This window comes from Patella vulgata, chromosome 3 (assembly GCF_932274485.2).
Source record: "Patella vulgata chromosome 3, xgPatVulg1.2, whole genome shotgun sequence".
Lineage (NCBI taxonomy): Eukaryota > Metazoa > Mollusca > Gastropoda > Patellidae > Patella > Patella vulgata.
The window spans coordinates 11217207-11289295 of NC_065881.2; the positions used below are offsets into that span (position 1 = coordinate 11217207).

Here is a 72089-nt window from a genome sequence, read left to right on the forward strand (position 1 = left end):
AGTATGGACTACCTGACTGCTAAGAACATGTCTGGGATGAAATTGGACGCCGTCTGTATTGGAGACCACAGATGCACACCATTGCTGCTTTAGAAGCTGCTCTTGTCCAATCTTGAATGGAACAATTTGCCCCAGGCCTTCTTTCAAACATTGGTTAATTCCATGCGACGTCGCTTCACAGCGTGCGTAAGAGCCCGTGGAGGACACACACGCTACTGACATCTGTGTCATACTTTTGGTTTTGACCCCTCTGACTTTGTACCCTTGATTACAGATTAAACATCCATAAGTGTACAAATGTGTTGTTATTGATGTGTTCCCATTTAAATATTGTTCACAATAAGAAGCAAAATAAGATATGTTTACAGGATCATTTTGTTATACGAAAAACTAAGTGATGCGTTTTCCATGGCGCTCATTATATGTAATTGATCGTTTTCTACCCGTGATATCAACACCCTCCACCCCACCCCCAGTTCTGCAAGTTATTCATTTGGACCCAAAAGTTGATTTTTTGTGACAGTCCCTAAAAGCATAGATAGAAATTATAATAATAATACACTACTTAATAATAAACTGAAACAAAATAAAAAAAAAGATTTACGAAAAAATCCCATTTCCTCAAACTAGCAATATATATCGGAATGAACAAGTATCTATCCTATACCATTACACATATTTACCAATCCACAAATTTATTTACTTTTAAATAAAGAAATGTTTTTTTTTTCTTTTTAAATAAAAAAGATATGTATTTTAATCCCAAACTCAATTTCAATCAGTGATCAAAAAGCATGTTATAAGTTTTACAATTTATTATAGTTTTCATTAATGGCTTGTGTTGTCATGACAACTTACCTGTACCTGACCACGCTGTAACCATGGTAAACAATCAAATATTAGAAGAAATAAAATAAAAGTAGTTTCCCAGACATGATTCCAATTTATCAATTAAAGGGTTTTTGTTACAAACAATTAAAATATTAATCACATGACTCTAATATATATATATATATATATATATATATATAGAGAGAGAAATGGGGTTTAACTTCCACTCGACACAATTCATAGGGGATTTTTTAGCAGTGTGAGGAAACTGTAGTACCAAGGAGAAAACCCAGATGACCAGTTAAAGCAGATGACCCTACTCCTTGTCACGCACAAGCTTAGGTTTGAAAGATATGGTTCAATTCTATTTAATTAATTCGCTTGTACATATACGTAGGGGTCTTTAGCAGTGGGAGGATAAATATCAACAAATGGGTGGTTTTCGATGTCTGTACCACATTAATGGAATTGCAATCGACTTGCCCAGACTTGAGCACCGTCACAGTTCTACAAGTCAAAAAAACAGATGGGTGTGTTCCATGTCTGTCCAAAACATACAAAACCAAGGACATGAGCTCTGTCACGAAAACAGATGGGTGGTGTTTGATTTCTATCCAGACCATACTACATTAAAGGAATTTTGATCGAGTTGCGTGCCCAAACTTTGGATGTAATGTGAACAGATTTGTGATGTAATCAAGTGTTTTAGCTGTAGCGATTGGTCGAGTTAGCAGAACATTCAGTTACCACATGTTGAACTCGATCGACACATTTTTAGGGATTCAGACACTTTAATTCTAGAACGTTCACTCAAGTATCCCCTTGCACTTATAACTTAAACTTAATTAAGCCATGCTAAAAGCTTGCACATTGAATAACATGCACATCTAAACAATAATGTTTCCAATAATTACAGTTTATATATAACACAACACAGTTCTATGGATAACAATCACTATATTATATACACACGTCGTGTGTATATAATATAGTGATTGTTATCCATAGAACTGTGTTGTGTTATATTATGTTCAATCGCTAAATGCCATTCAAAGATTATACATTTTATATAATTTACACTGACAGATATATACACATGCATAATCTATCTGATTAAAATACACATCTATATTCCGTTTCGTTTTTTTTTATACTTTCGATGGTCTACCCTACTGGTCATACGAGGGTCTTTTGACCCTATGACGTCAGGCATTTGATTAACTAATCAGCGTTGATGTTTCCAGAGGGTTATCCACAGTTCCGTGCATCTCACGCCAAAAACGGATCATAACAGACTGTTTCATTGGCTAATCCTTCACATCAACCAGAACGCGGGTTATATAAAAACTCTTCCAGATCTTAGTGTAGTAAAGACGGGCACATGTCACAGACAATGTCAAACACAATTTCAGGTTACATTTGCCTTTTTTCAATTTTTTATCAGTCCAGTACAAAGTAAAGTTCAAAATATCAGAGATTAGTTAAAAAAGTGCCTAACATTTTATCAGGAACAACTAAAACCATTATTTCCGTCTGGATATAAAAGACCGATAATGTAATTTAATTATCAAATATATTTAAGATATGTAAGGATTGCATTACTTTTCAGTAAATCAAAGAAAAAAGGGTTAAAATTTAAATGTGATAGATAAATCTGCTAGATCTATTGGTGAGATGATGCAGAAGAAAAAATTTTGTGCATGTGGTAATTTCATATAGTTTTTAAAATAAGTACATGTATAAGAAAATAGAGAGTTCTACAGTACCTTTTTGTCGTGGGTTCCATCGAAATCATATTCACCGTTCTCCATAGCATTAGCTAGTTTATTCATTGTTCCAGCTACTTTACCAAATGAGAGCCTATTGGTTGAAAGTAAAAATGTACACAAAGATGGAATTAAAGAAGCATAATTCAGATCTTTCATTTGGCCTCAAATGTTATATAAATTATTAAAGATACAAATGAAATGATATGAAATTAAATGGGGTTTAACGTCCTACTGTTCTGCTGCTAACCTGGGCTAATGAAGGCGGGCATACGCCATACAGTGTGCTATGAGGGAAATTTTGCCTGGACAGCGGCACTACGGCCTACTCTTATATCAAATTCCAACTGCCAAGGGATCTTTTACATGCACGCCAATGTGTACACGGGTACTCGGTTTTTCATCCCATCCGAACGACTAGACAGCTTTCCTTGTCAGCCCCTCCGTCCTGCATCACTGACAAGGGGGAACCACGCCGGAAAATCTGGATGAACTTTCTCGGCCAATGCAGGGATCGAACACCCGACCTCCAGGCTAGCGAGCTAGCGTCTTACCCACTTAGCCACGTGATCCCCTATTAAAGATACATTATGTAAGATTTAGATAAAGAGCTGGCCGTTCTTGTCATTTAAAAATAGATAATGCAAAATAAATATATTGAAAATAATGCATGCTGCATCATAAAGATATGTCATTGAGTCAGCTGGTGTGGTTTCGATCCCCTGGTTGTATGTGACAAGGAGTAGGGTAGCCTGTCCAACCTCGTGGGTTTTCACCGGGTCCTCCGGTTTCCTTCCACTGAAAAGATCCCTACACACGTGAATTATTGAAATAAAATTGTACCATATGTTAGTCCCAAATGACCTAGTTTGTGTCAAGTGGACATTAAACTCTGTCTCTCTGTCTCTCTGTCTCATTATCAGGACTGCAGAGAAAATTTTTATGTGCTGGAGCAAGTCAAACCTTGCACTCCTCCTTCCAGAGTAGGGCACGAGGGATCCGATCGGGGGCTTTGCCGACATAAAACAAATTAAATATTTATAGGGTCCCTGGGGTTCATGAGCCATGGAGCGATGTACCGGCTGCCCCCCACCCTCTCCTTGGCCCTGCCTTTAATTTTATTACCTTAAGCAATCATAAGGACCACTGTCGTCCTTACTATAAACCTTATCCACGGCTTCATATGCTAGTTCTTCCATTTTCTTAGGCATTAAACCTTCTGCATCTACAACACAAAAGCCATTTATACAATTAATTCACATACGCTACAAACAAAATATCTAATACAGAAACAAGAAACTAATCAATTGTGCCAGGAAACAAAAATGTGACAGTGGAAAATCTCATAAATACTAATTAAAATAAAATCAAGTTTTGTGCTTAGAAAATAGAACTGAAAACTAAAATCATAAAGAGCTTTAATAAAAGACTTTAACTAAAAATAAACTAAAAACAGAATTTGCATGAAATAAATAATATCCAGGTGTTTTTCAGGTAATTGTTTAGAAATGAAGTCAAAATAAAATATAATAATGACCCCCAAAGTGTGAATTTTCATTAATGTAAAATGTTAGTGTTTTAGTAAACAAGCGGTTGCCATGCAAGATACGCCCACATTTTGCAAGAGATGGACAGAGAACAAGCTCAAAAAAAGAAGTGATTTTTTCGTACAATCAAGGGCCATAATTCAGGAAGTTATGATCCAATATGTGCGAATATCGAAAGGAACCAAGATCTTTGGGTTATAAATATGTATTTCAAGTTTCATCAAAATCGGATCAAAATTGTGACCTTTATAGGGTCCACAACCTTGATATACCATATTTTTACGCTATCTGAGAACGAACGGCGGCCATTTTGTCTGTCAATTTTGGGCCAATTTTCACGAAATTCGAACTTCGTCGTCCTTAGGGTGTAACAGTGACATAATAATACGTTTTTTTAAATTTGATAAAAATTATGACCTATATAGGGTGCACAAGCTAAAAACGCGATTTTTCGTACAATCAGGGACCATAATTCAGGAAGTTAAGGTCCGATATGCGCGAATATCAAAAAGAACCGAGATCTTTGGGTTATAAAATTACATTTCAAGTTTCAAGGATAAAAATTGTGACCTCTATAGGGTCCACAACCTTGATATACCATATTTTTAGGCTATTTGAGAACGAACGGCGGGCATTTTGTCTGTCAATTTTGGGATGATTTTCATGAAATTTGACCTCAGCTGTTTTTAGGGTGTAACGGTGATATAATAATACGTTTTTTAAAATCGGTTAAAAATTATGACCTCTATAGGGTCCACAATCTAAAAACGCGATTTTTCGTACAATCATGGGCCATAATTCAGGAAGTTAGGGTACGATATGCGCGAATACCGAAAGGAACCGAGATCTTTGGGTTATAAACTTACATTTCAAGTTTCATCAAAATCAGACAAAAATTGTGACCTCTATAGGGTCCACAACCTTCATATACCATATTCTTACGCTATTTGAGAACGAACGGCAGCCATTTTGTCTGTCAATTTTGGGCCGATTTTCACAAAATTCGAACTCAGTCGACCGTAGGGTGTAACGGTGATATAATAATACGTTTTTTTTATATCGGATAAAAATTATGACCTCTATAGGGTCCACAAGCTAAAAACGCGATTTTTCGTACAATCAGGGGCCATAATTCAGGAAGTTACGGTACGATATGCGCGAATATCGAAATGAACCGAGATCTTTGGGTTATAAACTTACATTTCAAGTTTAAAAAAAATCGGATAAAAATTGTGACCTCTATAGGGTCCACAACCTTGATATACCATATTTTTACGCTATTTGAGAACGAACAGCGGCCATTTTGTCTGTCAATTTTGGGCCGATTTTCACTAAATTCGAACTCAGTCGTCCTTAGGGTGTAACGGTGATATAATAATACGTTTTTTAAATCGGATAAAAATTATGACTTCTATAGGGTCCACAAGCTAAAAACGCGATTTTTCGTACAAACAGGGGCCATAATTCAGGAAGTTACAGTCCGATATGCGCGAATATCGAAAGGAACTGAGATCTTTGGGTTATAAACTTACATTTCAAGTTTCAACAAAATCGGATAAAACTTGTGACCTCTATAGGGTCCACAAGCTAAAAACGTGATTTTTTGTACAAACAGGGGCCATAATCCATGAAGTTTCGATCTGATACATGCCAATATCAAAATTGTGGACGGACGTCCGGACGAACAGGGGCGACGACAATATACGTCCACAAGAAAATGTGGGCGTATAAAAATAATTTTGTTTCTAAATTATACCATATCTATATAGGAGAAACTAATTACGCCATTATCATGGCAAATTAACATGCAATCAGTTGTAATCAGATTAATCTCTAATAGGAATATCAGGAATATAAAAATGGTTCAATTCCATTCAGTATTTACAAAGATATGTTGAAATGAAATTTCATAGATCTATGCTGCTCGCTATGTAATGTATTAGGTCAGCCGCCATTTTGTTTTGGTTAAACAGAATTGATAGGTCTATTTTAAATATGATTGAATCCAAGACAGGAGGTTATATCTAGCATTGGTATTTTGTATCTATCAGAGTTCAGGAGCTTTGCTCTTGAATTACAAATATTTCGGGCATTTCAAATATATTTAATTCGGACCATAAATATATTTTTTTATTACAGTTACAGCCTACACCAAATCATGTTAAGTTTATACTTGAAGATTATAGAACCAATATCAATACAGTAAGACCATCCATACATATACCAACAAAATTATTATCAATTAAAGATGCCTTCCCACGACGTACAAACTATGTGATTTGATGATATACTGTATAATATGACTCATAAAAACATATTCAAACTAATTTATCTATTAAAATTTTGCTTTAAATCCCTCTCAAAACATTTTAATCTCAAGAAAACTCTCCCAGGATGTAAAAGATCAGTCGTAGCAATTGTGTAGATTGTATCAAAACATATCCGAACGTATTTGCACGTAGCATTACATTTTTGCCCTGTGGGCACCCTATGGGTGTTTTTCAGGGAATCCATTATGTTTCTAGCAATATTCAGTGTCTTTACTCTCCATATAAACCGAAAAGGCCATACCGGTACTTTTATAGGAAATAACTACCCGATAAATACATTTGTGGGAATGCATCTTTAATATGAAATGTTAACAACAGGCTTTTTATTGTGGGAATGCACTTTAATATGAAATGTTAACAACAGGCTTTTTATTAATTAATTGCGAGGTCGTATATGCATATTATGTTTATTTTTTGGTGGTTTTGCTAAAACAGATACCTTTCTTCAATCTAACTTCCTCTGTAATTAGGATAATTTAAAAATAATAAAAAAAATTGTTAATTTGTTATTTATAAGTATTAAAGATCCTGAGCGTGATTTAAGCGATATAGTAAACTTCCTTGCAAACTGTAATATTGTAAAAGTTGAATCTCTAATAGGAATAGCATTCCAATAATGGTTCAATTCCGTTCAGAATTTACATAGGATGAATTGAAATTTCCATCGATTTATGCTGCTCCCTACATGTATGTAACAAGGTGGCTGCCATGGCCATCTTTATTTACAGTCAACCAAATTGAAGAGTCTGTTTTTAATCCAATAAAATCCAAGACATTTTGATTTTTTTTTTTTCATGGTTTAATTGCTCCTAGAAGTTTGTATTTATATGCAATGTTTCTACTATATATTTAAACATACAGTATGCAAGAGGCTAAATCTGCCTATTGCAGGGTCAGTTTTTAGGCCTGAAATGTTATCTAAATCATTAGACATTAATTAACTTATCCAGACCATAATCAACTCTCGATGCCATGAAAATAATTAAACGTAAAAATGGTTAATCGAGACTTTGTTTTAATCATACCGACTTTAGTAATGATGATCGAGGCTAGCCTAAAATTCAAAAGCTAACATCTCGGTTCAGAGTGGAGAAAATTTGACTGAAATATTTTCAGCATAATCTATTTATGTTATCTATTTTTTAACTAGTATAACAGTCAACTCTTTAACACAAGGTACAATTTTAGAGATACACAATTACTGAGTTTAATACTAAGCGACGTTTTTACGAGGATACTCTCGTCTTTATCAAGCAAATGATACAGGTATTTGAATAGTAGGCAAATATATACAGAATATGCATCAAAGAAGATGCCAACTCTTTATCTAATCTCCCATAATGCCCCTTTAAATCAATAAATATATTCAAGATTCGTTTGTATTTATATACAATGTTTCTACTATCTATTCCAATCAATAAATGTATTCAAGATTAGTTTTTATCTAAGCATGCTTCTATAAATTTCATACCAGTCATTCTCATTTATTCTAGTTGAAAACTGACATACACACATTTAAAAAAAAAAAAAAAAATGGTTTATAAAATGCACAAGATTAAAAATCCATAACAAATATAACTGTTAAATATCATTCCATAGAGAAAAAAAAAGAATCTTTTTAAATTTCTTAATTATAATTTATTCAGATGGTCAACTTTTGAACTTGTTAATTCTATTTTCCAACATTTTATTTATTCTTATTGTTAATTTCTTGTGTTTTCAGAAATTGTATTCGGATTATCTCCCTTATAATTAGTTAAAATTTTTAAAAAATTTTTGGGCTGTTCTAACTGATGCTGTCTACTGACTGAATATATTGCCATCAAGAAACGAGATTCTAGAGATGACCACCATTAAGTCTGGTTTTATTGTGAGTTTTTGTTTTTCATGTTGAGTGAAGCCTGGTGAATGAGGCCCCTAGATCCATTTATTACTTAAACTGGCATTATGCAACAGCTAAATCTGCCTATTGCAGGTCTTTCTTTGGACCTTAAATGTTATATATATTATTAATTAGACATTTATTAACATGACAAGACCAAAATCAACTCTCGATGTCATTAAATGCCTCCGATTTTAAGTAGATCAGAACGGTTCGGCCTTTCGAGTCTTAGTCTGGCTTTTCCATTTTTAAATTGAATCATTAAATGGCCGAACCATTCTAATTTGAATGAAATTTTCAATATATTCAGCTCTTTATCTAAATCTTACATAAATGGCCCTTTAGTTTGCTAATAAACTAATTAACACTGAGTGACACATCTAGTCAAAACTACAACCATGACATATTTCTTTTTCCTAGAACGCCCTAGACAAACTCAAATCAGCCTGGGTCTTATGTACGCATTCGCTTAATCCACCGAAAAATATGTTATCTATAATTATTTTAAATATGTACAGAAGAAATAACAAAAGAAATATATTGATTATAATTGAGAAAGTTTGTATATTGCTTATAAATGAGAGTTTGCATATTGATAATAAAATGAGAATTCGTATATTGATAATAAATGAGAATTCGTATATTGATAATAAAATGAGAGAGTTTGCATATTGCTAAGAAATAGAGAGTTTGCATATTTGATAATGAATGTCACCAGGCAGGACATGCCTACATTTAGCAGCTGAAAGATAAAGATGCTTTCATTTCTTGAACTAACTGGCTCTTTATCAAAATATGAGAAATAGATTTGATAAATTTAATTCATTTTTTTCCAATATTTGTTTGATCATAGAGAGCAAGAAACATCCACTCGACAAAAATTTGGTCATTTCTGGACTAACATATATGGTGCAATTTTATTTCAATAAAGAAAGGGCCTTTAGTAGTGGAAGGAAACCAGAGTAACCATGAGGTATAGGCGATCCTACTCCTTGTCACGTACAAACTGGGAAGTGAAACTACGCCACTTGATTCAATGACAGAGAGAGAGAGAAATGGGCTTTAACATCCACTTGATCCAAACTAAGTCATTTTGGGACTAACATATGGTTTAATTTTATTTTAAAAATTAGCTTGCGCGTAGCATTCTTTAGCAGTGGGAGGAAACCAGAGGACCCGGAGAAAACCCATGAGGTTGGACAAGTGATCCTACTCCTTGTAATGTACAATCAGGGAATCGAAACCAGTCGACTCAATGACAGACCATGAGACAACACGAACATGCTAACTATTCGGCCATCCAACCCCCCCCCCCCCCCGACTCAATGACAGACCTAACTATCTAAAATGCATGAATTAAACCATTCAACCCCCGCCCTCCCCCAACTGGGAAAGCATTGCTTCGTTATTTTGCGATATATCATTCTTGTTTCTAATTTAAATATAGAACCAGTTTATACAAGAAAACTAAACAATTGTACGTGTACATCTAAATATATACAGTACAGCAAAAAGATTGACTATGTTTATATAACAGTTAAAACTAAGATTTTAATTTTAGAACAGAGAAATAAAAAATATGGCAAGCTAAGAAATGTAATAATATATAAAATAACAATGATATGATAATAACAATTCTCTTGTAGTAATAATTTTACCCTTGTACGAATCCAGATCTTGTCCACCTGTTGGGAATAACATCAATACGATATGATGATGGATCAAAAATAGAAAAGTGCAAACAAAAAAAATAAAAAAAAATTCTGTATCTAGCTACTAGTCTTGCAAGCTAATACCTGAAATTTTCTTTGAGAGAGAGAGAGAAATAGGGTTTAACGTCCACTCGACACAAACTAGGTCATGGTTTAATTTTATTTCAATAATTCGCTTGCGCGTAGGGGTCTTTAGCAGTGGGAGGAAACCGGAGTAGCCGGAGAAAATCCATGAGGTTGGACAGGCAACCCTACTTTGTGCCACGTACAACAGGGGATTCGAAACCACGCCAGTTGACTCAATGACAGGCCGTATGATACAGCACGCACATGCTAACCATTCAGCCATCCAACCCCCCGAAATTTTCTTTGAAATGAAATGGGCTTTAACGTCCTACTTTTCAGCAACGGCCTTATTTCAAATTCCCATTGTCAAAGGTTCTTGTAGTGCACGTCAACGTGTAAACGGGAACTTGTTTTTTTTGTCCCATCTGAAGGGCTAGACACTGCTCCTTGTCAGGTCATCCATCTTCAACCACTGACAAATTCCCATCATCAGGGTTTTTTGTACATGCACGCCAACGTGTAAATGGGAGCTTGGGGTTTTTTTTGTCCCTTCTGAAGGACTAGACACTGCTCCTTTTCAGGCCCTCTATCCTGAACCACTGACAAGGGCAAACCACGCCCGAATATCACAAGCAACTTTTTCGGATGAGAACTTTAGTTGTGTCGAACTCAATTTATCGTTTCATTTGAGTGATTCAGACAGAAATATACTAGTTTTATGTAGCGTAAATTGCACAATTTTGGCCACTTTTAGAAATTGATATTTGAAGTAAGTTCAACTTTTATCAGATCCCACTTCTGGCTGAGTGGGGCACCTGACCATATAATATAGTGAGAGAAAAAAGTGGGTTTAACATCCACTTGACCCAAACTAGGTCATTTCGGGACTAACATATGGTTCAATTTTATTTCAATAATTCGCTTGTGCGTAGGGATCTTCGGCAGTGGGAGGAAATTGGAGGAACAAGAGAAACCTCACGAGGTTGGACAGAGAGTTTAATGTCCTCTTGACACAAATTAGGTCATTTTGGGACTAACATATGGTTCAATTTGATTTCAATAGTTTGCTTGCTCGTAGGGGTCTTTAGCAGTGAGAGGAAACTTGAGAACCCGAAGAAAACCATGAGGTTGGACAGTCGACTCTACTCCTTGTCACGTACAACCATGCCACTTGACTCAATGACAGACCTTTTGATTTCACGCACATCAAAGAACAAGAACAACAACATGAGTAGCGGCACAGTTCCTACGACAGGATTATGGACCAGGAACCAGGTATGACATAATCACAGCCGTGTCAATCATACAACAACATGACTAGCGGCACAAATCCTACGACAGGATTATGGACCAGGAACCAAGTATGACATCATCGCAGCCACATCATACAACAACATGATTAGTGACACAGTTCCTACGACAGGATAATGGACCAGGAACCAAGTTATGACATCAACGCAGCCGTGTCAATCATACAACAACATGAGAGGCGGGACACAGTTCCTGGTCTAAATATATTGTGTTAATTCCAAACATTAAATAAGCTTAAAGCTAGAGTTAAAAGCTTCACAAGAAGAAACCTATATCACTACACACATAAAGCTGTATGTCTGATCTAATAAGACATGGAATAAAAGGAAGCGAAATTGAAAGTAGTCATTTACACTAAAACTTGGGTATCATGTAGTTGTGTTGTTTTAGCAGGTGTTTCTGTATTTAATGTTTAGTTTCGAACCAATTTTGCCAAATTGTTAAAGTTCATTGAAAATCATCAAAAACTAATGAGTTCCTAAATTATGCGAAAATAAGAAGCCAATAGTTTTTGATGACTTTCGACGAATTTTAACAATTTTACAACGATGGTTTGAAAGTGAACATTAAATACAGAGAGAGAAATGGGTTTAACGTCCACTCGACACAAACTAGGTCATTTTGGAACTAACATATGGTTTAATTTTATTTCAATAATTCGCTTGCGCGTAGGCGTCTTTAGCAGTGGGAGGAAACCGAAGGACCCGGAGAAAACCCACAAGCCTACCCCTTGTCACGTACAACCGAGGATTCGAAACCACGCCAGTTGATTCAATGACAGGCCTTATGATACAGCGCGCACGTGCTAACCATTCGGTCATCCAATCCCCCTTTAAATACAGAAACTCCTGCTAAAACAACATAACTACACGATACCTGAGTTGTAGTGTTATCTATTTACTATTTCAGTAATAAAGCTAAACTGAAAGTAGCCATTTAAATATAGCTGGGACAAAAATATGCTTGAAGTTAAACGATCATAAATTCAAGAAATGTATATTTAATTTTTAGAGATATTTTGAAAATAAATTTATGTATGTAGGCCTATCAATGATAAAAATAAAATTTAATCGTACAAGAATCAGCCAATGCGGATAAATATTTCATATAATTCAATCAATATTTTCTATATAAACAATATTTGATTTCATTTAAAATTGGATTGAGGGACAGGCTAGACCTGATGACCCCTGACCCCACTCCCCAATGAAATCAATTGTTGATATCAAAAATCTTTTAATTGAAAGGGAAACTTGGTGAAACATTGTACAATAAGCTTACATATATTAAGTGGATATTAAATAATACTATAGAAGAAGTTACCTGTCATGATAGAAGCTTGTTGCATGGCACCAACAGCAACATATTGTAGTGTTTTACTTATATTAGTTATCTGTTGACTAGCATCAGTAATTAGATCATGTATCTATTAAAAATCAAATACATATTGGTATATTAATTTTAATCTGTTTTCAAAAGGGGTGAAGGTGAAGGGGTGAGACTAACAGAAAGAAAGACAAATGGGGTTTAACGTCCCCCCCGACACTCGACAGGCAACCCTACTCCTTGTCAAGTACAACAGGGAATTAAAACCACGCCAGTTGACAGACCTTATGATACAAAGCGCACACCCTAACCATTATGCAATCCAACCCCCAAACTAACAGAAAAAAATTTTCTTTAAATTTTAAAGCTACTGAATTGAAAATGGTTCAAGTAGTTAAGAAAATCATTGTAGAAATGTAGTTCCGAATAAAATATAGTAATTCTTTTCCAGATAATTGTGTTTAAAATAGCTAAGTCTCTAACTCAATATCATCTAAAGTCTTCAACATTAAAACATGAACTATTAGTCAATTTAAATCAACATTGATGTTGTGATCTTATCGGGAACAGATGGGTTTCTGATATCCAGTATTTAAGACAAAATAAACATTTTACCATTGGTACAGGAATCGTGTACCATAATGAGTTTCGGTGCCATTTGTAGCAAGGGACTCGAAGGATGAGGCTAGACATACAAGTCATGTCAAATGGTGACAATATATTCTTATCTGGAGAGCATGCGCAATAAATTCAATTGAGACTTCTGGAATATATCGCAGAACATAACTGATTTAAAATTAGAGTAAAAACGGAAACGATTGAATGTAAATCAGTTTATATACATTCATATTACATTATTATATGCGTTGCGACCCATTTGTGTCAATTTCTATGTGCCAAATATTAGCGATTTAGCTCCTTTAATCTAATTGTTTTTTTTTAAAATTAACAATATACAAATACCTCCTTATTAAAGCGTAGAGGAGTAGTATTTGATGATCCTTCTTGTGGCAGGCGACGTTTTATCTGAAATGATATGAAACAATTAGGGGATGCTTGACTGTCAGTCAGGAACATTCAGAATTGAAAGAATTGCAATCGAGCGACACAGAGCACAGAATTCAGTCTTGTCAAAGTTCTATCAGTCCTGTCACAGTTCTATCAGTCCTGTCAAAGTTCTATCAGTCCTGTCAAAGTTCTATCAGTCCTGTCACAGTTCTATCAGTCCTGTCAAAGTTCTATCAGTCCTGTCAAAGTTCTATCAGTCCTGTCAAAGTTCTATCAGTCTCATCAACTGAAGTAGTGTGTGTAAAATAGTGATGTAATTAACATTTTAACCCAGGTATCATTTAATCTTGTGTATTTAGCACTAATTTCTTTCACATTCATTTAATATCAAATCTTTGTTTAAAAATATGTAAACTTCATTTAAAATCACCAAAAATCATCTAATTTATACTTGTGTCCAGTTTAAAACTGACTGATTAATTTTGATAGCAAGTGTCCAATTTACAAGTGTTTAATTTCCTAATAGTTTATATAACATTTCAGGCCTAAAGAAAGACCTACAATAGGCAGATTTACCTCTTGCATAATGCATGTAGACTATAGCAATTTATTCATTTTCTAGCAGATATAAATAGCTTTTTTTAATAGACTATAAACATTTATTGACTTTGTAGCACACATTAGATATATTTAAAGTTTATTTAATAATAACTTTTAATTACCCTTCTAGCACACATCTAATTAACCTTCTAGCACACACGTGACATAAAAAAGGTTTATTTAATAATAACTTTTAAACTTTTAATTACCCTTCTAATGCACATGTGACATAAATTTATTTACCCTTTTAGCACTCAATGTAATATAAAAAAAGTTTATTTAATGATAATTTTTAATTACCTTTCTAGCACACATCTTGGTATCATTATTACAGGTCTCTAGATCTCTCAGTAGTATACTAAACTCACTATTCTCTTGACCAGGCTGTAAATCAAGGACAATAACTATACAAGTAATTATCAGAAATTGTTTAAATACAATTCTTCTTTCAGTTGGTTCAAATAATGCATGTCTATTTAAAGCAGAATGGACAATATATATGAAGTAAACATTGGCCATAGGCCTTTTTATCGACCCCTGATTAGACAAAGTGATTTGCATTCAATCAAATTCAATCAAACTCAAATGGATAAACTTAATCAGTGAATTAATTGACACCCATTTCCGAAGCGATTACCCCAATTTGCCAAATCACCTCAAGGTGCGATTTGTCGATTTTATCAGGTGTCCAGCCACAAGAATTGTTTAAAGCTAATCGGCGCATTCAACAAACTCACCAAAGGGCTTTGAAATTGACTACACTGTCACATGACAGAGAGAGGGGGTTTAAAGTCCACTCGACACAAACTAAGTCATTTCGGGACTAACATATGGTTTAATTTTATTTCAATAATTCGCTGGCACGTAGGGGTCTTTAGCAGTAGGAGGAAACCGGACGACCCGGAGAAAACCCACGAGGATGGACAGGCGACCCTACTCCTTGTCATGTACGGACAAAATAGACAAATAATATTCCTTAATCAATATTTGATAACCCCAGCCCGTCCCCCCTTCGGACGGCCCTGAAATATATAATGTCTATAGTTTTACCTACCATGATAAGTATTTTAAGTCTAGCTATATCTGTATATAAACAGTTTGAAGCACTCAATGTTAATCGTACATTATCAGCCAGTAAAGATGTACAATCTATTTTCTCATTACTCAAATGTACACTGTACAGTTGCTGAAAAAAATATTATTATAACTCATGTGAACAATCAACAAATAACAATTCATGTAAAACAAAGTTTCAGAAATATAATCTATAAAATATATTCAACACAAACCATAACAAAACATGTATGAGCCTACTATGGACAGACGACCCTACTCCTTGTACAAGCGGGGAATCGAAACCACGGCACTTGACTCAATGACAGATGCTTTGGGGACCATTTCCCGTAACAAAAATAAGAAAACATTTGTATTGAAATTTTATGTTTTATCCCTGTTGTCATTTAAGCATAGAATATACAGGGTGTAAATCTTTAGGAAATGAAATGAAATGAAATGGGGGTTTAACTTCCTACTGTTCCGCTCTGACTGGGCTAATGAAGATGGGAATAAGCCGACAAGTACAGATCCAACACAGAACCTTTAATATATTTCAAGCCTAATTCTTACTGAGCAGGGATGGCGGTGCTTCCAAGGAAAGTGTATCTGGTTGTTCAGATTTAACCATGTGCCCATTGGTGGGCATGTAAACAGATCCTTGACATTAGAAATTCGACGAGAGAGAGAGAGAAATGGGGTTTAACGTCCACCCGACACAAACCAGGTCATTTTGGGACTAACATATGGTTCAATTTTATTTCAATACTCTGCTTATGCGTAGGGGTCTTTAGCAGTGGGAGGAAATCGGAGGACCCTGAGAAAATCCGCGGGGTTGGACGGGCGGTCCTACTTCTCGCCACGTACAAGCAAGGAATCGAAACCACCCCACTTGACTCAATGACAGACCTTGTGATCTAACGCGTGCGTTCAACCACTAGATCACCCAATCCCCAAAATTCAACGAAGACAAGGTGGAAATGTTAACAGGCAAAATACACAGTAGTGTGCACTAAAAAGAACCCTAGTCAGAATACGAAGAACAGTATGTGGAAACTTGATGCAAACATTCGTTATAACTTACCGAGAAAAATCCAATTGATTTCTCCAATAAATCCAGCGACACTGTTTCATCCAATTGATCCTTTCTCAACATGTCAATAAAATAATCAACAGATTTCTCATGAGCTGACATCTCTGGTAATAATGTTCCTACCTTCGTAAATAATTCTACACTACAGTTATTCAAAGCACTGAAATAATCAAATAAAGATTGTTAACTATAATATACAGATTACTTATTATAGAACAAAGATTACTAATTATCAAATAATGATTACTAATTAATTATTGTATTAATGAAGATTACTAATTAATTATTGTATCAATAAAGATTACAAATAAATCGTCCAATAGAGATTGCAAATTATTTATCAGATAAAGACTACTAATTAATTAATTGTATAAATAAAGATTACTAATTAATTATCATATAAATAAAGATTACTAATTATCTTATAAAGATGGCTAATTATCAAATAACGATTACTAATTAATTATCAGATAAATAAAGATTACTAATTAATTATCATGTAAATAAAGATTACCAATTAATTATCAAATAAAGATTACCAATCCATTATCATAAAATTACCAATTAATTATCGTATAAAGATTACTAATTAATTATCGAATAAAGACTACTAATTATCGAATAAAGACTACTAATTTTCATATAAAGATTACTAATTATCAAATAAAGATGAATAAAATTAACAATTTTTTATTAATCTCTTTTTAATCTAGTTGAATCGAAATCAAGATATTATCTACGATGTTAAGTAATCAATTTGAATACACTTAGATGTGGAAAATTTGATAACCCAAACAGATCTTAATACTTAAAATCTCCATATTTAGGATGCAATACGCATAAATATTGTTATATAACAATAAAAATATTACCTCTCATACTGTTTCATGATAGCCTGTAAGGTATCCAACAATAATACTAAACGATTAGCAAAACTAATCTGTTCAGCTTTCTGACTCTTTAATACATCAGCTCTCTCTATAGTTTTCTCGGCTAGCTCAAACTTTAAAAAAAAAAAAAGAAAATTGAAATGCCATCAGTAGTTGGAAACTTGTACCTTTTATTTAATCGTCAGAATAAAGCAAAAATGTTCAAAGTTACTTTTGAAAATAAATATTTTTTATAATTTTGTGTTACTTGTGCTTGTTGTCTATGTTATATCTATTTTGTAAAGTACCACAGAGTAGTCAAACTGACTGAATGCTCAGTGCTCTAGGAAATGATAGATACAATTAACTTTTCGAACTGATTATATTTTTAGCCTGTGACTGTCTGTGAGAAACTTTATAGGAAGACATCCTAACTCATTTAGATGATCAAAGAGAATGGAATTAAGACTAGATTCTCGGAAATTCTGGTGATGCAGTGCCTTACACACTGAGCCACGGCAGCTCCCCAAATATTTATTGAGCCTACCTTAACTTTAACTTGTGATGAGAGTAATTCTGATTTATTGATTATTCTTGGTACCATCATCAATACACTGACAGCATCATGATCTCCTGGACAATATAAACAATATAATAATATATACACTGACAGCATCATGATCTCTTAGACAATATAAACAATAATAAATACAACGATAACAATTACAGCTGGTATTGGATACATGTACATTGTAATAAATAGTCAGGTACAATTTCAAAAGTGTCTGATATTTCTGTCAGGTGTAATAAAAGTTAGAGATTTCCAGCCCTGTATGTTGTATTGGATACAATTTTTTATGGTATTGAGGTAAATATCAAATTCCAAGTATAGTACTTCTTAAACAAGTGTTTGTCGTGTTGAGCAATATTAATATTACTATTCAAAAATTTTATTTTATAGTTTAGTATTGTTTTTATTTTAAATTATATTGGGGGGAGGTACCCTGATCTTTTCAGTGGGTATTAGGTCTGGTTGTATAATCTTTAATGAAGGGGGAAAGCCTGTGTTATATTTTTACAAAAATTCTGTTATGATACTCTACACCTTGGCTATACTTCGAGAGTGAATGTGAACAAATGAACCCCTCTACAACTCTGGAATCTTGTACTATACATTTATTAAGTCTACACTTGAACAACGTGGATAGGAAACAAAAGCTAAGGGTGAGAAAATTCTTACCTCCCCTGTTTAAGAAAGTATCAGGCATAAATGATAACAACATCTGTACGTGAGCATTAGCTTGTTGAACTTCTAATTTACGTAATTCCATATCAATAGTCTGAAATATAACATTACATATCAATAGTCTAATTTACGTAATTCCATATTAATAGTCTAAAATATAACATCCCATAGCAACAGTCTGAAAAATAACATTCCATGGCAATAGTCTGAAAAATGACATTTCATATCAATAATCTGAAATATAACATTCCATTTCAATAGTCTGAAATATAACATTCCATATCAATAGTCTGAAAATCCATTTCTTTAAAAAAAAGGGTAAAGGGATACCGATACTCTTTAAACATACAGGTAGGCCTACTAATACTTTCTAACCAAACAGGTACTGATACTCTTTAAACACACAGCTATTATATATTGATACACTCTAACCAAAGAGGTACCGATACTCTCTAAACAAGAGGTACTGATACTCTCTGAACAAAGAGGTAAGCTTACCGATACTCTCTAACCAAAGAGGTAAGCCAACCGATACTCTCTAATCAAACAGGTACTGATAGTCTCTAACCAAAGAGGTACAGATACCAAAGAAGTACCGGTACCGATACTCCATAACTCTAAAACAAATAACACCTATTATTTACTAAATTTCTAGATAGATAAGGCCATATAAAAAAAATGAATATCAATTAAAGTGATAAAATTATGATAAAATCATCCATACCTTAGCATAAGCCTTTGTTTCTGCGAACCTGGCCTTGAAATCAAACTCGATGGTAGGAGTCTCGACTGATTTCTGTTCTGATTCTTGTTGTTTACTTCGTAACTCTTTATTTGTATCCTAAAATACAGGTAAACCATTCTAAGTTAGCAATAGTTTTCAATAGAGTTAAATGAAATGGAATGAAATAGGGTTTAACGTCCTACTGTTCGGCTCTGACTGTAAAATACAGGTAAACTGTTCTAACTTAGCAATAGCTTTCAATACAGTTAAATGAAATGGAATGAAAAAGGGTTCTGCTACGACAGTAAAATACAGTTATATCATTCTAAATTAGCAATAGCTTTCAATAAAAATAAACACAATATTCATTATAATGCTTCAAATAACTGATTCCGAAAACTAAAATCACACAACAAAACATGATGTACGAGCGTACTATGGACTATGAATTTTGAAGGTTATATCACAACTCATAGGCCGTTAAAAGTCCAAGAAACAATCAGGTCACGTTTCATGTCGATCGTAATGGAATTGGCGGAGCATTGGGCATTTTTCAAAAAGAGAGACATGGAGTTTAATGGTCACTTGTCACAAACTAAAATATGGTTCAATTTTATTTCTATAATTCGTTTGCGCGTAGGGGTCTTTAGCAGTGGGAGGAAACCGGAGGACCCGGAGAAAACCCACAAGGATAGGCAGGTGACCATACTCCTTGTCACATACGATTCTGAAAACTAATAGGTTTTGATTTATACAGTAAGATCCTAAAAACTCTGCCGGCTTGTAGAGTGATTATAAAACCAAAAAAAAAATACGAAGACCTTTATAATGATTGAAAGATGGATAGACTGAGTGACGGAAGGACGATGACAATATATGAATACATGAACATCATATAAAAGTAGTACCTGAAGCTGTTTGACAAGTTCTCGGAATTTAGTGATGGTTTTTTCATAATCAGCGCAGGTTTCAGCTCCAGCTTCAAGTTTACGATAAGCCTGAAAAAATAAAAGTTTATAAAAAGTTATCACATAGTAAACCATTAGACATCTGCACCATTATGGGAGAGAGAGAGAGAGAGAGAGAGATGAAGTTTAATGGCCACTCAATTACTCGACACAAACTATTTTATTTCGGGAGTAACATATGGTTCTACTTCATATCAAACCACGGCACTTGACTCAATGACAGACCTTCTGATCTAACGTGCATGTGTTAAACCACTTGCCACCCATTCCTACGCACTACTTACTACTTATTCACTGAGCCACGGTGGTTCCCTCTCTCGACTAGAATGTGTCCACAAACTAGTTCATTTCAGGACGAATATATGGTTCAATCTTATTTCAACAATTCGCTTGGGCGTAAGGTTTCTTTAGCAGTGGGAGGAAACCGGAGACCCGGAGAAAACCCACGAGATTGGACAGGTGACCCTACTCCTTGTCACGTACAACCGGGGAATCGAAACTACGCCAGTTGACTCAATGACAGACTTTATGATACAGCGCACACGTGCTAACCATTCAGCCATCCAACCCCCCGGTCTACATATTAAATTAAATGCTTGTAAATTGAACACTCATTATTAAAATTGAATTGTCAGCTTTAAACTGGACACAAAAACAAATTAGATGAATTTTGGTGATTTTAAATGATTTTTACGAATTTTTAAACAAAGATTTGATATTAAATGTGAAAGAAATTAGTGTTAAATACACAAGATTAAATAATACCCAGATTACAGTGAAATAAGTTTAAATCTAAACATTAGGACACTTGATATATTACTTCTGAAATTTATTCACGTTATGTTTCAATCTAAAAGGTTTGAAAGTTGCAACTGGTACTGTTCTGGAAAAATTGCATGCGTGACCATAAACAGAAATAACCAAGTGTTAGTCTTATAATGACTGAAATATTAGAAAATTATAAAAATAGTTTTGAATCTTACATCAGCAACACGTGATTGAGCTAAATCTAACTCCTCTCGTAATTCTAGTTCCATCTCTCGGGCATTTTCTTGAATTTCTTCGTTCATCTCATGAAGAACCTCTAAGTCAGCGTTTTCTTCTCTCAATTTAGCAATCTCATCCTCTAGTGCCAGATTCTTCTCAGCTAACGATTCCACCATTTCCTCAGCTCCAAGAGCAGCATCAACCTATTGATTAAAACAAAATTAAGAGAAATGTTCTTATTAGAAATACGTGGATTATTTCGATCAAAACACAGAGTCTAAATCTGACTGGTACTTAGTCTAAACATCACTTGTACACCATTAATAAATATTTCTTTTGACCTTTAAGTCCACTCAAGTTTAAGTCCACTCGACACAAACTAGGTCATTTCGGGACTAACACATGGTTCAATTTTATTTCAATAATTCGGTTGCGCGTAGAGGTCTTTAGCTTTTGAGTTTCGTCAAGCAACTAAAGCAACGTACAATTGCCGTTTTGTATCAAAAAAATTCTTTTATGAGTGTAGATTTGGACTTAAGAATTTTTATTTACATTCAGACATTTAATGTCAGATGTCGAGAGAAAGACAATATATTGGTCAAATTTCTAACCTGTTCCTTGAGTTCTATCATCTGTTCGTGTAATTCTGATACTTCTGTTTGCAACTTTTCTTTATCTTTCTGATAATTATTGATTTCATTCTTCATCTTCTCATTTTGTTTTGTTAAATTCTGACATTCTGTCTTTTCTTGATTGGATAAATCACGCATCCTGGAAAATAAATGCATAAAATCATATTAATTTTGTCAAATTTATCATCTTCACAGGAAATTTACTATCCAAGACTCAAAGCCAAAATTTTGGCATTAGAATCAGGGTGGTCGTCAGAATGAAAAAAATGAGACTAGTTTCCTGGAATTTTGAAATAAATTAAAATAAATTTTTACGAGAGAGAGAGAGAGAAATGGGGTTGAACGTCCACTCGACACAAACTAGGTCATTTTGGGACTAACATGTGGTTCAATTTTATTTAAATAATTCTCTTGCACATAGGGGTCTTTAGCAGTGGGAGGAAATCGGTGGAAACAGGAGGACCCAGAGAAAACCCACGAGGTTGGACAGACGACCCTACTCGTTGTCACATACAACCGGGGAATCGAAACCAGGCCACTTCAGCTACCCAACCCCCTAAATTTTTATGAAGTTAGCTCAATTCATCAGTAAAATACATAGTAGGACGAGCCTTATGATATTTGTTTAATACAAGCAATGGGTTACTTACGATTAAACCTAAAATTTGCAGAGAAATTTCTAGCCTTATCTGTTATAAATCATTACTCTTTTCCTTTCATATGAGAAAGCAACAATTATAGGGACAGTTTCAAAATAACACAAATAATTACGATAAAATCAATAGACAGTACAATTTCACTGTATGTTTAGGAGATTCTTCACTTTCCTGGTTGAGCTTTTAGCATAAATAAGTAATTGTTAGTTGATTAAAAAAATATCAACACAACAAGTCTTTTATTCAATTTAAAAGGACACTGAATAATTAACTCCAAATTTTACTTACTTGACTAATGCTTCTTTTAATCTGTCATTTTGTTGTTCAAGTTGTTTTTGTTCATAGGTAGCAGCAACTCCCTCTTTACCTTAAAAATATAGGGAATCAAGTCGTTAAAAGTTGGTGTTCCGGATCAGACATTTTTCTAACAATACCTTATTTTCACAGCTTTTTCCATAATGATATAAACTTAAATTGATTAGTTAACATTTAACACCACAAAACCGAGAGAAATGAAATGAAATGAAATGGGGTTTAACATCCTACTGTTCTGCTCCTATATACTGGGCTAATGAAGACAGGCATATGCCATTTAAAGGAGCTAAATCGCTAATATTTGGGACCTAGAAATTGACCCAAATGGGTCGCAACGCATATAATAATGTAATCTGATTGTATATAAACTGATTTACATTCAATTGTTTCCGTTTTGGCACTAATTTCAAATCAGTTATGTCCAGCGAAATATGGCACGAGTCTCAACCTAATAGCAATTTCTAGCGTCTGGTTATTCCAATCTATTATGCATGCTCTCCAGATAAGATATGGCGTCACCGTTTGTCCAGCCTCGTTCTTTCTGGTCACTTGTTACAAATGACGCTGAAATGCACTATGGTACACAATTAATGTACCAATAGTAAAATGTTTATTTTGTCTTATATATTGGATATCAGAAGCCTACCCTTCCTGGTAAGATCACAACATCAATGTTGATTCGAATTAACAAATAATTTGTCTTGTCACCGTGTACGACTTTGGATGATATTAAGTTAGAGACTTAGCTACTTTAAATTTCATTTCTCTACTTACCTTGATCTGTAATTTCTCCACGTAAAATTTCTAAATCTAATGTCACTTCTTCCAATTTCTCTTTTACTGTCTCCAATTCTTGTACCAGACCTTCGGCTTTCTCCTCGGCCATTTCTTTATCTAGAGTAGCAATCTCTATAGTTTCTGACGTATCAGCCATCTCCTCTTTATATCTCTCAAAAGCATCCTGAGTATCTTTAAGATCCTATACATGGAAATAATTAACATATTTTGTGACATTATGAATATTAATTGTCATGAATATTAATGAGCCTCGGGGCACGCCCCCGTCCATGATCTTTTGAGAGAGGCAGTCTGTGACTGTCAATAAAGTGAACATGGTTTTATCATGAAATGGTGTTGTCTAAATGTGGCTCCACTCTGAACCAAGATATTAGCTATTGAATTTTAGGCCTAGCCTCGATCATCATTACTAAAGTCCATACGATAAAAAAACATAGTCTCGATTATCCATTCTTGGATTTAGTCATCAATGACAGTTGAGCAGCAGATTGGATTCAAATCAAGTGAAAATCCGACACATGGCATTGAGAGTTGATTACAGTCTCTTCATGTTAATAAATGTCTAATTAATAATGTAGATAACATTTCAGGTCTAAAGAAAGAACTGAAATAGGCAGATTTAGCTCTTGCATGGTTAATTAACATATTTTAAATAATCAAGATTGTTTGAAATCTTATACCTTTTTAGCAGATTGTAATTGTGTTTGTAAATCCCCGTGAGTTTCCTGCATCTTATGTTTATAAAATCAAGTGTTAAACAACTAGACTGATGGGCGAATTGATACAATAAAATCTTATCTTATACCTTTTTAGCAGATTGTAATTGTCTTTGTAAATCCCCGTGAGTTTCCTGCATCTTATGTTTATAAAATCAAGTGTTAAACCACTAGACTGATAGGCGAATTGATACAATAAAATCTTATCTTATACCTTTTTAGCAGATTGTAGTTGTCTCTGTAGATCTCCGTGAGTTTCCTGCATCTTATGTTTATATTCCTGTAATTGTTGAAGCTGAATCCTCAGTTTATCTGCTTCCTTCAACTTGGCTCGATCTTCTCCACGTTTTATTTTCAACGTTTCTAACTTTTCATTTAAATCCTTTATTTCAGCTTTTAGTCCTTCAATCTCTTGTGTTTGTTGTAGATTGGTTAGCGGATCATCGTCCGATTTCTCCAGCGTCTTAATATCAGTCGGGATAGCAGGCTGAAAGAAAGTGGGCAATTAAAATTTGACAAAATCACAAAATTCAACAACACCAAAACAGTAAGGGGGTGCTCGATCGTCTGTCCGGAACGTCCTGAATTGACAGAATTGCAATCAAGTGATACAGAATTCAGTCCTGTCACAATTCTGCCAGTCCCAACAGCCGAGGTGGTGTGAGTAGAATCGTGACATATTTTAAGTAACAAATATTTTTTAGCTGCCATGATTAGTTGGGATATTTTTAATGCAGTCAGCACATGCGTTGTACTCCGAAATCCTCCTTTTCACTCGATTGACACTATTTTCGGAATTGAGAGAATTTAATTCCGGAACATTCAATCGAGTATCCCCATAGATACTTTAAAAATATTAGTGGATAGATTCAAAATATTTTATATCACAAGGAAAAACCAATGATAATTCTGGCATTCTTTAAATGATGTTAGTCTTCTCCAGATGCCATGAGAGAGATTGAAATGGTGTTTAATATTAACCTGACAAAAACAGATATTACAGATGGTATGAGAGAAAGCTATTGTTTTAACCTGTGGTGGTGAGATTAATGGTACATGTATGACAGAAAGCTACCGTTTTTACCTGTGGTGGTGAGACCGATGGTATGAGAGAAAGCTACCGTTTTTACCTGTGGTGGTGATACTGATGGTATGAGAGAAAGAGACTGTTTTTACCTGTGTTGGTGAGACTGATGGTATGAGAGAAAGAGACTGTTTTTACCTTTGGTGGTGATACCGATGGTATGAGAGAAAGAGACTTTTTTTACCTGTGTTGGGGAGACCGATGGTATGAGAGAAAGAGACTGTTTTTACCTGTGGTGGTGAGACTGATGGTATGAGAGAAAGCTATTGTTTTTACCTGTGGTGGTGATACCGATGGTATGAGTGAAATGTATTGTTTTTACCTGTAGTGGTGATACCGATGGTATGAGGGAAAGCTATTGTTTTTAACTGTGGTGGTGAGACCGATGGTATGAGGGAAAGCTATTGTTTTTAACTGTGGTGGTGAGACCGATGGTATGAGACAAAGCTACCGTTTTTACCTGTGGTGGTGAGACTGATGGTATGAGAGAAAGAAATGTTTTTACTTGTGGTGGTGAGACCCATGGTATAACAGAAAGAGACTGTTTTTACCTGTGGTGGTGAGACCGATGGTATGAGAGAAAGAGACTATTTTTACCTGTGGTGGTGATACCGATGATATAAGAGAATGAGACTGTTTTTACCTGTGGTGGTGAAACCGATGGTATGAGAGAAAGCTACTGTTTTTACCTGTGGTGGTGATTCTGCTGTTTTAGTCTCAGCAGGTGCTTCAACAATCTGTTCGGGTGCTTGAGTAGGAGGAGCTGTTTTAGGCGCTGTTGTCTTAGATGGTGTAGGCTTAGGAATAGCAGGCGGCTGTGGCTCAGGAGTAGAATCTTTACTACAGCTCTTGGATTTTGGAATACCTGATTCTTTAGGTGTTTGGTTTGGATCTGGACTAGATCTGGTTTTTACCTGTGGTGGTGGAACCGATGGTATGACATAAAGCTATCGTTTTTACCTATGGTGGTGAGACCGATGGTATGAGAGAAAGAAACTGTTTTTACCTGTGGTGGTGAAACCGATGGTATGAGAGAAAGCTACCGTTTTTACCTGTGGTGGTGAGACTGATGGTATGAGAGAAAGAGACTGTTTTTACCTGTGGTGGTGATACCGATGATATAAGAGAATGAGACTGTTTTTACCTGTGGTGGTGACACCGATGGTATGAGAGAAAGCTACTGTTATTATCTGTGGTGGCTAGACCAATGGTATGAGAGAAAGCTACTGTTTTTACCTGTGGTGGTGATTCTGCTGTTTTAGCCTCAGCAGGAGCTTCAACAATCTGTTCTGGTGCTTTAATAGTGGGAGCTGTTTTAGCTGCTGTTTTCTTAGATGGTGTAAGCTTAGGAATAGCAGGAGGCTGTGGCTCAGGAGTAGAATCTTTACTACGGATCTTGGATTTTGGAATACCTGATTCTGGACTAGATCTGGTTTTTACCTGTGGTGGAACCGATGGTATGACATAAAGCTACCGTTTTTACCTGTGGTAGTGAGACCGATGGTATGAGAGAAAGACTCTGTTTTTACCTGTGGTGGTGAAACCGATGGTATGAGAGAACGAGACTGTTTTTACCTGTGGTGGTGATACCGATGGTGTGAGAGAAAGATACTGTTTTTACCTGTGGTGGTGAGACTGATGGTATGAGAAAAAGAGACTGTTTTTACCTGTGGTGGTGAGACCGATGGTATGAGTGAAATGTATTGTTTTTACCTGTAGTGGTGATACCGATGGTATGAGGGATAGCTATTGTTTTTAACTGTGGTGGTGAGACCGATGGTATGAGGGAAAGCTATTGTTTTTAACTGTGGTGGTGAGACCGATGGTATGAGACAAAGCTACCGTTTTTACCTGTGGTGGTGAGACTGATGGTATGAGAGAAAGAAATGTTTTTGCTTGTGGTGGTGGGACCCATGGTATAACAGAAAGAGACTGTTTTTACCTGTGGTGGTGAAACCGATGGTATGAGAGACTATTTTTACCTGTAGTGGTGAGACCGATGGTATGAGAGAAAGAGACTGTTTTTACCTGTGGTGGTGAAACCGATGGTATGAGAGAAAGCTATTGTTTTTACCTATGGTGGTGAGACCGATGGTATGAGAGAAAGAGACTGTTTTTACCTGTGGTGGTGATACCGATGGTATGAGAGAAAGCTATTGTTTTTACCTGTGGTAGTGAGACCGATGGTATGAGAGAAAGACTCTGTTTTTACCTGTGGTGGTGAGACCGATGGTATGAGAGAAAGACTCTGTTTTTACCTGTATAACAGAAAGAGACTGTTTTTACCTGTGGTGGTGAGACCGATGGTATGAGACAAAGCTACCGTTTTTACCTGTGGTGGTGAGACTGATGGTATGAGAGAAAGAAATGTTTTTACTTGTGGTGGTGAGACCCATGGTATAACAGAAAGAGACTGTTTTTACCTGTGGTGGTGATACCGATGGTATGAGAGAAAGAGACTATTTTTACCTGTGGTGGTGATACCGATGATATAAGAGAATGAGACTGTTTTTACCTGTGGTGGTGAAACCGATGGTATGAGAGAAAGCTACTGTTTTTATCTGTGGTGGCTAGACCAATGGTATGAGAGAAAGAGACTGTGGTGGTGAGACCGATGGTATAACAGAAAGGGACTGTTTTTACCTGTGGTGGTGATTCTGCTGTTTTAGCCTCAGCAGGTGCTTCAACAATCTGTTCGGGTACTTGAGTAGGAGGAGCTGTTTTAGGCGCTGTTGTCTTAGATGGTGTAGGCTTAGGAATAGCAGGCGGCTGTGGCTCAGGAGTAGAATCTTTACTACGGCTCTTGGATTTTGGAATACCTGATTCTTTAGGTGTTTGGTTTGGATCTGGACTAGATCTGGTTTTTACCTGTGGTGGTGGAACCGATGGTATGACATAAAGCTATCGTTTTTACCTATGGTGGTGAGACCGATGATATAAGAGAATGAGACTGTTTTTACCTGTGGTGGTGAAACCGATGGTATGAGAGAAAGCTACAGTTTTTACCTGTGGTGGTGATTCTGCTGTTTTAGCCTCAGCAGGTGCTTCAACAATCTGTTCGGGTACTTGAGTAGGAGGAGCTGTTTTAGCCGCTGTTGTCTTAGATGTTGTAGGCTTAGGAATAGCAGGCGGCTGTGGCTCAGGAGTAGAATCTTTACTACGGCTCTTGGATTTTGGAATACCTGATTCTTTAGGTGTTTGGTTTGGATCTGGACTAGATCTGGTTTTTACCTGTGGTGGTGGAACCGATGGTATGACATAAAGCTATCGTTTTTACCTATGGTGGTGAGACCGATGGTATGAGAGAAAGAGACTGTTTTTACCTGTGGTGGTGAAACCGATGGTATGAGAGAAAGCTACCGTTTTTACCTGTGGTGGTGAGACTGATGGTATGAGAGAAAGAGACTGTTTTTACCTGTGGTGGTGATACCGATGATATAAGAGAATGAGACTGTTTTTACCTGTGGTGGTGAAACCGATGGTATGAGAGAAAGCTACTTTTTTTATCTGTGGTGGCTAGACCAATGGTATGAGAGAAAGAGACTGTGGTGGTGAGACCGATGGTATAACAGAAAGGGACTGTTTTTACCTGTGGTGGTGAAACCTATGGTATGAGAGAACGAGACTGTTTTTACCTGTGGTGGTGATACTAATGGTATGAGAGAATGAGACTGTTTTTACCTATGGTGGTGAGACCGATGGTATGAGAGAAAGCTATTGTTTTTACCTATGGTGGTGATACCGATGGTATGAGAGAAAGAGACAGTTTTTACCTGTGGTGGTGATACCGATGGTATGAGAGAAAGCTATTGTTTTTACCTGTGGTAGTGAGACCGATGGTATGAGAGAAAGACTCTGTTTTTACCTGTGGTGGTGAGACCGATGGTATGAGAGAAAGAGACTGTGGTGGTGAGACCGATGGTATGAGAGAAAGAGACTATTTTTACCTGTAGTGATGATACCTATGGTACGAGAGATAGAGACTGTTTGTACTTGTAGTGGTGATACCGATGGTATGAGAGAAAGAGACTGTTTGTACCTGTGGTGGTGAGACCGATGGTATGAGAGAAAGAGACTGTTTGTACCTGTGGTGGTGAGACCGATGGTATGAGAGAAAGAGACTGTTTGTACCTGTGGTGGTGAGACCGATGGTATGAGAGAAAGAGACTGTTTGTACCTGTGGTGGTGATACCGATGGTATGAGAGAAAGAGACTGTTTTTACCTGTGGTGGTGAGACCGATGGTATGAGAGAAAGAGACTGTGGTGGTGAGACCGATGGTATGAGAGAAAGAAACTGTTTTTACCTGTGGTGGTGATACCGATGGTATGAGAAAAAGCTATTGTTTTTACCTGTAGTGGTGATACTGATGGCATAAAAGAAAGCTACTGTTTTTACCTGTGGTGGTGATACAGCTGTTTTAGGTGATACAGCTGTTTTAGGCTCAGCAGGTGCTTTAACAATCTGTTCTGGTGCTTTAATAGTAGGAGCTGGTTTTGCCGCTGTTGTCTTAGATGGTGTAGGCTTAGGAATAGCAGGAGGCTGTGGCTCAGGAGTAGAATCTTTACTAGGGATCTTGGATTTTGGAATGCCTGATTCTTTAAGCGTTTGGTTTGGATCTGGACTAGATCTGGCTTTAGCAGGTGTTTTAGCTGCAGCATCAGCTAGATTCTCATTACCTGTAAAATAACCCAAAATATTAGCTCAATGTTCTTACAAGTCTTCAAATATCAGTAATTTATTCTTAGTATGAAGTAACTCAAATTATTAGCCTGATAGTTACTACCAGTTTTCATATATTCTAAGCATTAAAGATGCATTATGTAAGATTTAGATAACGAGCTGGTCAATTGTGCTATAATAGTTCAAAAATAGATAAAGAAAAATTGAGTACCGGTACATAGAAAATTTCAGTCAAATTACTATAAGTTATAAGTGTTTGAAGTTTTGACAAGATAGTCTTGATTATACCATTGTTACAATAATAAACCGGAGGACCCTACTCCTGAGGCCATGCGGTAACCAATTGGCCACCCAAAACCCCTCTTACATAATGCATCTTTAAATAAACAACTGAGGCCATAACACCGTGTCAGTGGTGCAGGACGGAGGGCCTGACAAGGACAGCTGTCTAGTCCTTCGGATGAGATGAAAAACCGAGGTCCCGTGTATATATTGGAATGCACGTAAAAGATCCCATGGCAGTTGGAATTCGATATAAGAGTAGGCGATAGTGCCGCTGCCCGGGCAAAATTTCCCTCATAGCACACTGTATGGCGTATACCCGTCTTCATTAGCCCAGTATACGAGCAGAACAGTAGTACGTTAAACACCATTTCATTTCATTTAATTCCACACTAGATAAATATCTTATTTGAGCGGCATATAGCGAAGTGAAATGAAATGAAATGGGGTTTAACAGCCTACTGTTCTGCTCTGACTGGGCTAATGAAAATGTGCATATGCCATACAGTGTGCTATGAGGGGAATTTTGCCCGGGCAGCGGCACTCTGGCCTACTCTTATATCGAATTCCAATTGCCAAGGGATCTTTTACGTGCACGCCAATGTATACACAGGACCTTGGTTGTTTCGTCCCATCCGAATGACTAAACAGCTGTCCTTGTCAGGCCCTGCACCCCTGACAAGCGGAAACCATGTCGGAAAATTCCTATGAACTTTCTCATAGGCTAGCGAGCCAGCGACTTTTCCACTTAGCAACAGCGGCACTTAGCAATTGATACACATAATAAACACAAAAACATAATATGGAACACAATTACTGTTCTGATTAAAGCTATGTATCAATGTTTTCAAGCAGATGATGATGAATATATTATACAGAAGGTTTATAAACAAAAATATGTAACAACTAATTAACCGATAATCAATAAGGAAACCATTTAAATTAGGCGTGATGTTCTCATCGCAACACCGTAACAGAAAAGTCGGGTAGGTCCAGTTTATGTTTGTGTATTTATAAATAGATAGTTTCTTACTTTTTCCTACTAAACTTGGGGGTCTGATAAGAGATCTTCTCTTCTCACTTTTGTCTGGTGCTGGTACCTTTGATGCTGGTGTTGATGCTGGAGAAGGAGCAGCAGCTTTAGCAGGAGTAGGAGGTGCTGGTCCATTCCCACCATCAAGGGCAGTGATCTATAAGGTAAACAAAGAATTGAGCCACTGAAGTTAAAACATACATTATGCAAGAGCTAAATCTGCCTATTGTAGGTCTTTCTTTAGGCCTGAAATGTTATATAAACTATTAATTAGACATTAATTAACGTATCCAGACCATAATCAACTCTCGATGTCAAAGCTAGCCTGCGATATTTGTTGGATTATGATCTGATTTGCTGCATAACTTTCCTTCTCGATATAACGATTAAATGGATAATCGAGACTATGATTTTTGTCATACCGACTTTAGTAATGATGACCGAGGCTATGTGGAACTTTTGATCGCTTATTTCTCGGTTCATAGTGGATCAATTTGACTGAAATTTTCAGCAAATTGCCTTTACATTATCTAGTTTTTAACTATTATAGTGAGAACTGCCAACTCGTTATCTAATCTCCCATAATGTATCTTTAAAGTCACTGAACCAGATCTTGCATTTTTACAGACAATAGCTAACTCTTTTTCATGTTTAATCCACCATAAATTGTACGCAAATTGATCAAGAAAACAAAACCAGAATATCAATGGTAGGTAATTTTTAATCTCCTGCTCAGATTCAGTCGAAATAATTGGACGAGAAAGACATCTATCAAAATATATATATAGACACAAACTAGGTCATTTCAAGACTAACATATGGTTCAGCTTTTTATTTAACAGTGGGAGGAAACCGGAAGATCCAGAGAAAACCATTAGATTGGACGGATCTTATGATTGAAACGTGCACATATTAGCCATTAATCTGTCATATTTACAAGGTGACCCTACTCCTTGTCACGTGTACAACCGGGAAATCGAAATCACGCCAGTTGACTCAATGACAGACATTATGATACAACGCACATGCGCTTACCATTCGGCCATCCAACCCCCCTATTTTAGTTCAAAATGTAAGTAAAACTAATGAATAAGTCTACCTGTGATTGTCGGACAAAGATTCCATGATTATCAGGACAGGTAAAATATGTCTTTCCTTGAACAGTTCCATTATTTTTACCTTTAGGTACGTCTAATACAACACCAATCCATTTTCCTGTTTATAAACAAAATCATTTAATGGTTCAAAATTTAATTCTTGGCACTTCAATAGGACTCCATTAAAAGTAATAGTAAAGCATTGCTATATGTATTTAAATATTAACGTGTAGCAATAATGAATTATCCCAGACACAAAATCATGATTAAATTCTAAACTTTTGCTGCAAGACTTGCAGACCTATAAGCTTAATTCTTGTACGCTGGCTTTAAATGTTAACATATGAAAGATCGTACTTTTCTGCAGCAAGATAAATTTTTATACAGATGATAGCGATTCTGCCCACTCTAAATTGGTCTGGTATACATTTGGAACTTTTTGTTCTGTCCCAAAATAAAGCAATTACATGTAGATGCTTTTTGTTGCCAGGCCTTCAATCTTGTACCACTGACAAGTGAATGAAATGGGGTTTAACATCCTACTGTTCTATGCCAGTCAGGCTGATGAAGGCAGCCACAGACAAACTGGAAAGTCCCGAGGAACTTCTCTCATTCAACACCAAGTTCAATCTCAGGACCGACGGGACGGGTAGTGAGCAAACATCCTACTCACTGAGCCACATTTGCTTGTAAAAATCTTCTAAAATTGTCAAAAATCATCTAAATTTGTTTCTAGTTTAAAGCTGATCGTTCAATTTTGATAATGAACATCCATTTAGAAGCTAAAATTAGATGATTTTTGATGCTGTTCAGATGATTTTTACAAATTTTTCAAACAAAGATTTGATATTGAATGAATGTGAAAGAAATTAATGTTGAACACTCAAGATTAATTGATACCTGTGTTACAGTGTAAGCTACAAACATATTTACCTGATGAGAAAAGGGTTTGACCGATGTAAGCAACTGTTCCAACAATTCCCTTTCCTGTCACTTCAACTTTTGAACCAATTTTCATTGGCTTTGCTTCAGCCATCTTCAAAGTTCTCGATTTTGATCAGAACAAAAATCTATTAAAATAAAGAACAAATAATTCATTTAATTTGTGAAATGAAATGAAATGAAATGGGGTTTAATATCCTAATTTTCTGCACTGACTGGGCTATGGTAATTATGAAGTCGGGCATATTATTAGCCTACTCTTGCATGTATATCAAATTGCAACTGTCAATGGTTCTTTTACGTGCACGCCAATGTGTACCCTGGACCTGTTCGGTTTTTCGTCCCATTTGAATGGCTAGACAGCTGTCGTGCTTGCAAAAAAGTCTGAGCCTGTGGTGCCACTCCCAGACTTGAGATCATATCTTGCAACAGTCTCCACTAGTCCATGAATAGAAAGCATGGACTATCACTATACCCATTATTCTCAAACGGCAGTATTTTCAACATAATTATTAATATAATACATAAATGAATGTTTATACTGCTGTGGTCCCCAGAAGAGACATTCACGGAATCATTCACTCAGTCATACTATTGATCGTTCCACGGGTCAGTTACTACAAAAATTATGTTTATAGTAATTTCTCGATACCAAAATCATATTCTTCTAAATATACTCAAAACATCTTCCGATAAAAAACGAAATACATCTTGCAAAAATTACCTTTAAATATGGAAATCAAATTTCCAAATCTTATAGACTTTTTTTTAATTTTAGTCTTCCATTTTCTATGACATTTACTTCCGGTGTGCTTATACCATTAACAATTACGAATTCATTCTTTAAACAAGACTGTTTTTCGAAGCAGGCGACAGTTCTTTTAAACTTATTATATTCTGGAATTACCTGTCTTACATTTTGTAGATTAGCGCATTTTTGATTCGATAAATCGTAAATTTTGTTGCAGTAATTGATATGAGCGACATACCAATTCCAATATGGCGTCAAATCCGACAGGTTGTTGAAACTTTTCACATAAAATCAATAATTTGATGATTTACGTGCCTCTTTCCCCTAAATATTCCTTAACTGGGTTGTAAAGAATGTGCCTTCATTTAGATATATGAATATGTTTTGCTTATTTGTTCCCAGCTCAGTAATTTCCAGCTAACAATTTTCAATGTTGACACTGACAGTTTTTTGCTCAACACCACACAACACCCCATTCTGTCATTCATCTGTTAGGCCTAGATAGCGGGTGGGTGGAGGAAATTCAATTGAGCCTTCCTATCATTTCATAAATAGACTTTTCGCAAGATCGTAAGTACGTCTTTATGAATATAAATAATTGCCCTACTTTGAGTTTGGTTTGTTGCAGTTTAATTTCTCACTGACATAATTTCAACTCTTACTTTAGGAATATATTATAATTATATTGTCTTTACACAAAATTCAAGAGTGCAAACTGAATAGCTGACGTAAGTTTTAAAAATATTTTTTGACTAAATGACATGCATAGCAGTCTTTGGAAAAAATATCCCTCAACAAACTAACCAATTGGGTAATAAGCTGATTTTTAGTTTAAATTAATGTTATGATTTTAAGTTAAAAGACAAAACTTAAGTAAAATAGACACTCAAAGGATTCTCCTGTCAGGAAACAAACCCAAGACCCCAGGCATGAAAAGATAAAACTTAAGTAAAATAGACAGGCATGGTGAGCCAAAGGGAATTATGGTACCCACGACTAAGTCATTATAGGAAGTATGTTTAGACTTTAGACCCCACAGGACAGAACAATTTATGCATCCCTAAAATACAAACAGTCACACAGCACACCACATATTTAAATGCCTACTATATTTGCATATCAAGTATTGCTGATGCTGTTAAGATTTATCCATAATTCTAAACCATAGGCTAATGAAGTTGATGAACATTAAAGATTATCACTCGGCAAACCTCATCAGATTCCAGTACTCTACATCTAGCCTCGGCTGTATGGCGAAGTACGCCATTGAAACTACTTTCAAGTTCCCGGATTACCAACAGCGTTGCCCTTGACTACGCCTTTGAAGAATGTTTTATCATACAAAGATTTCAAAGTCTGAAGTTCATTCGATTTTCTTTAGACAATGACAAGTTTGCACTGAAAATTCTACACACTCTTCGAACAACGCAATTGTGAGAACTTATTTCTAAAAGCGACAACCGGTACCGCATCACAATTGTTTAGGCATAGGTACATATCACTTACCGTCATACAGCTGAGGCTAGATGTATGGTACTGGAATCTGCCTAGGTTTGCCGAGTGTAAAGATTATTACACTACAACCTGGTTATCATGTATTTGTGCTGTTTTAGCAGGAGTTTCTGTATATAATGTTTATTCTCTAACATTGGGTTTCTACTGTTGAGTACTGTCTATCTAGATTAGATAACGAGTGTTAGGTTTACAACTGTTTACTTTTACTAGCAGTGTTGAGTAATTAACAGACTAATTACCCATAAGTTGTAGTGTTACTATTAATAGATTATTTTATTTGGGTACGGTAATATAAATTATTTCTCTCCATTTTATTTGACATTCCTGTCATTTTTTTCAGATGAAAATGATCTAGAAGGAAGACGGAAAAAACATGAAATTCTCAAAATGTATTATGGAGTGGAGGGTGATAAACCTGGAGCTTCGACTGTTGATCCGTGTGATATCAATGGAGCCCATTTTAAACCTGAAATATACCTGAGTAAACTCATACATGAGAAACCACTGACAGAATTAATGGATAAAGAAAATGATATGGTTCGTCAGATTAAAGCTCTCGATAGTGACATGCAGACATTGGTTTATGAGAATTATAACAAATTTATCAGTGCAACGGATACAATACGAAAGGTGAGTTGCGGTTCTCAGATAGGCCTAACACTTAATTAAAAATAAAAGCTTGGTTATATTATAAAGACTAAGAAGTAAAAATGTCCTGATTAATTACTGGAAATTCATAGTTGTTTTGGGGTAGTAAGTCCGGGGGTTGATCTCAGTGTTTATCAAGAAAATTCCCCAGGATTTTTCGATATGGTTTCCTCGTCAGTGGTGCAGGACATAGGTCAGGGGATGGACAGTTTCTAGTCTGTTGGATGATATTAAAAACTGAGATCCTGTCATTGGTGTGCATGTAAAAGAACTCTTGACAGTTGGAATTCGATATAAGAGTAGGCTGTAGTGCCTCTGTCCAGGCAAAATTTCCTCATAGCACACTGTATGGCGTATGCCTGTCTTCATTAGCCCAGTTTGGAGCAGAACATTAGAGCGTTATACCCCATTTCATTTCAAATACCTTGTCTGTGGTGCATGGCAAGGAGTAGGGTCGCCTGTCCAACCTTGTTGGTTTTCTCCAGGTCCTCCGGTTTCCTCCCACTGTTAAAGCCCCCTATGCGCAAGCGAATCATTGAAATAAAATTGAACTATGTGTTAGTCCAAAATGACCTAGTTTGTGTCGAGTGGACGTTAAACCCCATTTCTCTCTCAATATATAAGATCCTGTGTATAGTACTCATAAAAAAAGAATAGCCACTGTCAAGACACAATTCTATGCATATTGGCACAGACAAATAATATTTAAGACCAATTTAATTTGATTCATAGTGGGTTTCTTTTATATCTATTTTCTGTTATTAGATGAAGAATGATTTTAAGAAAATGGAAGATGAAATGGACCATTTAGCAACTAATATGGCTGCTATTACAGAATTTAGTGGTAATATTAGCAGTACTTTACAAGATAGAAGACAACAAATAACTAAATTAGCTGGTGTACATTCATTGTTAAAAAAGGTATAAAATATATTCCTTTTAATCTATCTACAAATATATACCCTGTTAACCTAATACCACTGACTAAATGAACATAGGAATGACATCATTAAAGAGATCATGATTCCGGTCAACTTGTCTCCGGACAATTCATCCCCGGACAGTTCATCCCTAGAAATATTTATCCTCTAAGCCTTATTTCTAATTCTGATGATGTTTTTCAGCTCCAATTTCTGTTTGAGTTACCATCGCGGTTAAAAAAATGTCTGGATATGAAAGCCTATAGCCAAGCTGTCAGGTATGATTTTATTAATCCTTTATTTAGTGCCGGTAAATATTGATTTTTTTACATTAAATTACTAAACAAGGAGTAGGGTCGCCTGTCCAGACTCGTGGGTTTTCTCCGGGTCCCCCGCTTTCCTCCCACTGCTAAAAACCCCTACATGTACATGCAAGCGAATTATTGAAATAAAAATAAACCATATGTTCTCTCTCTCTTTCTCTCTCTCTCTCTCTCACACACACATCTTTATGTATGTTTTTACTTTCAATCAATAGGCTCTCGTTTGGTAAAGTAGCTGAAACAATGAATAAACTAGCTAATATTAAACGCCTCTCCCCAGATCATCAAATTACATGTAGATATTTTCTTTTTGTGTATTTTAGATATTATACTAAAGCTAAGAGAGTTTTACATCAGTATCAACATATGCCGAGCTTTCAGGGTATAAATACAGATTGTAATATGATTATAGAACAACTTAGACAACAATTACGACAACAATTCAAAGACAAAGAGGTAACAAAAACATAGGATTATTTGGTAATCATAGCTGTAAATGTGTTCACAGATAAAAGACATTGAAGTACATGGCTAAGTTTGAAAGTGTTTGTTGTTCGATTAAATTTTAAATGATTGCGCACATTTTGTGCTTGAAAACGATAAAACACTGTGGTATATATAATAAACCAGAGATTGTATTCCATATAAGTTATCTTTGTGTTTTTATAACAATATTAAAGTTTGAATTCACTGGTAATTACAAATAAAACTGTATTCTTTGAATGGCATTTAGTAATTAGAACATAATCGAATAACACACCATTTATGGATAACAATTACTATGGTTTATTTCACTGCGACGTTTCAATGAGATTTCACAAGTGGTTATCAAGCAATTGTGTTATATGCTTGATAACGACTTGTGAAATCTTGTTGAAACGTCGCAGTGAAATAAACCATAGTAATTGTTATCCATAAATAGTGTGTTATTTGACAAATAAAACTTGCTAATCCTTCATCACAAATGAAACTGGATAATCCTTCATTACAAATTAAACCGGATAATCCGTCATTACAAATAAAACTGGATTATCCATCATTACAAAGGAAACTGGATAATCCTTCATCACAAATGAAACTGGATAATTGTTCATTACAAATGAAACTGGACAATCAGTCACTACAAATGAAACTGGATAATCATTCACTACGAATGAAACCGGATAATCTTTCATTACAAATGAAATTGGATAATCATTCATTACAAATGAAACTTGATAATCATCCATTACATGCTGAGATAAATGTAGTGCCTTGAAATGTGATGTTTACAAGAAGTCATTTCGACCAGTAATGATCTTTTGACAAAATAAAAACATAAAAATAGAAAGCTTTCGCATCAGATTTTTTCGGAAGGATTGTCCGAAAACCAGAATATCTTTTTTGTATGGCCTAACAAAATAAAAACACCAAAATAAAAACACCCCTCCCGCATCAGATTTTATTGATAGGATTATCTGACAAACTTATTGTTTTGATTTTTTGTGTGGCCTAACTTGTTTTTCTTTTTGTTTATATTTACAGTCTTCTCCTAAACAGTTAGCAGAATGTGTTGATTTGTTATTAGAGTTAAATGAACCACCAGAAACATTATGTGATGAATTTCTCTCCCAGTAAGTTCTTATTAACATTTTAATATCAAGCCAATCAAATTGTTCTGTTCATGCTTAAATATTGTCATGGAGTCAACTGGCGTGAAATGGATTCCCCGGTTGTACTTGACAAGGAGTAGGGTCTTCTTTCCAACCTTGTGGGTTTTCTCTGGTTTCCTCCCACTGCTTAAGTATTCACTTAAGATCATAAAGTCTGTCATTGAGTCTAGTCATTTGGATGGGAGGAAAAAACGAGATTCTGGCAGTTGGCATTCGATATAAGAGTAGGCCGTAGTGCCATTGTCCGAGAAAATTCCACTCATGGCACACTGTATGGCATAACAGAACAGTATTACGTTAAACCCCATTTCATTTTTGTCATTGAGTCAAGTGGCATTGTACGTGACAAAAAGTGGGATTATCTTGTGGGGTTTTTCACGGGTACTCTGGTTTCCTCCCACTGTTAAACCCCATCTCTTTCTCTCTGTATTTGAACCAAATGTTTATATATGCTAAGCTTTCTTTCTGTTTCTCCCTTTTCTTGTTAAGTATAATATTTTGTTAAGATTATTTCCATTATATAATTTCAGTGCAAGACAGAAGATAGATGAAGATCTAGATATACTGGATAGACAAATAAAATTACAAGCAGGGGAGATAACTACCACAGAATCTGATCGACCAGCTCAAGCCTATCTAAATACACCTATGGTTGGTTGTTATTATTACAGGAGGGGCGGGTGGTTGAGTAGTATAACGTGTACACTTTAGACCATAAGGTCTGTCATTGAGTCAAGTTGTGTGGTTTCGATTCCCATCTTGTAGATGGCAAGGAGTAGGATCGATCGCCTGACCAACCTCGTGGATTTTCCCCAGGTCCTCTGGTTTCCTCAAACCGCTGAAGACCCTTCAGCTCAAGCGAATTATTGAAATAAAATTGAACCTTATGTTAATCCCGAAATGACATAGTTTGTTTGTAAATTTATTATTATAGGATATATTAGAGTTTGTTATAAAACTTGTTATTTTAGGATATATTAGAATTTGTTGATAATGGTTGTAATGGTTACCTTAGTAACATGTGTTTAGTTATAGCATCGTATAAAGATATGTTTCTACACAGACATCAGGAAGAGTAAGTATAATTCAATTCTTTACACAGAGAACTACGCCATTATAGGTTCCCTATCTACCCAACCACAGAGAACTAGGGTCATCGTACTAACGGCATCATAGGCCCCCAGGCAATGCAGTGCACTGAAGCCTCTATCTACAGAACTACTCACAAGAATGCCAATGTCCACTTGTAAAACAATTATGCATATTTATAGTTAAGCATTTATTGACAGATGTTCACAACATACATAGATTAGCATAAGGGCCCTATGCTTGACCTCCTCCAATCCAAATGACTATATATTGTCCCTTGTCAGGCCCTCCGTCCTACACCACTGACAACGGGGAACCATGTTGAAAATTCCCAAGGGACAGCGTATACACATCAGTTATGTTTCACTGCAAGTCACATGTCTGGCCTCATTAGCTCATTCGATTCCCTGGTTGTACGTGACAAGGAGTTGGGTCGCCTGTCCAACCTCGTGGGTTTTCTCCTGGTCCTGCCGTTTCCTCCCACTGCTAAAGACCCTACGTTCAAGCAAATTATTGAAATAAAATTAAACCATGTGTTAGTTTTGAAATGACCTAGTTTGTGTGGATTGGACATTAAACCCACTCTCTCTCTCTCTCTCACTCTCATTAGCTCAGTGCAGAAAAGGAAGACATTTTGTTTTACTGAGTGAATGTTTTATTTTGCAGTGAGAATCTAGATACAATAGCTTTAAGAAAGCTCTTCATATTTGTAAATGACCTAATGGAACAATACTTTAACTTTGTTCAGAGAAGAGTTCAGCTTGAGGTAAGTTCCTTCCATTCAATACAGTAGTATTTACAGAATTTTAGATTTTCTATAGATGTTGATTGGTGATGGTGTTGGCGGTTAGTTTTGTCATGAGCAGCGTTTTATGACATTATAGCTTTAAAAGTATCGCTTGAAAATAAGTTCAATATATATTAAACCCCAAAATAGAACATAATTATTCAGATTTATACTTTATAACATTCCTTCACTATATTTTATGATTAAATAATCTTGTTTTTAAGGAATTACAGAGGTTTGGGTGGCCGAATGGTTAATGCGTGCGCATTGGATCTGAAGGTCTGTCATTGAGTCAAGTAGCGTGGTATCGATTCCCCGCTTGTAAGTGACATGGAGTAGGGTGGCCAGTCCAATCTCATGGGTTTTCTCTGGGTCCTCTGGTTTCCTCCCACTGCTAAAGATTGAACCATATGTTAGTCCAGAAATAACCTAGTTTGTGTGTGTGTGTGTGTATTTTTCTAATCGTATTTTCTCTCTCTCTTTAATCCATTACAACGAGTAATATATCAAATATATGATTGTTGTCAATATGGCTAAAGTTTAAAATTAGTGTTAAATATATCCTGTAATTGTAAATTCATTTTTTATAATCGTATTTTCTATATTGTATTTAATTTTAGAAAGAGACTGGTGATAATGCCATCTTAGTTCGAGCTTTAGATCGATTTCATCGTAGATTACAAGCTATGAATAAATTACTACCTGACACAGATTTCTCTGCGTAAGTTTTACATTGACAATACATATATGTTCAGTTGGGGGAGGGAAATAGTACAGCAAGCTAGATCTGTATCTAAGGCAGGGAAATAGAACAATGGGAGTGAAACAGCACAGCAAGCTAGATTTGTAACTAAGGGAAATCAATGGCTCAGCAATTAGCAAGCCAGATAGAAGCATCACAAAATATATTAATATTACAACAAAATCTATCTGCCCTTTTATTATTAGATGAACTTAATTGGACAGGACTTTTTATAACTGGGCACCTGTCCATCATATTTAGGTTTTAGCATGTTACTGTATGTTATTAATTTTTTTGTATTTGTAGAGCTGGTTTAGAGATTGTATCAAAGGCTGCTAAAGATAGGGTAGCACATTATCTTCAAGCTCTTAAACAACATTTCACAGGTAGGTAAAACGTGATGGAACAAATTATCTCCCCTTTGATCAACTATGGAATACATTTTAGACAAATTTAGTTAATCATCATTCTTCAGGAAAGTAGTCATAAGGCATAAAATATTGATAGGTGCCTAAGAGTATTGGCATAATCATAAAGAGGTTTCTAATTTAGATATGCAATTTTTTTCTTTCTAATGTGGATCATTAAGGTCTTTTGAAATTTCAAAGATTATGAATAAACATGATGTTCTCATAGACAGCAGAATTATTACTTACTCTAGCTGACCTAGCATACCTTCTCCCTGTATCAAAAAGGGGGTTTTGGTGGTCATGTTGTCTTAACCTTATCATTTTAGATCATAAGATCTGTCATTGAGTCAAATGGCATGGTTTCAATCAAGGGCTTGTACATGACAATGAGTAGGGTCCCCTGCCCAACCTCGTGGGTTTTCTCTGTGTGTTCCAGTTTTCTCCCATTGCTAAAGACCCCTAGGCGCGTATGTGAATTACTGAAGTAAAATTGTACTGTATGTTAGTCCCGAAATTACCTAGTTAATATAAAGTGGACTTTAAACAAATTAACCTTTCTCACTATCTGTTTCAATAGGACTGAAATATTGTGGTGACGCGATGTTAATTCTCTCTCTCTCTGTCATTTAGTCAAATGGCTTGGTTTCGATTCCCTAGTTGTATGTGACAAGGAGTAGGGTCGCCTGTCCAACCTCGAGGGTTTTCTCCGGGTCCTCCAGTTTCCTCCCATTGCTTAAGACCCCTATGTGCAAGCAAATTATTGAAATGAAATTGAACCATATGTCAGTCCCGAAATGACCAAGTTTGTGTCGAATGGACGTTAAACCCCCTCTCTCTCTCTCTCTCTCTCTCTCTCTCTCTCTGTATCAATAGGACTGAAGTATTGTGGTGACATGATATTAAACACTATTCTATTTGATTGCAGATTGTATGACTGATATACGTCAGAAATTAGCAGCACCACGTCCAGCTGGTAAACATGATGGTAGTGCTAATTTGTTTCAACTACTGGGTAATATGCAATCTTCTGTCATGGAGCAGATCAAATCAGTTTTAAATAATCTCCAGGTTCGTTCTATTTCTGGTATTATATTATTGATATGGATGTAAATGTTTTTTTCGGACAGTTAGAATCTATACTTACGATTAAGGCCCTTTGGACATTCGTAATCTATGTGTACGATTAGGGCCCTTTGGACAGTCAGAATCTATGTGTATGATTTAAGCCCTTTGGATACTCAAAATCTATGTGTACGATTAAGGCCCTTTGGACAGTCATAATCTATGTGTTCGATTGAGGCCCTTTTGACAGTCAGAATCTATATGTATAATTTAGGCCCTTTAGAAAGTCGGAATCTATGTGTATGATTTAGGCCCTTTGTGTCATCAACATCACATTATGTCTTTTTTTTGGAGTTTTACATTCAATTTATCTGATATGAAAGTAAATATTTCTTTCAGATTTTCCATAAACTTTTTCAACGTTCTGTTTTCGTTTCGATTTTTACAACAAGGAACAGCGTTGAGTTTGAATAAAAAAAAAACAGAGGTCCTGTGTACTCATCAGCCGAGCACGTTAAAGAACCCTTGACAGTTGCTATCCGGGAAAAATTGCTCTTATAGCGAACTCCATGGTGTGTGCCCGTCTCTATTAGCCCAGGGGAAGTCGGATGGCCGAATAGTTAGCTTTGCATCATAAGGTTTGTTATTGAGTCAACTGGCGTGGTTTTGATTCCCCGCTTGTATGTGACAAGGAGTAGAGTCCCCTGTCCAACCTCGTGGGTTTTCTCCAGTTCCCTCCCACTGCTAAAGACCCCTACGCGCAAGAAAATTATTTAGATAAAATTGAACCATATGTTAGTCCCAAAAATGACCTAGTTTGTGTCGAGTGGACGTTAAACTGCATTTCTCTTTATCTGTCTCATGAGCCCAGTCGGTGCAGAAAATTATAACATTAAACCACTTTTCATTTCATTTTGTATGATTGTTATTTTTTACTTGTTTATTTTTCAGGCATTTACAGCATCGGATATTACATTTGCTATGAAGCCGTATTTCCGTGGAGCTTTCTGTACACAAGATGTCAGAGAGGGATTAATAGTAGCATTTATAAAACATATCTGTACTACTTGTAATGTTAGTTATTATTATTACTTTACCTAAGGGTACATAGGGGGGGTGGGTGGCCGAATGGTTAACGCATGCGCATGGAATCATAAGGTCTGTCATTGACAAGGACTAGGGTCGCATATGGGTTTTCTCCCGGTCCTCCGGTTTTCCTCCCACTGCTAAAGACCCTTACGCGGCAAGCGAATTATTGCTGCAATCTTACTAGACAAATGCTAGATTCCCTGATTGCCACAGGACAAAAGTGTCACTAACTGGCAGCATGTCTGCTCAAATGACCTAAAGAGCTAGTGATATTGAGAACATTGAGAGACTTAAACATACTAGGGGGGTGGAATTTGGCCGAATGGTTAGCACATGCACACTGTATCATAGGGTCTGTCATTGAGACAACTGGCGGGATTTTGATTCCCCAGTTGTACTTGATAAGGAGTAGGGTCGCCTGTCCAACCTTGTGGGTTTTCTCCGGGTCCTCTGAATTCCTCCCACTACTAAAGACCCCCTACGCACAAGCGAATTATTGAAATAAAATTGGTTGAACCTAGTTTATGTCGAGTGGACGTTAAACCCCATTTCTCTCTCTCTCTCTCTCTCCAATTACTATTTAAAAATCTTGATCATAATGCATCTTTAATCTTTATAATATTATTGATGTTTTACAGGAGTTTTGTGAATTTGTTGGTGATAAAGGATCTATACCCCCCTCGTTATTGTTGATATTAGCTCGTTATTGTTCAGATTTAGAAACAGCTACAATATCGTATTTGGTATGTAAATGATTAATGCTAGTTCTACCATAAAATCAAGTGGGATTTAAAGGGGAGGTGGAATGGTCTAAGGCACGTGCTTTAGATCATAAAAGTCTGTCACTTGTCCAACCTCATTGGTTTTTCTAAGGGTCCTCTAGTTTCCTCCCACCGCTAAAGACCCCTAGTACTGTAATTCTCTTCCACCTTTACCAGTTCATGGTGGGTATTTATGGAATGTGCTTCTTTAACAGATGTGCTCGACAATTCTATTTTCAAGTTTTAAGGCAACACTAAATACACATCTGTTTACCAAATATTTTTGCAAAGACAAATAGTTGACCTCACTGTGAAATGCTTAGAAATGACCAGCGTACATAATTTAGCGCTACATAAGACAATGTATTATTATTATTATTATTATGTAATTAAAGCCAGGAGTTAATACATCACAGTCATGTAGATATACATATGAAAGATATTTTGTAAATGAGTGAAACATAGTGTATAAGAAATTTTGTAAATGAGTGAATGTTGTGGTATATGTATATGAAATTTATTTTGTAAATGAGTGAATGTTGTGATATATTTTGTAAATGAGTGAATGTTTTGGTATATTTTGTAAATGACTGAATGTTTTGGCTTATTTTGTAAATGACTGAATGTTGTGGTATATTTTAGGTTAGTTTAACGGAAGAACAGTTTTTAGTTGAAGATCGACAGATAGTCACACCAGTGAGTGATATGTTGATTTGGGGAAAAGACACGGCACAGAAACTATTAAACCATTATGTCCGTGTTCAAGGTCTCACTATTTCACAGGTAGGGATATTGTTTGTTTTTATACGCCCACATTGAAATGTGGTTGTATATTGTTGTCGCCCCAGTCCGTCCCTCCGCTCTAGAAGCTCAAGTTAGTATCCAATTGACTTTAAATTTATACACAGTGTTTAAGCTCCTGAGATGAAGAAGCCTATTGATTTTTAATGATTTTCATAAATTACTGCTGATTTTAAGTCCCTTGAACTTTTTGAAAAATCTTGTGGACGCTTGAGAGGCTATCCAATTGACTTTAAATTTATACACAGTGTTTAAGGTCATGAGACAAAGAAGCTGATATCTGATAATTACTGCCAGAGTTATAGCCTTTGATCTCTTTGAATATTCTTGTTCACATGCTACAGACCAAAGTTATCATCTGGTTGACTTTAAATTTTACATTGTGTTTATGGTCCTGAAACGACGAACCTTATTGATTTTTTTTAACAATTTCTTATAATTATTGCTAGAGTATGCTCTCAAGACCAAAAATTGTCATCCGATTGACTTAATTTATACATTTATTGATTTTCAACCATTTTCCCGCAACATGAACAGCTAAATTCATAATATTAAATGTTTTGTATACTAAACGTTAACATGTGGCAGAACTAGAAGCCAAGTAAATTCTAATGATTTCTAACAATTACTTAATGGGTTGTTACTCTTAATCCAATTTTAGTGTCTTGTAGATGTTTTCATTACCAACAAAAGAATAAATGTGACGCCTCTTGCTGATTGCGCAGATGTTTTGTTGCCTGGCAACCCCTCTTTTTGTTTTGTAACAAGAATAAATTCATGTTTGTTGGTTAATTGACCATACAGAAAAAAGATTGTCTGGTTCTCAGAAAATCCTTCCTTCAAATCTGATGCAGAAGGAAGGTTTTTATATTGTCAAAGGATCACTAGTAGTGATTCGCCAAATGGGTCGCCTGTGTGCGTTGTATTGAGCTAACTGGCGTGGTTTCGATTCCCCGGTTGTACATGACAAGGAGTGAGGACGCCTGTCCAACCTCGTGGGTTTTCCCCCCCCGGGTCCTCTGGTTTCTTCCCACAGCGAATTATTTTTAAAAAAAAGAACCATGTGTTAGTCCCGAAATTACCTAGTTTGTGTCGAGTGGACGTTAAACCACATTTATCTTTGTCTTTCACTAGTGGTGATTCTCTACTGTGGTGGTCCATGGTTATCATAGAGAAATATATTATAAATCCTTTAAAACAAAATATAATGTCTCAAACAATATAACTAGAATTTAACTAAAATTGAAAATTTGTCTAAAAATAAAAATTTGACTAACTAGAAAAAAAAATTTGATGAAAGTAGGTGGGGGGTGGATGGCTGAATGGTTAGCGTGCGCGCGCTGTATCATAAAGTCTGTCATTGAGTTGACTGGCGTGGTTTCGAATCCCCGGTTGTACATGGCAAGGAGTAGGGTCGCCTGTCCAACCTCGTGGGTTTTCTCCGGGGCCTCCGGTTTCCTCCCACTGCTAAAGACCCCTACGCGCAAGCGAATTATGTAAATAAAATTAAAACCATATGTTAGTCCCGAAATGACCTAGTTTGTGTCGAGTGGATGTTAAACCCCATTTCTCTCTCTCTCTCTCTCTCTCTCTCTTGATGATGAAAGTAAAATAAAACATTTCAAATAATAGATTAAACTACAATCATTTTTGAAAAACTGAAATGATAATAACAAATTAAAATTATGTGCATGCTTGTTTTTTCATCTGTCAAATTAAAGTTATGAAATAAATGTAAATAAAAAACTTGAAAATAAAATTTAGAATTGTTTTTGAAAAATAAAGTAAAATAGAATAAGTGTATATTGAAAACTGAAATGAAAAAGACGTAAATTATGATTGTTTTGGAAACAGAAAATTATAATGAAAAAAGTAAATTGGAAAATTGAAATAAAGAACATTTTTTAAACAAAAAAAAAACTTAAAATGAAAACTGAAATGAAGAACATTTTTTAAACACAAAAACCCCCTAAAATTAAAACTAGAATGAAGAACATTTTTTAAACAAAATTGTTGGCAGTTGGAATTTGATATAAGAGTAAGCGATAGTGCCGCTGCCCGGGCAAAATTTCCCTCATAGCACACTGTATGGCGTATGCCCGTCTTCATTAGCCCAGTATATAGGAGCAGAACAGTAGGACGTTAAACCCCATTTCATTTCATTTCATTTATTATTTGGCCATCATTATTATTCAAATGGATCTGTAATTGAATGCATCCCTAATCTGATATTTTACATCCTAAGCCAATGGGGTAGGGGGTGTTGGATGGCCGAATGGTTAGCATGTGTGCGCTGTATCATAAGATCTGTTAATGAGTCAACTGCCGTGGTTTTGAATCCCCGGTTGTACGTGACAAGGAGTAGGGGTCGCCTGTCCAACTTCGAGGGTTTTCTCTTGGTCATCTGGTTTCCCCCCACTGCTAAAGACCTATGCATGCAAGCAAATTATTTTTAAAAAAAACTTGAACCATATGTTAGTCCTGAAATTACCTAGTTTGTGTTGAGTGAACGTTAAACCCCATTTCTCTCTCTCTCGCCCTAAGCCAATGATAATTGCTGTTATTTTTTGTAGATGTTAAGAAAGAGTGTTGAGACTAGAGATTGGTTGAATACAATAGAACCACGAAATGTACGAGCTGTGATGAAGAGAGTTGTCGAGGATATAACGGCTATAGATGTACAGGTGGGACAGTTGTATGAAGAAGGTGTGAGGAAAGAACGGAGTAGTGATTCTAGCCGTAGAACTCATACTCATAGTCAATCACAACAACAACGCAAACCACCATGGAGTTATTCACCTAGGTTAGTTTTATATCCGAAGTGCGGGGGCAGAGGTCGCAGTGAATCAATTTGGAGTTGCGTAAAAATGCACAGACATTCAAAAATTTTGCGTTTTTGCTCTCTACATCTGCATGATTAGAGTCTCTCAAAATACTCAATAGAAGCAAGTAAAACCGTTACATGAACAACCCTATTTTAAGTTTCCTTATTTCATTAATACTGTATTTAGTCAAACGACGACTGAAGGTTGACGGCATATCTATGGTTGACGGCACAGTCATTTCAATCTTTCACTTCGACAGGAAGTAAAGGGCAAACTAAGGCTATGTAAGCCAATATTTGATTGGCTGAATGTAAACAGTTTATCGTGTTCTAGCCAATCAAATGTCTTATTGCTTCCAGTGCGGCAAAATAGGTGGTCTCAGAATAGCTACATATAGAAGGCTTACTGCCATGAACTTAAAGATTATGAATGAAATAAGAGGAAATATAAAAATCTACAGTACAGTAGCGGTGTGTAAATGCTGCGTGAAGCACGGAAATTGATGACGTAGTGTACAAACTACGAAATAGAATAATCTAATTATTCTCACGTCGGGGAAATTTTCTGCGTGGGGCCAAATGGAGTTATTCACCTAGGTTACTTTTATATCCAAGGGGGTGGGGTGAGGCCAAATGCAGTTATTCACCTAGGTTACTTTTATATCCAAGGGGTTGGGTGGGGCCAAATTGGGTTATTCACCTAGGTTAGTTTTATATCCGTGGGGTAGGTTAGGGCCAAATGGAGTTATTCACATAGGTTAGTTTTATATCCGAGGGGTTGGGTGGGGCCAAATGGAGTTATTCACCTAGGTTAGTTTTATATCCGAGGGGTTGGGTGGGGCCAAATGGAGTTATTCACCTAGGTTAGTTTTATATCCGAGGGATGGGGTGAGGCCAAATGGAGTTATTCACCTAGGATAGTTTTATATCCGAGGGGTAGGTTGGGGCCAAATGGAGTTATTCACCTAGGTTAGTTGTATATCCTTGTCATTGTTGGAGGACACAAGAACTATTGAAATATTTTTCTGATATTTAAATACAGATGTGACGTCACCCTTTGATGTTGGCATACCATTATTTCAAATCATATATTGTTTTATACTAGATGAAATATTACACTTGCTATGGAATTTCATTAAAATGCAAGTGTGGGATATTCTTTGTATTTTAAGTTTTTTAATGATCTTGAACAATATATATATATATAATGTTATAATATATATTGTTTATAATGATGTTAACAATGTTATAATATAATATATATTGTTTATAATGATGTTAACAATGTTATAATATAATATATATTGTTTATAATGATGTTCACAATGTTTTAATATAATAGATATTGTTTATAATGATGTTAACAATGTTATAATATAACAGATATTGTTTATAGTGATGTTAACAATGTTATAATATAATAGATATTGTTTATAACGATGTTAACAATGTTATAATATAATATTGTTTATAATGATGTTAACAATGTTATAATATAACAGATATTGTTTATAGTGATGTTAACAATGTTATAATATAATAGATATTGTTTATAATGATATTAACAATGTTATATTATAATAGATATTATTTATAACGTTGTTAACAACCTTATAATATATTATAATATAAATTGTTTGTAACGATGTTAACAATGTTATAATGTAACATATATTGTATATTACAGTGTAGATAACAGTTTAATCAGTAATATACAGAAACTTTTCTCAGAGAAGATAGAAATATTCAGTGCTGTAGAATCATCAAAGGTTTCTGTATTAACAGGAATCATTAAAATCAGTTTAAAGGTAATCATTTTTATGTGGACAAGTTTACCTAGTTTGATTTCATCAGGTCACAGGGTTTAAACTTCCAAATTGTGATGTATTTTATTTACTACGATAGAGATTCATTTTGGGACTAACACATGGTTCAATTTCATTTCAATAATTTGCTTGGGCATACCGGAGGACCTGGAGAAAACCTGTGAGGTTAGAGAGCCGACCCTGTTCATTGTCACAGCTGATCCCACTCCTTGTTCAGACAACCGGGGAATCAAAACCACACCACTTTAGTCAATGACAAACGTTACACTACCAAACTATAAAATTACTAGCTAGATTGGGGTTGGGTGGGTCAATTGTATAATGCATGCACTTTAGACCATAAGATATATCATTGAGTGAAGTTGCATGGTTTCATTCCTAGATTGTACGTAACATGTAGTAGTGTCGCCTTCACAATCTTGTGGATTTTCTCTGAGTCCTTCAGTTTCAACCCACTGAAGACACCTAGTGCTAATTATTGAAATAAAATTGTAATATCTCTCTCTCTCTCTCTCTCTCTCTCTCTCTCTCTCCAAAGACACCTACATGCTAATTATTGAAATAAAATTGTAATCTCTCTCTCTCTCTCTCTCTCTCATATTAGCAGAAAAGCAAGACATTAAACAATATCAATCCATTTATTTGCACTGAACTTTTTTTTTCTTTTTCAGACATTTTTAGAGTGTGTAAGATTACGGACATTTGGTCGCTATGGGTTACAGCAGATCCAAGTTGATACTCATTATCTACAACTTTATTTATGGCGTTTTGTTTCCGATGAAAAGTGAGTTTTCTTTGATTTTTTATGATGATCAGCTTGTTGCATTGTTACATAAATGATCCGTTTTGAGTTGATATTTCTTGCAAATAAAAATCAGTGCCCGATTTATCTATAAGCTAGGCAGACTGATGCCCATGGCCTCAAGATCTGTCTATAGGCTTGGCAGACTGAAGCCCAGGGCAGTAGTGCAGGACGGAGGGCCTGACAAGGACAGTTGTCTAGTCGTTCGGATGGGACGGAAAACCAAGGTCCTGTGTACACATTGGCATGCACGTAAAAGATTCCTTGGTAGCGCCGCTGCCCGGGCAAAATTTCTTTCATAGCACACTGTATGGCGTATGCCTGTCTTCATTAGCCCAGTTTAGGAGCAGAACAGTAGGACGTTAAACCCCATTTCATTTCATTTCATTTCTGAAGCCCAGGGCCTAAAGATTTATCCATAGGCTTGGCAGACTGAAGCTTAGGGCCTCAAGATCTAGTAGGCCTCTGGCCAAGGTGTATACTATTTTTGACAATGTCAAAAGCCTTTTTAAATGCACTGTAGTCTTAAACATTCATTGTCATCCTCGGCTTTGCTCAATTGTGTTTAAAACAAGCTTTCACCTTCCTCTTGTCGTGAGGTTTGGGTATTATAAAAGGCCACATCAGTGGAATAGCCAGGGTATCTCTTCTTCTGAATCTGACACTCTTAAAGGTGGGGAAGACATACAAAATCAAACCATTGGGGATACTCGATTGAACGTTCCAGAATTAAATTCTCTCAATTCCGAAAAGAGTGTCAATTGAGTGAAAAGGAGAATTTCGGAGTACAACGCATGTGCTGACTGCATATAAAAAATATCTCAACCAATCATGGCAGCTGAAACATATTTGTTACTTAAAATATGTCACGATTCTACTCACACCACCTTGGCTGTCGGACTGGCAGAACTGTGACAGGACTGAATTCCATATCACTTGATTCCATATCACTCGATTCCTGCTTGTACGTGACAAGGAGTAGGGTTCGCCTGCCCAGCCTCGTGGGTTTTCTCTGGGTACTCCGGTTTCCTCCCACTACTAAAGACCCCTACGCACTAGTAAATTATTGGAATAAAATCGAACGATATATTAGTCCCGAAATGACCTAATTTGTGTCGAGTGGACATTCAACCCCATTTCTCTCTCTTTTTTATGTGCACATTATTGTGTACACAGAACCTCAGTTTTTTGTCCCATCTGTACAACTAGACATTATTCCTTGTCAGGCTCTTATTTTATTGTATAACTTTATAAAAATAATTGATTGTATAATATACATGCTACCAATAAACTTACATCCTGTAAATTTCATCAATAAAAAAATAACATATATTCATAATAACACAATTTTATGGATTTACTACTTCTTAGTTTATTACATGCAACGTTTCAATACTCTTACAGGTATCTTTATCAATCAACATTACAATACTCTTACAGGTATCTTTATCAATGCTTGATAAAGATACCTGTAAGAGTATTGAAACGTTGTATGTAATAAACTAAGAAGTAGTAAATCCATAAAGTTGTGTTATTATGAATATCATACCTCTACTTCTAAATGTCATTTAAGGATATTAAAAAATATATATATTAAAATCAATATCAAGATAAAATTCTGCAATTGCATTTCAAACGTCAAAAAGCCATCTAGGTGTGAATGATGAATTAGGTTTTTCATTGCGAAAAAATAACACGTGTCATTCTCAAACACATAGAAAATATTGAAGCCCAAGTTATGTTTTAATTTTATTTTTGTTTAAACTCCATTAAAACTACAGATCATTGTATATTTTGTGGAAATGTGTATTCTTTCATGCCTTAATCCACACTTAAATGCACTCAAATTGATCATTTGATTAATTAAAAAAAAGATATATTTTAATGTCGTCGTACATTGCCGTCACCTATCTGTCATTCACATTTTTTCTTTGTATATTTTATAGAAATGTGTATTCTTTCATGCCTTAATCCACACCTAAATGCACTCAAATTGATCATTTGATTAATTAAAAAAAGATATAAAAATAAATGCATTTGTCACATTTTAATTTCATCGTATATTACTATCACCTGTTTGTCATTCACATTTTTTCTTAGCACAATACGTATATATACAGTGAAGTGTCAAAAGGGTGTATCTCGGGGAAATTAGTCAAATACACTTTTTTGCATTTTTAAAATCTCCCAATTAATATGCACATTTCTGTCTAAGCTGTGTATCTCTAGGCCAATTAGAACTTTTCTGGGTATCACAAATCAAATGTTGTATTTTGATTTGTGGAAATTTTGAAATGCAAAAGGTTATATTTCTTAATCTTTAGAAATTTGTAGATACACCCTTTTGACACTTCACCGACGATATGCAGTGTCTGATAAACAGATTATTATTATATTTTCTAATCTTATATCTAATTATAATATGTAAATTATTAAGCATAATATTTTCCATGGTCTATTAAGGCTGTTAAAATTTATTGATATATTGCAGTACAGATCTATATGGTAATGCATATCTGTTCAAAACGAAATTAATGCATAAATGGAAATAAAGAAATTAAAGTCATTCATGAATATCAATGGTTTTAGGCACCACTATCTTAGAGATTGAAATGAAAAATAATAGCACAACAATAGTTTGTTAAAATTATTGGCAACATCATACATTTCTCAGAGATCGAAACATGTCCCTTATCTAATTAAGAGTTGAAAATAAACACAGTTGTCAGTGAAGTGTTTCAAAAGAGCCCACTACAAATTCTGAAATATCTTGATGGTTTTCTATATAATTAAAACATTAAAATTCAACTAAACAATGAAAAAATAATAGCACAACAATAGGTTGTTAAAAGTATTGGCAACCTCATACATTTATTTTTTTTTTTTTTTAAATATTATTCTGATTTCCTTAGAAAATTCCACGGATGTGTGAAAAATTGAACCTTGATCTATGAATACTCGTTCTTGCAGTGTTTCGTTTGATTAGAGCTAATCCCATTTTACACTGCTGTAATGGAAGCAAATTTCTGTTCCAAATTTCGACTGGTCAATGGTCAGATTAACAACCAATAGCTAACTGCGTAACAATATCATTACGCTTTAAACAGAACTCCAAATTGGATCAAATATGTTTCCATAACGCTACGTCGTGACTCACGATTTTGTTATGCCCAATTGACCAGTGCATAACAGAATATTGTAGAAAAACTAATTGCGTGACAAGCGAGGCTATCTAAACGGATACAATGTAAACAATACTGTTTTGGAGACGAATAATACTTTGACCGTTTTTAATACCTTAAATCACTGTCCAAAGTTTTAGGGAAGACCCAGATTAAACGAAGTGCTGTCATGTTGCTGTACTTGATTGATTGATTGATAGATTTGATTGAACAAGATGAATAGACACACTCCTGCAAAAGCTCAAGTATCAGAAGCCAGTCCAGCAATGGCCAGAGAGGGATTTCTCGGGCCATTAGTTCAGGAATATGGATCTATGAAACACATGGGTTTCACTTGAAAAAAATGATATTGCTATATTTTTGACAGTTCTACAATATCTTGAGAGGACTGCCATATACTTCAATCAATATAACTTTTTATTGCCATACACAATATGATTTTTGATGGCGATACACATGCTCATCAGCAGTGAATATTCGCTAGGCCACTACAATCACTGATAAGGACGACATTGATGCGGCAAAATATTAACTTTTTTCCTCCGACAAATACATTTTTTTTATGTATTAGAAAATTTAAATAAAGACGTTTGAAGTATTTGTAGGTAAAAATTATTTCCTATTTAGTGTAAATAGGTATTAAAATGAGTAAAAGGCACCATTCTGCCTGAACCAGTAACGTCTTATGTAAACAATGCACACATGCCAATGATTGACACCGCGTGATGTGACATCACTTGTTAAAGCAGTCGTCATCTTTTACAGAGATATTACGACTTTCGTAATCCTTTGTGAAACAGATTGGGCAATACACATTCTGGATTCTGGATTTGAAAATAATAATATAATAATAATAATAATTAATTTATATAGCGCCGACAAATCAACTAAGCGAGCTGGTCTTCGGCACCTTCATAAGTACAACTAATATAAAATTACAACAATCACAACACATTAATCCATAAAAAAAGACATAAACAAAAAAGGGAGAACATTATTTAGTAGGCCTACACATGGTAAAAGTCTGACACAAACACAGCTAGAACCGTATTCAATCAGTTGTATATTTGATTAAAAAGTTCGGTTTTGAGATACTTTTTAAAACCCTTAATAGAATTTGTACTTTTGGTTTCGTTTGATATTGAATTACATAACTTCGGAGCACTGACTGCGAAAGATCTATCACCAGAGTTGGTTTTCGAAAAAGGTTTAATTAAGAGGTTGTCTGATTGTGATCAAAGGGTTCTGTAAGGTTTGTTGGTGTTGAGACGGTCTCTAAGATATTGAGGTGAAGAATCATCATTTAGGGCAAATACGTAATAGACAGTATTTTAAAATTGATACGTTGCCGGACTGGAAGCCAATGAAGATCTTTCAGAATTGGTGTCATATGTTCATTTGGTTTAGTCTTGGTTATGATCTGGGCTGCTTTATTTTGAAGTTTCTAAAGTCGTTTAATTTAAAGGACTTCATATTAAACATACGTTATGCAAGAGCTAAGTCTGCCTATTGCAGGTCTTTTTTTAGGCCTGAAATGTTATCTAAACTATTAATTAGACATTAATTAACTTATCCAAACCATAATCAACCCTCGACGTCATCTTATGTGTCGGATTTTCACTGGATTTGAATCAAAACTGCTGCTCAATGCTCATTGATGATTAAATCCAAAAATGGATAATCGAGACTATGTTTTTTACTGTACTGTCTTTAGTAATGATGATCAGGGCTAGGCTTAAAATTCAAAAGCTAATATCTAGGTTCATAGAGGAGCAATTTGACTGGAATTTTCAACATCTTCTATTTAAACATACATTATGCAAGAGCTAAATCTGCCTATTGCAGGTCTTTCTTTAGGTCTGAAATGTATCTAAATTATTAATTAGACATTAATTAACTTATCCACACCATAATCAACTCTCGATGGCATCGCTAGCCTGCGATGTTTATTGGATTACGTTCCGATTTGCTGTTCGACTTCCATTCATAATTAAATCAACAAATGGATAATCGAAACTATGCTTTTTATCCTACCGACTTTAGTAAAGATCATCGAGGCTAGCCCCAATATTCAATCTCGGTTCATAGTGGATCAATTTGACTGAAATTTTCAGCAAATTGCCTTTACATTATCTAGTTTTTAACTATTATAGTGAGAATTGCCAGCTCTTTAACTAATCTCCCATAATGTATCTTTAAGTTATCAATTTTTTAACTATTATATCGAGAACAGTCAACTCTTTATCTAATCTGCCATAATATATCTTTAATGAAATAATATTGATATAAATATAAATTAAAACATTGGTGATATTTATCAAAAAGTCAGACAGACATATCTATACAACTTGTATCTCTTATTGCTATTAAGCCAAACTAAAAAATATCTCTGTTTGCGGTTACTCGACCGACCCTACTTTTCAAGCCAAAATCGCTGACTGTAAACTTTTCTTGGGTCCTATCAATCAGTCTTGGCATGATTTTCTCCAGACACATTCCAATACTGAAACTTTAGTATTATTTTCAGGAACCTTACTCAGTTATTAAGCTAGAAATGCTAGGAAATAGATCATACAAACCCCATGATAAAAGAAAAAATTATTAAATAATAAAAAGATTTTCCAATCAACCCAGCCAACCCTATTTTTTGGGGCCACGTAACTGTAAAACCCTCAGTACAGTCAATATTTTTTAAATTTTGACCATGATTCACCATTTTGTTATATGGCGTGCACGTTTAAGATCCCTTGGCAGTTGGAATTCAATAGAACAGTAGGTGGTAGCACAGCTGTCTGGGCAAAATTTCCCTCATAGCACACTGTATGGCATATGCCCATCTTCATTAGCCCAGTCGGAGCAGAACAGTAGGTCGTTAAACCCCATTTCATTTCATTTCCATATCTTGATGTCTGATTGGGTCAATTTCCGGTCGGACGTTTGCCAACTCAAGTAGGACATGTCAGTCATATACAGGTCGAAACCTATCTGATTAAAATACAGATTTATATTTCATTTCGTTTTTTTAATACTTTTGATGGCCTGCACTACAAAAAGACCTGACCGGTTGTAGTGTCAGCGGTCATACAGGTGGCTTTTGACCCTATGACGTCAGACAGTTGATTAACCAATCAGCAGGATTGATGTTTCTAGTGGGATACCCACAGTTCCGTGAACCACAAGCCAAGAACTCACCATAACAGACCGTTTCATTGGCTAATCATTCACATCAACAAGAATGCAGGTTATATAACAACTCTTTCAGATCCTAGAGTAGTAAAGACATGTAAAACGATATAGGAAATGAAAATGAAAGTTCTTGATGAACTTTCTCGACCAATGCTGGGATTGAACACCAGACCTCCAGGCTAGCGAGCCAGCATCTTACTCACTTAGCCACCGTGACCCCCGAACAAAATAGGATCTGTGTTTTAATCAGATTGGGTCGAAACAGAATCCAGGGGTAAACACAGTTATTTGTAGCTTGGCCTTATAACTGTGTGTATTAATGTTACAGTATTTTACTATTATGCATCAATGACTTTCAACTTGGAATCAATATCCTGACCACATGTTACCACAGTCATTATCTACCATACAACAATTTAACTTTTAACGCCTGACAAAATTCAGATATTTGTGAATATTGACGACAGTTTAGCATTTTATAGCCTTATAATACATAAGCTATATTTTAATATCGCGAGATTAAAATGGTGGCTGTTAGAATAAGTCCTGATCAATTTGAATATCGACGTTGATTTTTATCATAGAATCAAGAAAATATAAATTAAAACTTTTACAGAAAAAATGAGAATCCTTTGACTTGAAATTTAAATTTTGCTTAATTCGATGGGCATATTTTATAAAAGAAAATATATTTGTGGCCTTGATAAAAATATATTTAATGCTTTATGAAGTTGCAAAAAAAAATGATTAGAATTAAAGATAAAGAACATCTAGCACCTCATACAAGCTTGGTTTCGAATCCTCGGTTGTACGTGACAAGGAGTATGTTCGCCTGGCCAACCTCGTGGGTTTTCTCCGGGTCCTCCAGTTTCCTCCCACTGTTAAAGACCCCTACGCGCATGCGAATTATTGAAATAAAAGTAGACCATGTGTTAGTCCCAAAATGACTTAGTTTGTGTCAAGTGGACATTAAACCCCAGTTCTCTCTCTCTCTCTCATACAAGCTGAGTCACGTAACCATTTAAAGATGTGGGAGCAACTCTGGCTCAATGAGTAAGACGTTGGCTGGCTAACCTGAAGGCACCATGTTCGATCCAGGTGTTGGCGAAGAAGTTCACCTGGATTGTCCAGTGTGGTTCCACATTGTCATTAGTGTAGAACGGAGTATACATTTTAGAAAAACCCAAAGTTTAACATTTTCATATAGCCCTGTCACTTCAAAATTTTCATATAGCCCTGTCTTTTCAAAATTATCATATAGCCCTGTTTCCGTAACATGGATGACAAATCATAATTTCTTTTGTATTCTAAAACTGCAGGTGATCTGTTTTCAAGTAAAATCAACTATTTTCACATTTACTTCCTTCCTCTCTGCAGTACTAATATTTCTCTCACAAAAAAATTTCCCCTAGAATAATGAGGCAAAAATACCCGACAAATCTGGCCAGAACTTATTATTATTATTATAGCCCCCCCTCTAACATCAAAATTTATCTGCCGATCTGTATGAAATTTACATGCGTAATTTAAATTTGTAAAGAGAAGAGTCCTATTGAATTTCAGCAATTTCCGTTTATTACGTCTTGAATTATGGCTAGTTTCACTTTATTGAACCTTGTGAACGCCAAAAGTTATCATCCGATCTTTGTGAAATTTATATGCATTATTTAAATTAGTGAAAACCACGAAGCCTATTGAATTTCAGCAATTTACAATAATTACTTCTAGAGTTATGGCCCTTGTTTCACTTAATTTCCCTTAATAATTTCTAGAGTTATGGCAGTTGTGAACCTTGTGAATGTTTGAATGACAAAAATGATCATCTGATCTGTATGAAATTTATATGCATTATTTAAATTAATAGAACAAAATAAGCCTGTCAAATTTCAACAATTTCTGTAGATTACTTCCAGAGCTGAGACCCTTGTTGCAGTTTGTAGAACCTTGTGAACCCGCAAACAACAAAAATTATAATCTGATCTGTAATACAATTACCTACAATTACAAAGGAATAAATATGCGTCAACCCTTGTGGACCGCTCGGGCGATTTAGCTGCTGTGGGCATATGTTTCGTTGCCTGGCAACCTATCTTTGTATATTTCAAGATTAAAAAGAAATAGAGCCATAAACCCTTTAATTAATGCATGTTCATGCTTCTTGTCATGGTTACAGAAACCAACAATTCATTTGTTATGAATGAGCTTGTAGTGTACTCAACCCTAACAGTCATAAATAATAATGGATAATCATAGATGCCTATAAACAAGATGACCAGATAGATATGATATAATACTTTGAAATATGATGTTTATGGGATGGTTTTAGCCCACTAGTTATAATTCAACAAAATAAAAACCCGAAAATAAAAACCGTATAGGAAACAGTGTCCAGTAATACAATAGATTAAATGATTTGTATTTGTTTATCACTGTTTAGTACAAATTTTATTATTATATACTGTTTAATACAAGTTTTATTACATAGTGCAGTTTAGTACAAGTTTTATTAAATAGTCCAGTTTGGTTCACAGTTTATTTGATATTACAGTTTAGTACATGATTTATTAAATGGTCCAGTGTGGTTCAGGGGTTATTAGATATTACAGATTAGTACAAGCTTTATGATTATATTGTATAGTACAGTTTAGTGAAATGAAATGAAATGGGGTTTAACGTCCTACTGTTCTGCTTCGAACTCTGGTAATGAAGAGGTGCATACGCCATACAGGGTGGCTATGAGGGACATTTTGCTCAGACTGCAGCACTACAGCCCACTCTTATATCGAATTCCAACTGTCAAGGGATCTTTTTACGTGCACGCCAATGTGTACACGGGACCTCGGTTTTACATACCATCCAAACGACTAGACAGCTGTCCTTGACAGACCCTCCGTCCTGTATCCATGACAAGGAGGAATCACGCCGGAAAATCTGGATGATCTTTCTCAGCCAATGCGGGGGTCGAACACCAGACCTCCAGGCTAGCGAGCCAGCGTCTTACCCATTTAGCCACCGTGATCCCTGTACAGTTTAGTACACAGTTTATTAATATATATAGTTGTATAGTACTGTTTAGTAAAAGTTTTATTATATAGTACTAGTACAGTTTAGTACAAGTATTATGATTATATATATATCTATATATTACAGTTTAGTACAAGTATTGTGATTATACATATTTATATATTACAGTTTAGTACAAGTATTGTGATTATACATATTTATATATTACAGTTTATTAGTAAAAGTATTATGATTATATATATTTATATATTACAGTTTAGTACAAGTTTTATTAGATGAGATTGTCTGTAGCACCATGCATAGATGTCTAGATCCAGTCATGATGGAACCCAGTGTAAGTTACTTCAAAGGGCAGAAATTGTTCTTACACATTGCAATCTGGTTAAAACACAGATCCTATTTCGTTTCGTTTTTATAGTTCAAAATTTCGTTTTACTTGTCTTTACTACAATTGGATCTGGAAGAGTTGTTATTTAACTCGTGTTCTGAATGGTGTCAGGGATAAGCCAATGAAACGGTCTGTTACGGCGAGCTTTAGGTGTGTTTTTCACGGAACTGTTGGTAATCCACTAGTGACATCAATGCTGATTGGTTAATCAAATGTCTGACGTCAAAAGGGTCATAAGTCAGTCTTTTGACTCCTGACGTGACCTATCACTATAACTTGTCAGATCTTCATGTAGTGTAGGCCATTGAAAGTATAAAAAACGAAATGAAATATAGATCTGTATTTTAATCAGATTGTACACATTGTTATAAATTAAAGAATATTTTTCTTGTAATGTTCCTGGTTGAACTTATGTGGTTGGGTGGCTGAAGACCTTAATGCATTCACTTTGGATCATAAATTCTGTCAATGAGTCAAATCGTGGGGTTTCAATTCCCTGTTTGTATGTGACAAGGAGTAAGGTCACCTTTCCAACTTTGTGAGTTTTTTTCTGAGTCCTCCGGTTTCCTCGTACTGCTAAAGACCCCTCTGCACAAACAAATTATCGAAGTAAAATTGAACCATATGTTATTCCCGAAATGAACTAATTAGTGTTGAGTGGATGTTAAAACCTCTCTCGCTCTCATTGACATTAAAATATTTGATTTAATTTGTTTCAGGTGATTGATTTGATATGTGAAAGAGGATAAGAATGAAAACTAGTTGATATGTACATGATATATATTTATAAATATTAAATCATGGTGTATTTGTATTACCAATTGTATTGGTATCATCAGTGGTCTCATTCCGTTTCACTCCACTAACCCCTGGATTCTTCATGTATTGAGTGTACTATGGGCCTTTGGCCTTATATTCTTATATGCATTGAAAATAAATTATTATTATTATTATAACGGTGGCTAAGTAGGTAAGGCGCTGGCTTGCTAGACTGGAGGTCGGGTGTTCGATCACTGCATTGGCCGAGAAAGTTCTGCAATCTGTTTGGGGTTAAAAAAACTCTGTAAAAAGATTTGACAGGTATAATTCAGTATTAAATTGGTTGATATTGGGTCAATAGGAATGACCATTAGCATTCTGCATACACAAAACTATTTACTCTTACTTTGAGAATAGATCTCTGCCCTAAATGGCCATCATATCCAATAATAAGTGAACTGTTTTATAATGTGGTCCTACTCCAGTTCACACCTGTTAGTTATACACAAAAAGATTAATTAATTCTTTTCAATTTTATTCAATGAAAGCAGAATATATACTTCTCAAAATTCTCGAAATATACTTTGTGTTTCCAACAAAAATCGTCGATTTAGGATCAAAAATGTCAGCCAACTAGCTTAGTGTCTGTTCTCAACCAGAGCTAATTGTAGACAGGCAGATAAGTTTAGTATGGGCGATTATGTGCCACATGTTTGTTACATTGTTTGTTACATTGTTTGATTAGATGCCCAGGGTCGTCAACCCCATCCCACCCCTATCTGCGGGCCACTTAAATGTAGTTGTTAGGCTTTTATTGTAAACATTATATTATTTATATATATACAGGATGAGAATTATTGTTATTTATTATGTTATGCAATGATGAGCCTGAAATCAATAAACATGAAAATAAATTAAATATCTTTTTTGTGTTATTGTTTCCTAAATGGGTTTATTCATTTATATGAGCTTATTCAGCCGGTCTCAGATTCATAGATATGGAAATCCTGTTATTTACACTGTCAGCGAAACCTTCGAATCTCTTTGCAGCAATCTCGCCATTGCTGGGAATCATTGGTCGCTCAAAGCATAGCGATAGCATCGGTGGGTTCGTTTTGCCTAATTGCAAAAACGGCCAAATGTCCAAAATGCGTCTTTTTGATCGAGATTTAAGGCTTCGTTGAAAATCAGAAATGTACGTTCTGATTTACTGGAACGAAATAAAACTTATTCTATTTACTTGAGAAACTACGCAGCGAAATTTGGCCACTCAATCAGTAAGCATGGCAATAGGGAAAATGTCAGAAATTAGGCTATTAGAACTAGAAGGCCTTGGCACAGCGGCCTTGTCTTCCAACCTTTTCTCAAAACAATGTCATCACTGCGGACAAGACAAACTACCTAGTCATTGCATGAAATAAAACAACAAATATCAAGTGAGTGGTTCCGGGAGCCAGGCGTAAGCGTCGACTGTGCTTGGCAGTTGCGGGCCACTAACGATAAAGTCTTTACTCGAAATGAAAAGCAAATTAACAAAATATAATTTACAAGAAGGACGTAATAGAAATATTGCGACCTTCTTGACCGTGGTCGTTCATCTCCAAAATGGCGATAGTCGACAGTACTTGCATTGGTGTGTAGAATATAACATGCGGGCATGCTATTGGTTTAATTAAAGATACATTATGGGAGATAAGATAAAGAGATGGCAGTTCTCGCTATAAATAATAGTTAAAAACTAGATAGTGTAAAGGTAATTTGCTGGAAATTTCAGTCAAATTGATCCACTATAAGCCGAGAAAGAAGCGGGTGAAATTTTAGCATAGTCTCGGTCATCATTACTAAAATCATTAATATAAACAGCATAGTCTCGATTATCCACTTTTCTGATTTAATTATCAACGGCCGTTAGCGGCATACAGGAATCTAATCCAGCCAACATCGAAGGCTAGCCTTGACATCGAGAGTTTATTATGGTCTGGATAAGTTAATTAATGTCTAATTGATAATTTAGATAACATTTCAGGCCTAAAGAAAGACTTGTAATAAGCAGATTTTGCTCTTGCATAATGCATGTTTAACAAAATATAATTTACAAGAAAGACGTAATAGAAATATTGCGACCTTCTTGACCGTGGTCGTTCATCTCCAAAATGGCGATAGTCGACAGTACTTGGTGTGTAGAATGTAACATGCGGGCATGTTATTGGTTTAATTAATCAATAACCGGCCTCTATATGATGCCACTTGATATTCCTGGTGAGCTTTCGAAATGCCAACCCAAATAATTGTTCTCAATATAGGTTACCACGATTCAAAATAAATAAAAACATAATTTTATGACATGATTAAATTGTACTGTCACTGGATGTGGTCGGCTTTTTATTAAAGGTCAGGGGCCGGTTGCTGAAAACTAAGTTCATTTATCGATCCGTTAAACTCTAACGCAGTGGATCTCAACCTTTTTTTTTCCGACGGCACACCTTGGAACACACGAAACAATAGCGGCACACCTGGCTCTATATATACTATTCAAAAAAAGTAGGGGATATTTGATTTTTAAGTGTTATTAAAGTCACCTAATGAAACTGACGAAGAAACAAATGACAAAATGAAATGAAGTTCACATTCATCGATTTATTCCAAATGATCGTTAGACTAAGTAAGGCACAGACTGACCATTATAAGGGTCAAACAGCAAAGTTACCACAGCATCACAACCAAGTCAGTAACGGGTAAATCCTCCTCTGTTTGCCAAACAAGCATTGATCCGACGTGGCATACTCCTAATGAGACGTCTACGGTTATTTTGGTCCAGATTGTCCCATTCCTGTTGCAACGCAGCAGCAAGTTCTTGGACATTGGCAGGACGTTGTTGACGTTGACGTAACCTCTGTCCAAGCATGTCCCAGACATGCTCGATGGGGGAGAGGTCGGGACTCAGTGCTGGCCAAGGTAATGTGGTGATGTTCTGTTGTTGGAGGTAACCTGTAACGATCCTGGCCCTGTGACATCTTGCGTTGTCATCCTGGAAGATGAAACGGCGGCCATGACGTCGTGCGAACGGCACAACATGGACTGCCAAGATGTTGTCCCGGTAGTACTGGCCTGTAACACGCCCTGCAACAACATGTAAAGCCGTTCTTCCAGCAACAGTGATGCCTCCCCACACCATAACAGAACCACCCCCAAATCGATCATGTCTGATGGCGTTAACGTCTTGGAAGCGCTCGTTTCGACGACGCCACACCGTCCTGCGTCTGTCCAAAAAATCAACAGTGAACCTTGACTCATCTGAAAACATCACATTGCTCCAGCGTCGATTATCCCAGTGTTGACGATCCCTACACCAACGACGTCTTGCCTGAATGTGATGATCTCTCAAACAAGGGATCACGCGAGAACGTCGGGCGCGAAGGTGACCCCTATGCAGTCGATTCCGAATCGTCTGGCCACTCACTCTCACACCAGTGTCTGTTTGAAGACGAGCGCTGATCTGATTTGCTGTGATGACACGATTTCTCAAGGCCAAGGTACGGATAAATCGATCCTGGGCTTGAGTTGTCGCCCTTGGTCGACCTGAGCGTGGTCTGTCCTGTACAGATTGTGTATCACGGTATCTGGACCATAGCCTGCTTATGACAGACTGAGAAACATTCATCGTCCGCGCCACAACCGCCTGTGTTGTGCCGATCTGTAGCATGCCAAGGGCACGTAACCTTTCATTTTGGGTAAGCCGACGCATATCAAAATTTGTTTTCTGGTCACTAAAACAATTAAACTGATGTTTCCACCCTGGAAGTCAATGCCACAATGACTGTAACATTCAAAGTCAGAGTCGTGCAAATCTTGGGTTGGACCCCCATGATGATCCCAAGCATCACCTGCATTCCATGCGGTAGCTATTGGTGCGTTTGGGCGTCACATGTAACTGGAAATGTTTCTTCTGTTAGGTTCTATAGTGACTTTTTTCGTAGTCATTTGCATATTTTAGTATTATGCCCCCAAAATCAAATATCCCCTACTTTTTTTTAATAGTATATATGAAAAATATTTGAATTTTGCAAAATAAAAGCATGTTAAGTCAGAGGGCATACAACCTAGTCATAGACACATTAATGACTCAAACTAAATAAAGAAAAACACAGCTATGAACTTATCAGTATACACCAGTGGATACTCAATTGGGGTCTCGTGGTTCATCACATTTTCTTAGTGTGCCGTTCAAAATTTCGCGGCACACTTAGGACGATCTCGCGACACACCTGTGTGCCGCGACACACTGGTTGCGAATCACGGATCGTTATCTTGTTAACGGTCCGTTAAATTCCTGTTGCTGGAAAGTCAATTTCATTATCCGTTAGCTAAGCCCCCCGTCAGATCGGGTGGCGTCCTTACTGCGCTGCTGCGACCGTACGCCGACCAGAAAATGCGTAAGGTCGCCGGTAAACGTGAACACCATTTTATGTCGCCGTCCAGCGCAGGAAGGACGCCACCCCGGTAGAATTTACTACAGAAACGGGGGGGGGGGGGCATGGTGGGTAAGACGCTGGCTCGCTAGCCTGGAGGTCGGATGTTCGATCCGAGAAAGTTCATCCAGATTTTCCGGCGTGGTTCCCTCTTTTCAGTGATGTAGGACGGAGGGCCTGACAAGGACATCTGTCTAGTCGTTCGGATGGGACGACAAACCGAGGTCCCGTGTACACATTGGCGTGCACGTAAAAGATCCCTTGACAGTTGGAATTCGATATAAGAGTAGGCCGTAGTGCCGCTGTCCAGGCAAAATTTCCCTCATAGCACACTGTGTGGCGTATGCCCGTCTTCATTAGCCCAGCTGGGAGCAGAACAGTAGGACGTTAAACCTCATTTCATTTCATTTCTACTACAGAAAACACTATAAAAAAATCTATAGAATACTATAGTATTTTCCTATAGAAGTTTTAGCATAAATAGGATTTGCACTACAGAAACTGTAGAATATAGGCAAAATTGTAGAATATTTGGGGACGTTGTTTCCTACAGACCACCTAAAATTCCGAGGAATACTATAGAATTTCTTCCTATAGAAAATGTGATAACCCTTCCCAGCCAGAAAACTAGACTGGTATCTATAGGAATTTTTGGGGGGTCTGTCATTGAGTCAACTGGCGGTGTTTCGATTCCCCGGTTGTACGTGACAAGGAGTAGGGTCGCCTGTCCAACCTCGTGGGTTTTCTCCGGGTCCTCCGGTCTCCTCCCACTGCTAAAGACCCCTACGCACAAGCGAATGATTGAAATAAAATTGAACCATGTGTTAGTCCCGAAATGACCTAGTTTGTGTCGAGTGGACGTTAAACCCCATTTCTCTCTCTCTCTCTCTCTAGGAATTTTTGCTCAGGGTATACTTCAACTGACGGCCGACTAATGCCGTCGTTAAACAGATACCTGAGTCCAACACCTCCGTTAAATATAACGGTAAGTTAACGTGTTAAAGTTAAGTGGGCTTCCAGCAACAGACTTTTCTCTCCGTTAAAGATAACGATCCGTTAACTCCATGATAACTTTGGTTTTAATTAAGTGAGAGTGATGAAACTCCGAGTATAGATTTATTATATCATTACCTTGACTAAGTTCGATGATGAGAATTTTCTGCTTAGGCTAAGGAGCGATAAGCAATTTGATTGGTCAAGACTGGAACATAACAACTCTGCTTTTAATTATGATAGAATGTTTTGTTTAAACTTGATGTAGATGTTCATTAGGTGAATGTCTTGTCTGAGTTCAATGATTAACATTTCGAGCTAAAGCTAAGCAGAGCTAAGAAATTTCATTGGTCGATGCTTTGGGATAAGATAACTTTGATTCTATCTGATAGAGAGTGATGAAACTTAGTGTATAGTTGATAATCGGTTTGATTGCTTGATACTTTTGAAAAAAATAAATGTGCGATTATTAATATGTGTCATCTATTTATTTTGGGATTTCGGCGGGGGACATCAGCCTCACTGTTGGCTTGTATAGTCCCAAATTTCGTTTTATTTGTCATGTAATGTAGGAAGATCGGAGACAGGCGCTTTGCATCTATATAAATAAATTCAAAGATATATGTGTGTGTGTGCGTGCCCATCATGCTTCGTAGCCGCGATCCACCCCTAGTATCAAAGCAACTAGTATGACCTCGTGCATGTTTTGGGCCATCAATTTTGGGTCCCGAGCGAATCACGCTTCGTCGCCGCGCTCCACTTCCACATTTAGGTCCTATTTTAAGGTTTTGTTGGCGAAGCACAGTTTCTGTTGTTTTGGGGTTCCGTGAAAATTTCCAGGATTTGATTTCCGATTACACGATGTCACGCTTACACATTTATAACCAGAATATATTAGAATTAACATTTTTGTATTTATAACCGTGTGGCAGTATCATTAACAGTCCAAATAACCACCCAACCAAAGTCGATCAAAAGCCAAACGAACCTTCACCTCACGATGATCTTCTATGTAATTGTCGTGCTTTAGTTGGTGGTGGGAATCAATCTGTTTCACAGAGTATTACGAAAGTCTTCTAATATCTCTGTAAAAGATGACTACCTTCAACACATGACGTCATATCAAGCTCTATGGCGCGTGCATTGTTTACATAAGACGTTACTGATTCGAGCAGAATGGCGCCTGTTACATAATTCCCATCCGTCGGCTTTTCGGGTAGAAATCGTGGAATAAGCTTTATTTTGAAGGTTTTGATGTTTAACGACAAAAAAACAATGTTGACATTTTTTCTGAGTAGGTCTTTATGGTATGGGAGGCCATTATTTGAGTGTAGCAATTTTGCGATAATATTCCAACTTACTTTTTAATTTTCCCCTTATTTATAATGTTATCGACGTATCAGCTGTGATTTGGCAATGTATTAATAATGGCTGGGGTCGTGACTATATTTCTGATAGCTTTCCATCACATCATCAAGATATTTTCAAAATGGCGACCATTGTTGGCGGGAAATCGGACGATGTGCTGATTTTGATTAAGTAGTAGTGTTTGGTGTTAATACATATGTTTTCAGGGGCACAGATTCCATTTCTAACGGTTACAACTGTGTAAAATGATCACATGTTCACCTATTTTGCATATGTTAAAGATGGCGCACATTTTTGGCGGGAAAATGGGACGGTGTGCCGATATTGATTAAGTAGTCGTCTTTGGTGTCAATATAAATGTTTTCATCAGCACAGATTCTATTTCTGTCCGTTACAACTGTGTAAAATGATCACAAGTTCACATATTTTGCATATTTCAAAGGTGGCTGCAATTTTGGACAGGAAAATGGGATGATGTACTGATATTGATTATGGTAACACGATATATGTTTTCGGGGCGGAGATTCCATTTCTGCCGTTTACAATTATGTAAAATGGTCACATGTTCACATATTTTGCATGTTTCCAAGATTGCGGCTATTTTTGGCGGCAAAATGGGATGATGTGCTGATATTGATTAAGCAGTCGTCTATGGTATTAGATATATGTTTTCGGGGCACAGATTCCATTTCTGCTGTTTACAATTGTGTAAAATGATCACATGTATACATATTTAGAATATGGCTGCCTTTTGTGGCGGGACCTTTCCTAAACACATTACTGAAAAGGTTTCTGAATGTAGCCTATAAGCTTGTAGCATGTTGATTTAAATTGACAAATAATTCCTTTTTTCAATGTCAGTGACTTAGCTACTTTAACCTCGTAACTTGTATTCCATATATTTGTGCCAAGCGTTGACGCCATATACAATTACCAGGTTCTAAATTCCTTGTATTGACAAATTTAATGTATACCATTATATTCTTCAACTCGAGAATAATACAAATAATATTCTGGTGAATCCGGCACAATTGTAATTAAACAGGCATTATGTAAGGGCTAAATCTGCCTATTCTAGGTCTTTCTATAGGCCTGAAATGTTATATGAACTATTCATTAGACCTTTATTAACATGGCAAGATCATAATCAACTCTCGATGCCATCGGCTGGGTCTGATTTTAAGTAGATTAGAATGGTATGGCCATTTAATGATTTAATTAAAAAATTGTGAAGCGAGGCTAAGCCTCGAACATATAGTAAGGTGCTTACAATTAGTGCTTGTCAAACTTTCAAAGGCAAATATCTTCGCCTAGAATTAAGTAATTTAAATAGAGTTTTCAATATATTCATTTTGCATTATCTATTTTTGAACTATAATGGCAAGAATGGTTAGGTTTGTTTTTATCTAAATCTTACATAATGTCTAATTAATAATTTATATAACATTTAACGACTAAAGAAAGACCTGCAATAGACATATTTAGCTCTCGAATAATGTCTCTTTAACGCAGCCAGAGTAGAACAGAAGGGCGTTAAACGGTTAGATCTGTTTACGAAGGCCAACTGCAGATTTTCTCAAGGTCAGAAGATGTAAACAGGGCTAGCTCTTACCCAAGACCTAGACCTAAGCATTACCGTAACCCTAACCCACAATCCCTGGCAACAATCACGTGCCCTAACCTTGAGGAAATCTGCAGATGACCTTTGTATATAGATCTGATCGGCATTAAACACCATTTCAGCATACACCAATCTGATTAAAATAAAGATCTATATTTCGTTTCGTTTTTTTTATACTTTCGATGGCCCACACTACATGAAGTAAAGGCAAGTAAAAAGAAATTTTGAACTATAAAAACAACACGAAATATGATCTGTGTTTTAATTAGATTAAGCGTACACGCACCGTGATTCAATTGGAATAGAAACACTGCTGCCCAGGCTATAAAATAATATTGTGGCAGGTGTTGGCCCAATCGTTACATTAATCTACAACTGATCTTACTATGTCGCACATGCATTAATTAATTTAGTTGGCGAGATATCCAGTCAGTATCACCTCTTATTATTAGATACCATTATATAATTTCTCCTTTTTAATGTCCAATAATGATATATATATATTTATTATATCTTGCTCAGAGAGAGATTTCTCCTAGGTTAGCTCATATTCCTGAAGCAATGGTCCGAGATAACTTAAAGGAGCTAAATCGCTAATATTTTGGACCTAGAAATTGACACAAATGGGACGTAACGCATAGAATAATGTAACAGGAATATATATAAACTGATTTACATTCAATCGTTTCCATTTTTACTCTTAATTTCAAATCAGTTACGTTCGGCGAAATATGTCAGAAGTCTCAATCGAATAAAAATTTCTAGCGTCTGGTTATTCTAGTCTACATTGTATTTATTGCGCATACTCTCCCGATATAAATGACATGACTTTTTGAATGTCTAGCCTCGTTCTTCGAGTCCCTTGTTAGAATGGGCCTGAAACGCATTATGGTACACGATTCGTGTACCAATGGTAAAATGTTTATTTTGTCTTAAATATTGGATATCAGAAGCCCATCTTTTCCCGGTAAGATCATAACATCAATGTTGATTTAAATTGACAAATAATTCGTGTTTTCAATGTCGAAGATATTGGATAATACTGAGTTAGAGCAATGGTTCTCAACCAGTGTGTCGGTGTGCCGCGAGATCTTCCTAATTGTGCCGCAAAAGTTAACACGGCACATGCGAAAAACCATGTTATCCTAATTGAGCATTCCCTAGAGTTCATGGCTGTGTTTTTTATATTTAGTTTGAGTCATTCTATGTGTCTATGACTAGTCTATATCTACGGTTGTATGCCGTCTGACTTATCATCATTTTATTTCGCAAAATTCAAATATTTTTCATATATATTTAGCCAGGTGTGCCGCTATTTTTTTTATGTGTTCCAAAGTGTGCCGTTGGCAAAAATCGTTGAGAACCACTGAGTTAGAGACTTGGCTACTTTAATGCCTTATCTCCACACGTCAAACGCGTACCGTATATCCACAATTTATTGCACTCTGATTGGCTAATATGAACACGGAAGTTGGAAGTCGGAAGTTGAAGTCGGAACTCGGGTTGGAAGTCGAAACTCGGAAGTCCCTCCAGGGCTTCCG

At 36.0% G+C, this 72089-nt stretch overlaps 2 protein-coding genes across 2 annotated transcripts; one reads left to right on the top strand and one right to left on the bottom strand.

Moving 5' to 3' along the window:
- Window positions 1-16673: 16673 nt before the first annotated feature.
- On the bottom strand, window positions 16674-34369 carry LOC126815341 (dynactin subunit 1). Its single transcript, XM_050540931.2, has 12 exons — window positions 34281-34369; window positions 33548-33684; window positions 32617-32732; window positions 31518-31674; window positions 29918-30198; window positions 24651-24923; window positions 23697-23901; window positions 22896-22974; window positions 21931-22090; window positions 21316-21522; window positions 20249-20362; window positions 16674-16685 (listed from the first exon to the last, which is right to left on the bottom strand). The coding sequence occupies exons 2-12, from the start codon at window positions 33648-33650 to the stop codon at window positions 16674-16676; spliced, it is 1707 nt and encodes a 568-aa protein (XP_050396888.2). The 5' UTR covers window positions 33651-33684; window positions 34281-34369.
- Window positions 34370-34467: 98 nt separating this feature from the next.
- LOC126815340 (vacuolar protein sorting-associated protein 51 homolog) lies at window positions 34468-40356 on the top strand. Its single transcript, XM_056099988.1, has 8 exons — window positions 34468-34574; window positions 36163-36452; window positions 37236-37391; window positions 37595-37668; window positions 38037-38169; window positions 39238-39326; window positions 39896-40016; window positions 40300-40356. Exons 1-8 carry the CDS (start codon window positions 34556-34558, stop codon window positions 40354-40356), a joined length of 939 nt encoding a protein of 312 aa, XP_055955963.1. The 5' UTR covers window positions 34468-34555.
- The last annotated feature ends 31733 nt before the right edge of the window (window positions 40357-72089 follow it).

What these genes read in the sequence shown, in the direction of transcription:
- LOC126815341 (XM_050540931.2), bottom strand. Translation starts at nt 33,650, where the DNA reads ATGGCTGAAGCAAAGCCAATGAAAATTGGTTCAAAAGTTGAAGTGACA. An exon ending in CAGCTGTATCACCACCACAG is followed by an intron (nt 24,924 to 29,917) that starts GTAAAAACAGTA and finishes ACTTTCTTTCAG; the next exon opens with CCTGCTATCCCGACTGATAT. An exon ending in TTAAAAGAAGCATTAGTCAA is followed by an intron (nt 22,091 to 22,895) that starts GTAAGTAAAATT and finishes TTTATTTTCCAG; the next exon opens with GATGCGTGATTTATCCAATC.
- LOC126815340 (XM_056099988.1), top strand. An exon ending in GCCTATAGCCAAGCTGTCAG is followed by an intron (nt 37,669 to 38,036) that starts GTATGATTTTAT and finishes TGTGTATTTTAG; the next exon opens with ATATTATACTAAAGCTAAGA. An exon ending in AACAATTCAAAGACAAAGAG is followed by an intron (nt 38,170 to 39,237) that starts GTAACAAAAACA and finishes TTATATTTACAG; the next exon opens with TCTTCTCCTAAACAGTTAGC.